The following is a 65,097-nucleotide window of genomic DNA, read 5'->3' on the forward strand; positions in this document are numbered from 1 at the left end:
CCAATTAAATGAGAAGTTACCTAATTGAATCGGGATTTGATTTGATACCTACCACAATTAGGGATTTGATTTACCCTAATAAATCAAATCAATCCCAAAAAGGGGAGGAATAATTCCCTTCCATCTACGGAATTATTCCTCAGAAACCCTAGCCTCCGAGACTACTATAAAAGCATAGCCATACACAAGGGTTAAGGTACGCCTAAAATCTTACTAAAATCTCTGCAGAAAATTCCTCTCAAACCCTAGCTACCTCCTCTCTTTCTCTCTTTTACATAAGGCTCCGGCCGCCCGATTTATATTATAAACACATCCCGTACCCTATTTTAGCTATCGTTTCTCTAAAGATCGATTGAACTGACTTAGGCATCGGAGGGCCTTTGGCCAACACCCCCCGGGTCTGGTCTTTTACTCCGATCTGTTTTGCAGGGAGAAAGAGAGGCGGAGAAGACGAAGGAATCTTGGACGAATATTCTCCCGTGAGATTATTTGCACAAACAGTGAATATAACAACAATCTATAACATATATGCAGAAAATTTACTTTTTGTGTTTTCGATACTTTATTTTTACATATGTATCAAATTGTAATTTGCAAGAAAGAATATCTCCTTATAATTATATTAAAGTGATGCGTACCTTTTATTTAAGCAATATTGATAGAGAAGTGATGCGTACCTTTTATTTAAGCAATATTGATAGAGGAGAATCAAATACATGACATTACTAGACATTAGATACTAGTAATTCTTAATAAAGTGAAAATGGAATGAAACAAAGACAATGGAATGAAATGAAATCACAGATCCTAACAATGGAATGAAACAAAGACAGTGAAATGAAATCACAGATTTATGTAAATGCACAACCTCATCAAATCTTATAATAACATTGCAGCATCTGAAACGACAAGACAATACATTGGGACACAACAGAAAGAAACTATTCAACATAAACAACTCTAATAATCTCCATATGAGATTTTACGCCTTAAATCACACACAATCTCCATATGAGATTTTTAGCCTTAAATCACACACATACTTCTTAAGCTTTTTTACACACATTACCATCGCACTTAAATCCTTCTTGGGGAGGATCCTGTTCCTGCTTGGCATCACTTTTGGTTCTCTTATCTTCCTCCAATGCACACTTTGGGTGGAGATCAAAGTTACACGCCTCACAGTAGAATGACCATGCCCCTCCCGGTTCACCACACCCGTCACATACATAATTTTTACGGCGAGCAAGCACGAGCTCGTGCTCCTCATGCTGTGCACTCTTCAACTTCTCAGGCCACCCCTTTGCCATCTCCAAATACTCTGCTTCTATCTCTTTCAGCCGCTCTTCAGTGAAAGGATAAGCATTAGCCCCGTGCTGCATAACGAGGTTTCTTGCTTCTTTTGTGACTGTTTGGCCAGTAGGACCAATGGCTACGAGCATGGGGATGCCTTTCACCTTGAATTTGCGGCTCAAGGATGCTTTTCTCAAGTCACCAAAGGGAAGAGCAAGCCATGGCATTCCAGAGAAAAACTCATCAAAATCGCCTTGGTCTCTGTCACTAGAAATGAAAATAACTTCAAATGCATCATCCTTTGCCTTAATCTTGTGGTAAGCTTCAACAAGTTTTGGTAGAAAGGCACGGCATGGAGGGCACCAATGAGCTGAGAAATAGAGGAGGATGTTCTTCCCCACCAAATCTGACACAGGAATCTGAATCCACAAATAATAGTTGTCATTCAGTTATTACCACAAACAGCACAAACACGCATACAGAGAGTTGTCACCTGCCCTGACAAAAGGAACCTGCGGGATTTTTGCCCCACAATGCACACAAAAATCTCACTTTTAAAACCATAAAAGGAGGTTAAAAACGATTATCTTACCTCAGTTCCACCTTTTCCAATGACAAAGTTTCGATCCCCAGATACCAAAATTGACTCCAGGGTTTGAGCTTTCTCCTTTGCCTTTTCTATCTCAATAAGCTCTGCAAACTTCTCTGGGGTGAAGGGGTAAGCCAGAACCCCATGCTCTTCAATGGCCTCAGCAACGTTCTTACTAACAGTTTTACCATCTGCCCCAATAATAACCAAAGTGGGTAAGGTTGAAAGCTCAAAGTATCGAGCCAACTTCCCAATATTTTTGTCCCCGATTGGCAAGGAAAACCAAGGCATGTTCTTAAAATCTTGCTTGAATGATTCTTCATCATCATCAAGTGGTATCACCACAACCTCAAAGCTCTCTCCATTTGCTTTTAGCTTCTCATAAACCTCCAAAAGTTTTGGAGTAAAGTCAACACATGGACTGTATACAGACAATGAAAAATAGAGACCCACTATCTTCCCTTCAAGTTCAGAGACAGGCACCTTAATATATGCGCACATTGAGAACAACAGTCAGATTGGGGCCCGAAATACATTTTATGATACATGTATAAAAAATGAGACTAGTAGTTAGTAGGCATAAACAAGCAGTGACATTGAAACTTACATTCTTTCCGTCATTTGAAATTACAAAGTCACGTAAGCGAGAGACCAAGATCGTTTTCAAGGACTGATCCCTTCTGGCTGCTGCTTCTTGATCATTTAGTTCTTTTATCTTTTCTGGTGTAAAAGGGTAGCCGTCTACTCCATGCTCCTTAATAATCTCAACTCCACTATCACTCAAAACTTTGCCATCTTCACCAAGGATCACAAGATGGGGTATCCCTCTGACCTTGAACAGTTTATCCACGCGATCACGTGCCTCTTTATCAGAAAACGGAATTGCAAGCCACGGCATCTTGGAGAAGTACCCATTGAATGACTCATCATCTTCATCAGCTGAGATAAATACAACCTCAAAATCACCTTTGGGAGAAAGTTCATTGTAGGCCTCCACTAAAGAAGGGGTGAACCGTTGACATGGACCGCACCATGATGCAGAAAAGTACAACCCAAGCTTTTTCCCCTTCAAGCTTTCAACTTTAATCTGATCAAGAATTTAACAAATGATTCCTCTCTCTCATATTATCCCCACAGGATCCTAAGATATGACTACCAATGCCTATGCTCGATCCAAACCCCTCTACATCTTAAAAATCAATCTTCTTTTCCACTATTTCAGTGAACTTTTCTAATCACTACTTTTAAATAAACCACGATTCGAATTAATCCATTGCACACATATCCGAACAGATTAGAATTCAAATTCATATATGCATAAAAACAATATAACTATTGAGCATATATACACAAACAAATGCTGAATACAATTCACCCATCCCTGATATGAACTTAGCCTAACCCAATCCAAAACCTTGCAAACAGAGCAATTGAAGATAGTAACTTCGTTTTTCTTATGACAGTCAAACTCAGCCTCCATTTATTTTCTAGTTGCGAATACATCTATCTACCACTATGATGACAGACCAAATTCAAAGACCCCAAATTGACTCTAATTGTGTTTGTGGGTATTGTTCGTGTTAGCTTGATTTTTGTAGTGGAGTTTGCATTGAGTAGCTTGTGGGTTTGTGACCACAAAACAGAGATAAGGGGTGGCAATTGAGGTGTTTGTTGGTTTAGCCATACTCCCCATAATCTCCTATGGCGATTTCAGGGCGGAAGGTGATGAAATTGAAGGTTAGAGCATCTGACAGGATGGAAGAGGAGAAGGGAAAAGGTGGGGGTGTGGGTGTTGGTGGGGCGGGTGGGTCGGACTGGGGTGGTGGTGAAATTGGGTGGGAGGGAAGGAGGTCGTACAGGCAAAGATTTTTCAAAAAATATATATCCTTCTTTATTTTTGTAAATATATATACTTTCTAATTTTTTTATTGATGAATTAAACTATTTTTCTTTTTCTTTTTATTTATTTAAATTTTGTCAAACCACACTATATGAACGTTGCCATATTTACTAGACATAAACAGCAAATACATCTACCGACCAGTGTGACGACATACCCAATTCAACGACCCCAAATTGACTCACACAAATTTTCCATATAAATCTGTAGAAAAAACTGATTTAAAAATCCAAATAAAGATTCATATTATTTTAACTGACCCTACGTTTTCTGGAAAAAAAATAAATAAATAATTAAAGAAGCAGCTTAAAACACGTTCTTTCTTCTTTGTTCTGTCGCTCAAGAAGCTTGTAGCCGCTGCCTCCTCCTCCAATTCTACATCGCAGTGGAGGGAGGTGTGGCTTCAATTACACACCCTCGTCATCGATTCCGAAAAGTGTGACCAACCCATCATTGAACATCCGCTTCAATACTCTTTGGGTGTGAATCTAATAATTCTTCTCTGATTCTTTCTTTGGTCTAAGAAAAAACAAATTGTTTTTAAAAAATTTTGATTAACCTCCACGAAACTCTCATATAGTTCATCTTCAGTTTTCAGATACTATTTTCTTCGGTTACAGATTGTAAACCACAGTATATTTTCTTCCACTGTTGTAGTTTTCTACTGGGTTTGATTGCAACGGGTGCAGCGCTGTTGAAGGTTGATTGTCTTCTGTTTTCATCGATGGGTTCTGAGGTGAAAATAATGCAAAACAATCAGATATTGAGAGGTGAAAATATACCTGATCACCATTGTTGCGGACAAGAAAGTCCCTCTCGGAAGAAGAAAGCAGCGAGCAAAAGTCGTGGGGTTCGCTGTTGACCAGCTCAGCGACGTTTTGTTTACTATCGGACATACTGGTTTCTCCTGGATTTTCTTCAGCAGGATTGAATTACTCACCCTTCTTATTTGACCCTCACTTATACTCCTCTTCTTAAGACCCTCACTTATAGTTGTTCTTGCGGACTTTGCTCTCTATTCCACCGCCTTGGCTATTATAGCCACATATTTGTTTATCTTCTAGACAATTCTGGCTGCTGACTTACTTTTCCAGATTTTTCTATACTTAAGCGCATGGATGCGCCCAAATTTCAGCCCTTGGATCACTTTGAATCTATGGCTCTTAACAAACACTGAAATTGAATCCCACTGTACAACCGGTGGAGAAAGAAAGAGAAAAAAACAAATCAAAAAAGCTGACAGCCAACATGGGCTATATAAAAAAAAACAGTCATGTAGTCAAAGAGATCAGGACTGTTTATATATATATATAATTTATTTATTTTTTGAGTTATATATAATCTCGATTTTTTGGACCACAGGAGTTCAAGAGATTGTGATCACCCACCATTGGATATTAATCTAATGGTTCAAAAAAGTTTTTTAAAAGTGAGTGAACCGTTGAATTTACATCTAATGGTGAGTGACCACAAATCTCTTGGACTCCTGTAGTCCAACAGATCAGGACTGTATTTAATGTATACGAATAGTATGCTAGTTTTTTTTTTATTATTTATTCAATTTCTCTTTTGGGTTGATGTATACGTATATGAAAACTTAAAGTAAGAATGTAATTAACTGAAAAAACCAATATAAATTAAAAGAAAATTATAATAAACAGAAAATTTTAAATATATTTAGATTAAAATAATAATAATAGGCATTAAAAAATTTGTTCCATGTTTTTTTTCCACTAATCTCACTTCTATTATTTTTCCATTACTCCACCAGTAACTAGCATGTGAATGATTTCTATAAATTAAAAACCACATATTTTAGTAAAATATAAAAATATTAGGAATGGCCAAAATTAGGAAAAATAATAGAATGATCTAAAGTTTCAAAAAGTAGTTAGTAAAACATTAGATTTTTACATGTCAAATATTTATTTATTTGTAGTTATGTTAAATTTCAATTTTAAGTAATCATGATAACATCTTGATTACCATTTATAAAATATATATCTCGATCATTGAAAATTTTGTGTGCATAAAAATACATAAAAATTATGCAAATGTTATTTCACCAAATATTTTAAAATCTAAGAATATAGATTTTTATAAACTTGTTCTTAGTTTAAAGTATAGTCCATATTTGCATATAATATAACATATTATTGCTAATAATTTAAAATCTAAGAATATAGATTTTTATAAAATTGATTCTTAATTTAAAGTATAGTCTATATTTTCATATATATAACATATTATTGCTAAGCAAAAGAACCCTATCATACACAAGCATATGATCATATAAATACTTCTTTGTAAAATCGATCAATTACTAAACGAATTTTTTTCTTCATGTTTTCAATGAAATTTCTTTTTTATTTTTTCGTTGTGTATTTATAAAAATATATATAATAAAAATAATCAAATATAATAATTCTATATTTATAATATAGAATTATAAATAAATATTAAATGAAATATATATAAATATGTTATACCTTAATTTATAAAGAAAATGACCCATAGTACAATGCTAAGGTAAGAGTAGACATTGAAGAAGTAAAATTGGGTCCTTAGGTTTGTAAACACAAGACTTTACATCATTAAGGACTACTATTACACTATCATGGACATATGCATTCCATAAGCTTGTAAATCATATCATTAAGTTTGTACATTTCAATATTTGGTTTCGCAGACTTTGCACCTTCGTTACAACATTAAGGTGAATCATAATCCATAACATTGTAATATTCATTTACAAAGAAAATGATCCCCCTTACAACATTAAGGTAAATGTGGCCTTTAGAGAAGTAATTGTGAAACTTATTCTTGTAAACACTAGGGTTTACAATATTAAAATCCATTTATAATTACTTGGATGTCAAAGCTCCATAAACTTATAAATATATCCATAAACTTGTAATATCATAATTTACGATAGAAATGATATCTTTTACAATATTAAGGCAAGAGTGGACCTTGGAGAAGTAAACTTGGTCCTTATTCTCGTAAACACAGTGGTTACAACAATAAGGACTCATATTACAATGGTTTGGACATAAATGTTCCATAAACTTATAAAATGGATCTTTAATCTAGTATATTACAAGATTTGGGTTCCCATTTACTTGTTTTTGCACCATAATTACAAAGTTAAGGGTCCTTAATAATCCATAATCTTATAATACTATAATTTATATTAGAAAAGATCTATCGTACAATGTTAAGGTAAGGATGGACATTGGAGAAGTAAATGTGGTTCTTATTCTTGTAAACACAACGGTTTACAATATTAAGGACCCTTTTTACAATTACTTGGACGTTAAAGTTCCATAAACTTATAAAGTGTATTCATAAACTTGTAATATCGTAATTTACAATGGAAATGATATCAATTACAATATTAAGGCAATGGTGGACTTTGAAGATGTAAATTTGGTCTTTATTCTTGTAAACTCAACAGTTTACAACAATAAGGGCACGTATTACAATGGTTTGGACGTAAACATTCCATATACTTATAAAATGGATCCTTAATATGGTATATTACAAGATCTGGGTTCCCATTTATGCATTTTTTGCACCATAATTACAACGTAAAGGTTCCTTATAATCCATAATCTTATAATACTATAATTTACATTAGAAAGGATCTCTCTTACTTTGTTAAGGTAAGGATGGACCTTGGAGAAGTAAATGTAGTCCTTATTCTTGTAAACACAATGGTTTACAATATTAAGGACCCCTTTTACAATTACTTGGATGTCAAAGTTCCATAAACTTATAAAGTGTATTTATAAACTTGTAATATCGTGATTTACAATAGAAAGGATATCCATTACAATATTAAGGCAAGGGTGGACCTTGGAGCTGTAAACTTGGTCCTTATTCTTGTAAACTCAACAGTTTACAACAATAAGGGCTCGTATTACAATGGTTTGGACGTAAACGTTCCATATACTTATAAAATGGATCCTTAATCTAGTATATTACAAGATTTGGGTTCCCATTTATGCATTTTTGCACCATAATTACAACATAAAGGTTCCTTATAATCCATAATCTTATAATACTATAATTTACATTAGAAAGGATCTCTCTTACTTTGTTAAGGTAAGGATGGACCTTGGAAAGGAGAAGTAAATGTAGTCCTTATTCTTGTAAACACAACAGTTTACAATATTAAAGGCCCCTTTTACAATTACTTGGACGTCAAAGTTCCATAAACTTATAAAGTGTATTCATAAACTTGTAATGTCGTAATTTACATTAGAAATGATATCCATTACAATATTAAGACAAGGGTGGACCTTGGAGATGTAAACTTGGTCCTTATTCTGGTAAACTCACCGGTTTACAACAATAAGGGCTCGTATTATCAAATGGATCCCTAATCTGGTATATTACAAGATTTGGGTTCCCATTTACGCGGTTTTGCACCATAATTACAATATTAAGGTTCTTTATAGTCCTTAATCTTGTAATACTATAATTTACATTAGAAATCATCTTCCTTATAATGTTAAGGCAATGGTGGACCTTGGAATGTAAACGTGGTCCTTATTGTTGTAAATGCAACACTTTACAACATAAGGACTCGTACTACAATTTTTTTGGATATAAGCATTCCATAAACATGTAAAATGGATCCTTAATCTCATAGATTACAAAATTTGGGTTCCAATTTACGCATTTTGCCACCAAGATTACAACCCGGAATGACCCATTTTATATAACCAAGTACAAAGGCCTTGGAGAAATTTGAACATGTTTCACATACTATATATGCAATTGCCAAACAGGTAATGGTAATTGCATACCGTAATGCAATTGCCAAACACGCGACAGTAATTGCATAGGTTATTGTCAGTCCAAGTTGGTTTCTAAGTTTAGGCGATTACAACTTTTGTAACTTAATGCCAAACCTCGTAGCCCCATAATTGATGATCGGCCATTATTTTTTATTATTAATATATTCATAATATATATATATAAATGTCCCCAATATGAGTACGAATGAAATATGCACAAAATTTTCTTTCTATTAAAGTTCAAAACGACGTATAACTACAAAATAACAAGACCATGTAATTTGCAATTTTTTGTCTGTAACTGATATATTCTGGCTAGGCAATTGCACTTACTTACAATAGAAACAAGGATTACACAAGCAATTGCATATTGGTCCTCATGAAATTGCATAATGTTACTTATGCAACTGCTTAATAGTAATGCAATTGACAGACAGAAATAAACTAAGCAACACGAGAAATGCAATCAACTGCCAAAACTTGGCCTTTAATTGATTTCTAACATAAATTGCATAGCTTAATTATTTTTTGAGACTATCAGAATTAGAAATATTTGTATGCATTGCATGAGTTGTGTTATTATTTAGATCACAAGCTACAATACAATTTCTGCTCTGCTTTTTGCCAGTGACACTATTTATGGTCTTAACCGCATAATGCACCACACTAGCTATCAAAAACTTGTGTTTTTCTGAAACAATTGCACTATAAGTTTATGCTCTTATTCACTTGCACTTCCTGTTCAATTTATATAAACAAGTTCTTATAAAGAATCATGGAAGAAGAGAATAACTCAAACAAAATCCTACATCCAAGCATTTGTTTTGTGCATGCAGATGGGGCAACCCCAAATAAATTCACTCATTATCCATATCATACACAAGTACATTATTAAAATAAAAAAGCCACCAAAATACCACCAAACTTATTATTAACAATATGAAAAATATGAATGGAAATTTCAACATATAATATGAACTTGAGGAGCGCCATTCATATTCAACAACAACCAAAATAAATCGTATAATATGAATGGTAAATTAATCACAATAAAGATACAAGTTCTAGAACTTCAAACTAGCCTGGCAAAAAAGGGAATTTAAATATAAAATTGCATACCAAGCAGATCCAACCAATAGTAAAGTAAACTTGGAATGCCAAAAATATTCAACAAAAAACCTGAACAACATAAAACCCAGAAAATATTAGGCTAAATAAGAAATGGAAGAGAATAAAAAAGAAATATGAAACAAAACCAAGGAAAAAAATTGTTCCTGATGGGTGAGGTTTTCAGTGAAACTTAAATCTGCGATGAGATGGGGTTCAAGATTCGAATATACAGCAATAAGACATTATAGCTGGGCTGAGATGAGATTGAAGATCCCGCACGCAGTTTGCATCAAGCCTTTGTCACTGTTGAGAGAGAGGAGAGCTTATCAATCTGTATATGGGAGGAAGACTCAGTCACTGCCATGAAGAAATAGAGGAGTCGATGTTTTAGATGGGTTGTTGGTCACCGTCGACAAAGTGATAAAAGAGAGGGAGCTTTTCTGTTTTTGAAAAAAAATCTCAAATGAGATGAGGGATTAGGGTTGAGATGGAGAGATGCTATGGTGTAGAGGAGAAAGGCCCATCATAATCTTTTCTTTTTCTTTTTCTTTCTTTTTAAAAAATAAAATATATAATATTTACCTGCTACCTGTTGGGGCAGTTTAAAAAAAGTGGTGCATTGGTGCGCCGAGTGCACCATAGACGTTGCCCAAGTGTTGACTACCTTCCATAGGCTAGGCTTTATTTTCCTTGGGCTGAGTTAAGTGATGTACTGGTGTTGATTTTTAATATTTAAAACTTAAAATTAGAAATTACCGAGATTGTGATGTATTGTGAAAATGAGGGGGTTTAGGTTTGGGTTTAGGCGGAGAACTCAGGGGCTCTATTTATAATATAATGATCGAGGACAAAAACAAAATTCATTTCTTTTGTTGGCCTTTATTATTATTTTCTTGGAGAGTGGGAAAAAGCAAGAGCATCTCTTTGGGACTTGCGTTGGATGCATCAACATGTATGTGTCAGCCTTTTTTATTTATTTATTTAGTACAACTGATAGTTCAACTAGAGGAGAAAGGAATTTCTCTCACACACAACTATCATATAATGGGAGTTCAGACTTAAGACCTTTGGTCTGTAAGTCAATACTCTTTTCTATTGGGTTATGAGCACACTAGCCTGTTAAAACTCAATACAAATCTAAAATATATATTTTTTAACTTAAAATATACATATATCAAGGATCTTTAACTTGTAGAAATCAAAATACAACCTAAATAAGAACATCCATGATGAGAGGTGTAAATTCGAGGGTGTAAAGTCACTTTTACATCTGCAACTAATGTAAATCATGTTTTATCTGATGGTGAAAATGTAAATCCGAAGATGTAAAGTTGATTTTCTAGTATTAATTCATTTTTGTGTTAACTTTTTAAATTATTATTTTTTGTTTTTCCAAATCAATGGAGTAAACAAAATTTAAATCGCAATAACATAAGATTAAACAAGTTTTGTTGATTTATTTTAGTTGGGCATACATAGAGAAATTTTTTTTCCCGAAATGTTTAGATCTTTTTGTTTGAATTTTTAGGTCATTTTTTCTCGTCTTGTAACAGCCGTTGAATTTCAAACTGAAGAAGATCATAGTTGTCTGTTGGAGGAAGAGAGGTAGTGCGCTTGCATCACAAGCAACACCCATTAATTGGAGAAACACTTGTGTGAAACGAGAATATCACTATTTTGCTATTCTCGAGCAATCATAACACGGCACGCGTGATAACTTTTCAACGTGAAAATTTATGATTGGTTAGGATAGCAAAACAGTACTATCCCTATTTCATACAAATTTTTCTACATTAGCTGGGGCCTGCATTTACTCCCTCTCATCCCTTTTTTCTACACCAACTTGGTCTTCTCTCTCTTCCTTTACCTATGTGGACCCCAATTGGAGGTATACACAACCCGTCTTTTTTCCCATCTCCGACAAAAAATGTAGATGTCCCTTTACACCTCATCCTCAGTGTGGATGTTCTCAGGAAAATTCCCAAACCAAATAGACATATCCGTGACTTGATTAATTTCAAGGTATGAATGTGATAAAAGTTATTGTTCTATTGTTGCCTTTTGTTTTTTCAAATGCAATTCCTATTTACCCAAAACCAAATAAATATAAAATATGTCCATAGCATTTAAGCATGTAGTCATTTTTTAAATCTATTTTGTAGCTTGGCTGCTCAATATGCAAACATTAATATCAAGTCCTCGATTCCTTGCAATTCATAATTTATTAGAAGTGTGAACATTGGAATAGTAATACTTGTATTCACATTGACCAGAAAACTATTGTCTATTTTTTTTATATATAGAGAAAACGATAAAATAGATTGAAGCAAAACACCATTACATAATATCATCTATTAAAACATCTTGAATGATATATGGAGATCCTAAGAAGATAAATTCGATAAAAATAAAGTATAACAAACAAGACTACATGGTACTTGATTAGTTTCACAAAACACGTTAACAATATTAACAACTGAAACTTGAGCCAAAACTATTGTTCTTTTGTTTTGGTGTGAACACTCACAAAACTATTCAATAGCCCTCATTGTCAAGACATTTCTTTCAATCTTTCATTTTTCCCCACTTCTTGTCTTTTTTCCCAATTGGCTCCTAATTTGGTTGGTTTTTTTCTTTATAATTTTGAAAACACCCCAATTTCGACTTCTCCTTCCAATTGATAAAGGGAAATCTAAAAGAAAGTGGAGTAATTAGATTGAGGAAGACGACAATAATGCATAATGTAACTCTAGCATTGATTGATCTGACAAAACGACTGAATATATGACGTATGGGCTTACAAAGAAAAGCTGAAAACTCTCGATCGAGGTTCACTACTGACGGATGTTATCATCCCAACTCAAATGCACCAGATTCCATCAGAACTCCGAAGTTAAGCGAGTTTGGGTGAGAGTAGTACTAAGATGGGTGACCTCCTAGGAAGTCCTCGTGTTGCATCCATTTATTTTTGTGTAAAAAAAAAAGAAGCCCGCTACTGACATTGACATACACGTCCGTTGTCCAGCCCATGCGGCCCATGTTCTCTATGGGGCTCAATTAAAACTAAACCCATAAGCTTTAAGCCCATCAGGCCCAAAAATCACAAAATGCTCTCGTACTCTTCCCAACGTTTCTCATCCCACCTAGCAGAAGCCTTGCCTAAAAAAGAAAAATGAGTAAAAGATGTCTCCATGAAGCTCATAAGAGCATTCACAATGGACTTCATAAACTACCTCCTTATATAAAATTTAGGGAGGATGTGAGAAAACTCACATCTAACCATGCTCCCTATTCAACTCCTAAAATAGGGAGACCTCTAAGAGCTCCTAAATATGAGGAGAGAGAAAGAACTCCTACCTTATAATTAAATGATGCTTTACTATTTATTTTTATTATTTTATATGAAGATGGAGCATTTATGCTAAACTAAAAAAAGAAATAAATCATTTATGATTCCCCAAACTAGGAAGCATGGTTGGAGTTGAAATTTTATAAGGAGCTCTTAAAATAACTTTATAGTGTTTTTAACGAAAAAATAAGGAGCATGATTGTGTATATGCTTATGCTAGATCATATTCAGCATATACAACTTAAGGTATGCTTTAGACCCAAAAACAAAAACAAAAAATAAAAAGCTATATCATGGTTATGTTAACATAATATAATATTATTTTATTATTTCAATAGAAGGGTCGAGTTCAATTTTCGTGTTACCATTTTCTTTGTGCCCATCATGTCCTCTTTATTCTTTTAACATGTGTCATTTCAGAACTCTAACTTTGTTAAATATATTAATTTGTATTAAAATTAAATATAATAAAAGATTTTCTATTTAAACCCCACACTTCTCTTTGTTCACCCCAATACTTAAATCATTAAACTGTAAGTTTTATTATTGTGTAAAAAGACAAAAAAGGTCATCTAACTTAATAATTAACCCTAGTACATCTATACACACACCCCACCACTCTTCATATTAAGTTTTAGAAACCTCCTTCTAATTTCTTGTTTACAAGCTCTCTCTCTCTCTCTCTCAACAATACCCAAGTGTTAGAATTCCAGTTACAGTTCTTGGAGAGAGGTAAATCTTTTCTCTTTCTTTAGAAAGTATTAAATTTCGGATTTGGGGTTTCATTTGTTTGTGTTTTTTTTGGTTGGGAGCAAAGAAAATCTCTTTTAGTTATTATTTTTCAATCTGGGGTGTATTTAAGAGTAGTTTGGGAAGATAGTGGGGTTTTCTTAGAAATTATGAAAATTTAAATTAAAAGTTAGGGTGAACTTAAAACATAGGGTGAACTAAGAGAAGTGTGGGATTTAATTAGAAAATCTCTATAATAATTATACAAACGCGATTTCTTCATCTTCTTTGCAACCCAGCGGCAACAACCTCTACCCCTACCGCCCAAGCCTCCTTTTCTCTCTCTTAAAATTGTCGAACCAGATCAAGATTGTTGAACTGCCCAACCTACTCTCCACTTCGAGTGAATCATCAACAGTGACGCTTGCTTGCCCTTCGTCACTAAATTAAAATTTTCTCTCCAAACAACCACATGCACTCTGCCTCGACGACGCCGAAAAATCTTAAAGGGTATAGTTTTTAGATTTTTCAGTTCTTCAAAGTTTCAACCTTGGAGCATTTTGATCTTTGCCAAAGTTGTTTCGCCCCAAAAACCAACACTTGATTCTCCTCGGATCATCTTCACATGAGAGAGAGAGAGAGAGAGAGAGAGAGAGAGACCATAGAATCATTGGCGGAGCCAATTAAGGCCCACAAGGGTCACTTGACCCTTCTCAACATTTTGAAAATATTATATTTATTTATGTTATCCAAGTTGTTTTATAACTATATTTACTATATTGACCATTCTCACAAATATAAATTGTCTACAATGAACGTGAATATGATCTATATTTGTTTTCATGTCTTCATATGTCATTTATATGTGTGTCATGGATTTATTTGATTTTCTCATTCTATCTAAAATCAACTTTTAATACTCTTTCATTATTTTTAGGTTGCTAGAATTTGGGTTATACTTACTAAGATATTAAATTTGTGATATTGAAATTTAATTATTATAATGAATTCTTATATATGTTTTTCTATAAAAACTAAGTCCCTTGTAATTATAAAGCTATTTAAAGTTGACCTTCTTTAATAGAATTTCTGGCTCCGCCATTGCGTAGAATGGTTGTGGTGGTCAGCTATTGGAGTTAGGTTGGTGGTTCCTCGAGGGCTGTTGGGTATTTACCTTTTTAGTTTTAATGTTTTTTAATTGAATGATAAGTTAACAGATAATTGAATGATAAGTTAATAGAGTTAAGTTAATGGTAAATGAGAGGACATGTGTCACAAAAATAAAGGAGAAACAAGGTGGCACATGGAAAATGGCAACAGGAAAAATAAACTCCTTTGGGTCGTCTCCTTTATTTCGTGTTTTTTTTAGTCTGACCTTTATTTCGTGTTTATGACAAAAAGAAAATGAACCTTCCTGTGTAGGCCATGGCCCATGCATGCCTTGCCCAACATATTTATAGACACAAGTTGGCAGCGTGCAAATAATCATCAATTATATTAAAGTGATGTGTACCTTTTTATATAAGCAAGCAATGTTGGTAGCAGGGATCAAACACATGACATTAGATTCAAGAATAAACATTTAACTACTTGAGTTACAAATTTTTACTAACGCGACGTGTAGTTGTTAGTCAATGAATTTAAATGAAATCATTGATCCTAAAAATGGAATACAACTAAAATATAAGACATGTAATTTACAAAAAACGGTAGATTGTAAAGTAAAAAGTAATTGGGAATTGCCAGGGAAAGTTTGAGTTCGATGTAAATGCACAACTTCACCAGATCTTATATAGAATAACACCGCACCATTTGAAACGACAAAACATTGGGACACAACAGAAAGAAACTATTCAACATAAACAAGTCTCTAATGATCTCCATATGAGATTTTAAGCTCTAAATCACACGTATACTTCTTCTTAAGCTTTTTTACACACATAACCATCGCACACCCATCCTTCTTGAGGAGGATCTTGTTCCTGCTTGGCATCACTTTTGGCTCCTTTATCTTCCTCTAATGCACATTTTGGGTGGAGATCAAAGTTACACGCCTCACAGTAGAATGACCACCCCTCTTCTTCCGGCTCATCACACCCATCACATGTATAATCTTTACGGCGAGCAAGCGCGAGCTCGTGCTCCTCATGCTGTGCACTCTTCAACTTCTGAGGCCACCCCTTTGCCATCTCCTCAGACTCTGCTTCTATCTCTTTCAGCCGCTCTTCAGTGAAAGGATAAGCATTTGCCCCATGCTGCATAACGAGGTCTCTTGCTTCTTTTGTGACTGTTTGGCCAGTAGGACCAATGGCTATAAGCATGGGGATGCCTTGCACCTTGAATCTGCGGCTTAAGGATGCTTTTCTTGAGTCACCGAAGGGAAGAGCAAGCCATGGCATTCCAGAGAAAAACTCATCAAAAGCGCCTTGGTCTCTGTCACTAGAGATGAAAATAACTTCAAATGCATCATCCTTTGCCTTAATCTTGTGGTAGGCTTCAACAAGTTTTGGTAGAAAGGCACGGCATGGAGGGCACCAATGAGCTGAGAAATAAAGGAGGATGTTCTTCCCTACCAGATCTGACACAGGAATCTGAATCCACAAATAATAGTTGTTATTCACTTATTACCCCCAAACAGCACAAAAGCACACATACAAAGAGGTCACCTGCCCCGACAAAAGAAACCTGTGGGATTTTTGCCCCACAATGCACAAAAGAATGTCACTTTTGAAACCATAAAAGGGGGTTAAAAGCTATTGTCTTACCTCAGTTCCACCTTTTCCAATGACGAAGTTTCGATCCCCAGATATCAAAATTGACTCCAGGGTTTGAGCTTTCTCCTTAGCCTTTTCTATCTCAATGAGCTCTTCAAATTTCTTTGGGGTGAAGGGGTAAGCCAGAACCCCATGCTCTTCAATGGCCTCAGCAACGTTCTTACTAACAGTTTTACCATCTGCCCCAATAATAACCAAAGTGGGTAAGGTTGAAAGCTCAAAGTATCGAGCCAACTTCCCAACATTTTTGTCCCCGATGGGCAAAGAAAACCAAGGCATGTTCTTAAAATCTTGCTTGAATGATTCTTCATCATCATCAAGTGGTATTACCACAACCTCAAAGCTCTCTCCATTTGCTTTTAGCTTCTCATAAACCTCCAAAAGTTTTGGAGAAAAGTCAACACATGGACTGTATGCAGACAACGAAAAATAGAGACCCACTATCTTCCCTTCAAGTTCAGAGACAGGCACCTTAATATATGCGCACATTGAGAACAACAGTCAGATTAGGGGCCGAATTACATTTTATGATACATGTCACTACAAGAAAAAAGTCCTTTCACAGCGCTCATGGGGCGTTGTTGAAGGGTATTGACAACACACGGCGCATGTTGTGGAAGCCGATGTCGTTAAAAGGTCAAGGCCCTTCGACAACACGCTTTGCATGTGGTCGTTGATTTAAGTGCTCGTTGTCCATGCCATTAACGGCAACGTGCACACATTGTAGAATCAATGGACAACAACGTGTTCAGCATGTTGTTGTATGTCTTATTGACAACGTTCATAGACATGTTGTTGTTTCAATTTTAACAACAGTCTTTGCACGTCGTGATAATAAATATTTATAAATAATAAAAAATTATTTTCATAATCACCTTATAACAATAGAGTTGATCCATAAATTCAAGCTTTAGTTAAGTGTGACTATTTTCTTCCTTCCCAATCATAATATAACCTTTGATAAAATAAAAATCATAATGTAACCCATAATAAAGAGTTTTCATTCAAAAAATAACTCCATAGAAAGATTCATTGTCAACTTACATTTATCCATATGAAGGGAAATTGAACTATGCATAGTATAATTACAATTTAAAATCCTTGTAAAGCATTATCAAGAAACCTGATTAGTTGTGTTTCAAACCCTTTGTCCAATTGCGGAATATTATCTAACCAATGTGCACCTATCATTCCAAGAAGCACCCATACTATCCATCTTAAGGTCGCACAGAAGTTCTGAACAAAAAAAATCAAACAAGACAATTTTAATAGTTAAGAAATTGCAAATTTAGGAATAGAAAGTTTGCAAAACTAGTAACCTATGATTAGCCATTAACTCAATCCAACCAACTAAACTATGTTCTTATCTTTCTCTAAGTTTGAGATGAACTATAGTAAGAGAGGAAGTTAAATTAGAGAAAATACATAACAGAACAGAGAACAAAGATCTTTAACAATCAATCCCCTCAAGGCTCAATCAAAGATATGGTAGTTTAGAGAGTAATATACAACATATCAGGGAAAAAAAGTATAGTACTTATATTATCATAATACAGCAAGTTTAATGCAGAGACGTACAGGAAAGGTTAACATCAATATCTGTCCAACGGGAGGACCCTTAATGCGCCCTTTCCTTCTATTTTCTTCTTCCTAAGCCAAACAATAATCACAATCATACATGATGCAAATTATTTCGTTAGAAGACAAAATTGCATAGCTACAATATTGGCAAAAATTAGAAGACAAAATGCAAATTGCTTTGTAGCCAGACATGAAATTTTCATAAAACAATTGAAAATAAGTATGTACAAGAAGACTATTATGATCTTATATTTGTTTGCACTGAAAAACCTTACTCAAGTTTTCTGGCCTAAACTGAAATTATTCATAACCAAGACAAGATACCCAACAAAAACATATGTCAAAATTAACACACAAAATGCAAAAGAAGTTGAAGGAAAAATCCGAAACTCACCCCTATTAAAGGGACAGCTTTTGAAAGATGAAAGCTTACCCATTTGTTAAAGGGAACCAAAATCAACACATGTAATCAGCACAAAACCAGTATCAAAACCTGTAATATGAAGGAATCTGATGAAAGTTAAAATTAATCCTTGAAGGCATATCCACTCAGAAAATTTTGAGGGAATATAAATTATATATATATCATAGAAAAAAGGCATTCATAAGCACATGAAGAGCCTTAAACACACTATTTAATGTATATTATAAAAATATATATATTAAGTGAACAAAACCGAAACAGTGAACAAAACCAAACAATCCAAATAGTAATATAAACCCAAATATTATATTACCAAAACCAAATGAACAATCCAACAAAAATCAAACCTTCGCACTAAAATTTTGTACCTGGAGGCCACTCAATTTTTTCCTAAATGAGGCTGAGCAAGTTAGTGGTGGAGAGATGCTGGTGGGCTCGGTGATGAAGGCCAATACCTGCAAAGAACAACAAATATTAGGATTGGCCTTAAGAATTGTAGATCTAAGACAAAAGAAGTAGCGGTTCGCGATGAGAGAGCAAAGCATGAGGGATTTGATGACGGCGATAAGAGATTGAGAGGCTGTGAAGTTGGCAATGACAGAGGCAGTGGATGATGAGCAAAGAGAGGATCCATGAGTGAGAGAGAGAGAGAGAGAGAGATGGCTGGAATGGAGCAAAAGAGGTTGGGATATTGGATTTTTCCCTAGGTTTAGTAGTGTGAGAGTGATTTGCAAAAGAAAGAGGGGCTGTGAAATATTATTCAGAAAAAAGAGGTGTTTTAAAAAACTTTCGAATGTTTTAATATTTTGAGAGAGAGGGAGTTCTCCCGCATAATTTTTGCGTATATTTCCTTTAAAAAAATGAAACAAGTTGACAACATGGTTTGCACGTTGTAGAACTTAAAGATATCACAACACGCATGTTTGCGTTGTGAAATTTTTTCTAAATTTCATTTTGACAACGCGTATTAAAGGAACGTTGTTATAAGTAGCGTACTACAACGTGCACTTGGTGCATGTTGTCAAAAGTATACTTCCACAACGTGAAATAGACACACGTTGTTAGTGGCATGTTGTCAAAAGCTATTTTTCTTGTAGTGTGTATAAAATATGAGACTAGTAGTTAGTAGCATAAACAAGCAGTGACATTAAAACTTACATTCTTTCCGTCATTTGAAATTACAAAGTCACGTAAGCGAGAGACCAAGATCGTTTTCAAGGACTGATCCCTTCTGGCTGATTCTTCTTGATCATTTAGTTCTTTTATCTTTTCTGGTGTAAAAGGGTAGCCATCTACTCCATGCTCCTCAATAATCTCAACTCCACTGTCACTCAAAACTTTGCCATCTTCACCAAGGATCACAAGATGGGGTATCCCTCTGACCTTGAACAGTTCATCCACGCCATCACGTGCCTCTGAATCAGAAAACGGAATTGCAAGCCATGGCATCTTGGAGAAGTACCCATTGAATGACTCATCATCTTCATCAGCTGAGATAAATACAACCTCAAAATCACCTTTTGGAGAAAGTTCATTGTAGGCCTCCACTAAAGCCGGGGTGAACCGTTGACATGGACCACACCATGATGCAGAAAAGTACAACCCAAGCTTTTTCCCCTCCAAGCTTTCAACTTTAATCTGTAAATCAAGAATTTAACAAATGATTCCTCTCTTATATTATCCCCACCGGATCCAAAGATACAGTGGCGGATCCAGGTATTTTCCTTTTAGGGGTAAACGTGTAAAATGTTTAAAAAAATTCTATACAAAATTGAAACCATAACATTATAATTCATAATTAATAGAAACAACCACATTATAAACTTCAATTATCGATGATATCTTAAAAACCCTTGCTCCTCTGTGGATCTACAATAGATCCAAACCCATTGACATCTTAATAATCAATATGCTTTTACACTATTTCTGTGAACTTTCCTAATCACTTTTTTAAAATAAACCACTATTCAAATTAAGACACTGTACAGAATGCTGAAATACAGTTCACCCACGCCTGATATGAACTTGCCTAACCAAATACAAAACCTTGCAAATAGAGCAACTGAAGATAGTAACTTGGTTTTTCTTATGCCACTCAACCTCCATTTATTTTCTATTTGCGAATTCGTCTATCTACCAGTGTAATGACCTATGTTACGTAGGGGTACGACGATACGATACTATATGACAGACTAAATTCAAGGACCCAAAATTGACTCTAATTCCACTATTATCACAAATTGTCCCCAGACCCATATTTTCCCAAAAAGAAATGAACATAAGATAATCTAAAGCAATCATATATTGAGAGGTGAAAATATACCTGATCGCCATTGTTGCGGACAACAAAGTCCCTCTGGGAAGAAGAAAGCAGCGAGCGAAAGTCGTGGGGTTCACTGTTGACCAGCTCAACGACGTTTTGTTCATCATCGGACATATTGGCTATTCCTGGTTTTTCTTCAACAGGATTGGATTGGATTGGACTGGTTACAATTTAGAAGTTGCAGAGTTTGTGATTTGTGAAAACGAGGCGGTTTGGATTGGGTGGAGAACTCAGAGGCTCTATTTATAATGACAGGCAAAAACAAAATTCATATTCCTTTCCTTCCTGGCCTCTCTCTCTCTCTATTATTATTTTCTTGGAGAGTAAGAAAAAGAAAAGGAATCAGAGCCTCTCTTCGCGTCTAGTGTCCGCGTAGGACTTGCGTTGGATGCATGCATGTATACATCAGCCTTTTTAAAACCAAAAGATTAACTTTTCTTTTTCTTTTTATATTCTTGCCATTTGTTTTTTAATTGCAATTCATATTTTCCCAAATAAATATAAAGTCCGTCCAAAGCATTTAAGCTTGTAAGTCAATTTCAATGTAATCAGAAAAATAAGCATTGATATCAGGAGATTCCAAGAAGATAGGTTCGATAAAAATAATGCACAATGAGCAACTACACTATATGCTCCATCATTATTTTCACAAAAGAATCTAAAAGACAGTGGAGTAATTAGACCCAATTCAACGACCCCAAATTGACTCTAATTCCACGATTATCACAAATTTTCCCATGACCCGTATTTTCCATATAAATCTGTAGAAAAAACTGATTTAAAAATTCATATAAAGATTTATATTATTTTAACTTGCCCTACGTTTTTTGGAAAAAAAATAAATTGAAACAAAACACGTTCTTTCTTCTTTGTTATGTCGCTCAAGAAGCTTGTAGCCGCTGCCTCCTCCTCCGATTCTCCACTGCAGCGGAGGGAGGTGTGGCTTCAATTACACAACCTAGCGTCGCCGATTCCGAAAACAGTGACCAACCCATCATTGAACATCCGCTTCAATACTCTTTGGGTGTGAATCTAATAATTCTTCTCTGATTCTTTCTTTGGTCTAAGAAAAAACATATTTTTTTTATAAATTTTTTATTAACCTACACGAAACTCTCATACATGTTCATCTTTATTTTTCAGATACTATTTTCTTCGGTTACAGATTGTATGTAAACCACAGTATTTTCTTCCACTGTTGTAGTTTTCTTCTGGGTTTGATTGCAATGGCGTGCAGCGGTGTTTTCGGTTGATTGTCCTCTGTTTTCATCGATGGGAACAAACCTCATGATTTTACATCTTTCTCTTCTGACAATCATAAAAAAAATGAACTCAACAATCAATTTACCGATTTGGGTACGAAGGATAGGGCCTCAGAGACCGCCCAAGATCAAGACTTGTTAATCTTCGCCTGCGAAAGTATAGTTGATTCGGTCTTCAGTTCTGAGGTGAAAATAATGTAAAACAATCAGATATTGAGAGGTGAATTTATACCCGATCACCATTGTTGCGGACAAGAAAGTCCCTCTCGGAAGAAGAAAGCAGCGAGCGAAAGTCGTGGGGTTCGCTGTTGACCAGCTCAACGACGTTTTGGTTACTTGTTACGATATCAAATCCCAATCATAGGAGTAGATTGCTGCAGAGCTTTGACTGATTATTATGTTTCCTTCTCTAGTCCAGCAATACCTGTAGTTTAGGCTGTACTTATTACTTCTTTCCATTAGGCTGTACTTATTACTTCTTTCCATATATGTTTCTGTTTAATTTGCTATATATCTTTATAATTGTTATAACTGAATACACAAACAAAATATATCAGATTATCACTTTTCACATGGTATTAGAGCAATAGGCTCTGGGACCTTCACCACGATTTGATTTCTTCTTAGCCTTATGGTCGTTTTTTATTATTTTGTTTGAGAGCTCTCTGTATCTTAAAATTGTACTCTTTATCATGGATCAGTTTTGTTCCACCTTTGCCAATCACGTGGAAACAAACATTACAGGTCTGGCAAGTTCTTATTTTTCTGATTTTCAAAATTTTGTTTCTTCCAATAATTTTTCACAGGTTTGGATTCTTGATAGTTGTGCAACGGATCACATCACATCCCAACCTTCAATTTTTTCTCAATCATCGTCTTCATCGACTCCTTCAACTGTTAAATTACCTACTGGTGCTAACGCTTCAATACATTCCGTTGGGTCCATATCTTTTGATTCCAATATTTCTTTACACAACGTTCTTTGTGTCCCTTCTTGTGGGATTAATTTAATGTATTAGCAAGCTTACCAAATCTCTGAATTCTTGTGTCCTTTTTTTTCCTAATTTTTATCTTTTGCAGGATTTGGCAATGAAGAAGAGATCCAGGTATTTTCCTCCTGGGGAACGTGTAAAAGGTTTTAAAAAATTATATACAAAATAAACCTATAAAATTGAAACCATAACATTATAATTCATAATTAATAAAAACAACCACATTACAAACTACAATTGTCCACAATATCTTACAAACCCTTGCTCCTTTATGGATCTGACATTGCTAAGATATGATTACCAATGCCTATGCTAGATCTATACCCCTCTACATCTTAATAATCAATCTGCTTTTACACTATTTCTATGAACTTTCCTAATCACTCTTTTAAATAAACCACGATTCAAATTAATACACTGTACAGATATCCGGACAGATTACACAAACAAATGCTGAATAAAGTGCACCCACACCTTATGCCTAACCAAATACAAAATCTTGCAAACAGAGCAATTGAAGATAGTAACTTGGTTTTTCTTATGCTACTCAAACTCAACCTCCATTTATTTTTTATTTGTGAATACGTCTATCTGTCAATGTGATGACCTATGTTGCATGGATACGGATACGAATACAGATATAGATACAGTGATATGACATACCAAATTCAAAAACCCAAAATTGACTAATTCCACTACAATCACAAATTGTCCCCAAACCCATATTTTCCCGAAAGAAATGAACATAAGATACTCTAAAACAATCATATATTGAGAGGTGAAAATATACATGATCACCATTGTTGAGGACAAGAAAGTCCCTCTCGGTCCCGGAAGAAGAAAGCAGCAAGCAAAAGTCATGGGGTTCGTTGTTGACAAGCTCAGCGACGTTTTGTTCATCAACGGACATATTGGCTTTTCCTCAACAAGATTGTATTGGATTGGACTGGTTACAATTTAGAAGTTGCAGAGCTTGTGATTTGTGAAAATGAGGAGGTTTGGATTGGGTGGAGAACTCAGGGGTTCTCTTTAGAGTAATGTTACACTTACCACATTTTTATCCCACATTTCTATACCACATAATGTGGCATGTCCATATCATACGCCACATCAATTAAATCAATAAAGTGTATTTAAATAAAGAAAGTTTAATTAACAATTTTTTTAAAAAAATGTTAATAAATCATAAAAGAAAAGAAATTATTAAATAATTTTAATTGATGTGACTGTCCACCTCATCTGCCACATAAGGTGGTATGGGAATGTGATAAGAGTAGTATTATTCTTCTCTTTATAATGATAGAGACAAAAACAAAATTCATATTCCTTTCCTTCCTGGCCTCTCTCTCTCTTTATTATTATTTTCTTGGAGAGTAAGAAAAAGAAAAGGAATCAGAGCATCTCTTCACCTCTGGCCTCTCTCCCCATAATCTGAAAAACAAACATTGATTCCTTACAAAGTGTGAACATTGGAATAGTAATGTTTGTGTTCACATTGACCATAAAACACATAAGGTCCATTATTGACATTGACGTGAGGGGCCCGTCGTCAAACCCATAAGGCCCATGTTCAGTTAAAACGAAGCCCGTAAGTTCTAAGCCCATCAGGCCCAAAAATTCCAAAATGCTTCTCGTACTCCTCACCTCCTTTCTCATTCTCGTCAAACAGGTCAAACAAGAAAACCTCCACGCCCACCCCGGGCCTCCTCGGCGTCCCAACCCCTTCCACCGCCCGCCTCACCACCTCAGCATTATACGCCAGTGCATTTTCAACGCTCGCCGCCTCCCCTCCACTTGTCGGCCAACCTGTCTCCGAAACCACCACAGCCACGCCGGCAACTCCCTCCCTCTCCATCGCACTCACAAACGCATCCACACTCGCGTCGAAGAGATTACTATACGCCAACCCACCGTCCAGAACCACCTCACCGCCGCCGGAAGCTCGAAAGAGAGCGTAATCGAGGGAGACAAAGGGATGGCTGCTTAAGTAGCTGAAGTAGGGGTAGGAGTTGACCATGAAGGGAGAGTTTGTGTCGCGGAGGAAGTGGAGGAGGGGAAGGAGAGAGGGTTGGAGGGAGGGGTCGAAGGAGGCGGAGGAGGGAGGGTAGGAGGCGGAGAGTACGGAGGCGGCTTGCGGGGAAGAGAGCTTGATGGTTTGGGAGAGGCCTAGGGTTTGGAGGGCTTGGTGGAGGTTGAGAATGGCGGGAAGGACGTGGGGGATGTAGTAAGGGTCTTTGAGGAAGACCTCGTTGCCGACGGCGAGGTATTGTATTTGGTTGGGGGGGATGTGGGCTAGGATGTTGGACTGGAGCCAGGCGAGGGCAGCAGGGACGGTGGCGGAGGCGAGGGTGGGGAGGAGCTCGTTGGGGACGCCAATACTGAGGCGGATTGTTGGGGTGGATGAGAAGGATTGGAGGGTGGCGGGGTCGGTGTTGAAGAGACGGACGGATGAGATGTTGTTGGTTTGAAGGATTTGGACGACGGCGGCCGGTGGTGGGAGGTTGTTGGCTACTCGGCCGTAGCAGATTCCGATTGGTGCCGCTACTGCGGCTGTTGAACCTACAAAAGTAAGAATTTAAAACCCTAGGTTAAACTTGAAGTATAATTAGTTATGGAAACTTTAGTTAGTTAGTGCATGTGTCATGGCATGCCATGCATTGGAATTTACCTATTGAGGGTGAGAGAAGATAGAGAAGGAAGAGCGAGAATTTGGGGTGGAGGAGCTGATGATGATGATGATCAAATTCCCTTGGCATTTTAATTCGTTTGGGATCCCAATTAAGCTTGATGTCGAGCATTTATTTGATGGAGTTGAGTTTAAATTTGGGATGACTTTATGCGTGAAAGGTTAGCTAGTAGCTACAGGTAGTAGTAGATATATGTGTTGTTTTGGTTTTGGTTTTGCAGTAGTTTGTGCATGCTTTGGTTTGAGGGCCATTTCCTTTTCTTTTTGCCACAGGTTTGGTCATTATAATTTCTCTTCTTCTTCTTCTTCTTCAATTGAATAATTGAATGGTGTTATGCATTGTGGTCCCACTTCAGCCTTGGTGTCAGTTTGGGTAAACACACCTTTTGACCAGCCAACAACGCCCATAGGATTGGGATTGACCATAGCCCCACGTATTAGTTCAATTCATACATTTGAGCCTACTCTTTGACATTCAAAACATAATTTAGGAAGTGTGAGAAGTAAGTAACGACATTCCTTTCTCACCTACACTCTTACCCATATGGACATTCAAATTGCACGTCTCCTCCTTGTAACCCGTACGAGTTAACCCAACAAGACTTTTGCATATGAAAATTTTTAGACTTATCACATTGTGTACTATATCTTTAATAGAGGTGGATTGTATTGGTGGTCTCCACCTTTATTAGAAATGTGGTACATAACATGGTATAAAAATGCGATAAACCCTAACATTACCCTTTGCATATTGCTTTGCTCTGATGATCAAAAAGGCCTAAAATCAAGCTCAGCCCACCTAGCTAGCTAGCATAATCCTCGCCTAAAAAAGAAAAAGGAATAAAGATGTCCCCGGCCATTAAGCTCATAAGGGTGCTTTGGAGAACCCCACAACTTGTTTGTAGAATTTTTGGATGCACATATTAAATCAATTGAAATCCAATGACAGTTAGATCAACACTAGCTAGGTGCTCAATTATAGTGTTTGTTTGTACTGATTTCCATGATGGCCATCCATTCACCCAATCATATGTACAAATTATATGAGAGCCTGCCTGCCTATCAAACAAATGCTACTTTTTTCCAAAGGGCTTTTGAGAAGAAGCAATGTGCTGTCCAAAGCCTCCAAAATCTTGCTTTCTCTCCATACAAAGCAATCTCTTGCAGCTCCTAAATTCCTTCTTCAGCAGTAAAGACTAAAGAGAGATCAGCAAGGAATCTCTTTAGTTTTTCTCTTTATTAAAGAAAGTTTGCTCCTTTCTTGATTTCAAAACCCAAACATTTGAATCCCCAATCTTAATATTAATGTTAATATTATACACAACATAACCTCATCTCACAGGCAATCCATATTCATATTAATTAATGTTCTTGCTTGGCTCCTGAGTAAACCCAAGTCTCCCTTTGTCTGCACTCAAAGAACAACAGCTACAGAGACAGCCTTCATAATAATACTAATTAGCCCCCAAATCCCATCCCATATTCTCTGTTTTATCCCAATCCCAATCCCCAAGTGGCAAATCAAAAACCATCATCACCATGTCCTCCTTGCAGCCTCAGCAACAACAGCCTGCTCTTGTTTACCCAAACAACATGAGAGGACAGCCGTCGTCTTCCCACCATTCAAATGGCTCATTTGGGACGGTTTTCATTGTGCTGGCCGTTATAGTTGTCATATCAGCCATTGCTTGCTTTCTTGGACGGCTCTGCAACCGCCGCCTCCACAACTCAAAACCCAACAAGCAACCGGCGCACAACTTTCGTCCCAGCAAAAAAGAAGCTGCAGTGAATCATAACCACATGGAGTTTGGGAATAATAATAATCCCAGCTTTCGTGCCCCAAAAGACGCAGACATCGAATTCGGGTTTGACAAGAAAATCCCAAATGGCAATGGCAGCGGATCAGAGAGCAGAGGATACATGAACAATCACAGCAAACCACATCATGGAAATAGTGATCATCACATTCACATGAAAGGTGAAATGAAGCAGCCTGGTGATCATATTGTGATTGGAGAGCCCCGAGCCACTGGATGAATTGCATGATGATGTCACACGTAAAGATGGGATCATCAGTAACTTGTAGTTGCTGGATTGGCATATCTGTCAAAATTAAATTAGTCCTCTCGTTTTCTCTGTTCTTCTCTGTTTTCTTTTTCCTTTTTTATTTATTTATAATTTCCAACTCTGCAACTTCTTAAAGTATTGATACGTAATGATTTTATAAGGTATTGTGATAAAAATGTACATAATCATTGCATGTGATTTTCCATTGAGATGTTCTTGAGGCAAAGACTAAACCCTCATCAGTAACAAAACAAAGGCTCTGATAAAAGCAATTAATCTCATAGAAGGAAGAATGTCAAGATGAATGCAGAAAACCCAAGGCTTGACCCACAAGGGTATCTAAGCATTTCAACTGGGCTTTGTGGGCTGTCATAAAGTAGCTGGGCTGAGGCCCATCAAGACCCCAATTCTGTGACTTGCTTTTCCGTAGACAACTGCCTCTAGCAGATGTACTGGTTGTTGAGGAATTATCAGAGAACTGTAACCGTCCTGCTAAGGCAGACAACATATACGGATATATACCATACTGTGCAAATATTCTTTGCCCCACAATTTTATTTTTATCCACCGCCACCCTCAACTATACAAGCCTTACAAGGTGATTTTGACACAAATGTGGATTTCAATACCAGATTTCTTTGCACAATTAAGTAGATGACTGGTTTGCTATTGCATTGAAATTGAAAACCATTTTCTGTCTTACAATTCCAGCTCTATAATTAAGCTAAAGACTGCTTCAGCACTAAACAGATTATGTGTATATGAACAAAATTGTATGTGTATATGAACAAAATTATAAATGCAACGTGCCATGAACCCACATTCTTTTTCCCCAAGAAATGAAATATTTTCAGTTATGGGTAGCTTTCAATTCCATTGGAGCTTTTGAACCATTCGATGGTCGTTTTGTAAAATGATTTTGGTAGTCAGTCAAAACTGTCTCTGCTCTCTCTCTCTCTCTCTCTCTCTCTCTCTCTCTCTCTTCCCTGCTGGTATCAGATTCCCCCTGTCACAGATTTGCCTCTGAGTAAAACGATACACTCCCAATTCAAAAGCAGAGGAGTTGGTTAGCATTGTCGTGTACCATGTGCCTCTAAATTATTTGGGTTGAACCTGTTATATAAAAGCAACATGGTAAGTCGGTCAGTGCCACACTAATATATATACACGCCACTCACTACACAAGGCAAAGCTTACACATTTAGTCTTGGACTCACTCACTGCAAGTATTGCAAAAGGAGACAAATCAATGAGAAATTTGGAGGGAGTTGCTGAGTCGCTTAGACCCCTTGTTGAGTCCAAGCAATGGGACTATTGTGTTGTGTGGAAACTTGGCGATGATCCCTCTAGGTAATATCATCAACTATTTCCAATAAAACCCACATTAAAAAAAGGTAACCCGCATCAAAAGTTTCCATCTTTTTTTGAATCTGTTGAACTTTTTGTGTGTTTGCTGAAATTTGTAGGTTTATTGAAATGATGGGTTGCTGTTGTGGTGGTGGGTATGAGTATGACTGTGTTAATGTCAAAGAGGAAGAAGGAGAGCCCCACTCTGCTAAACTTTGCAGGGATGGCTTCCTTAAGCACCCAATTAGGACAAAGGCTTGTGAGGCTCTTGCCCAGCTTCCTTCTTCTATGCCTCTCTACTCTGGGTAAAGTCTCTGATTTTTGGCTCTCATTTTATGTGTTTGAGTTTTGGCGTGAACAGACCAAGAGATTTTTTGTTTCTGATATGTGAGATTGAACTCAGGATTCATACGGAGGTGATCATATCAGCACAACCCAGGTGGCTTTGTGGTCATGTCAATGCCTCGAGTTCAAATCCTTCACAATCACACGTGGGTAACCCAAAATGCCTCTCACTTCGTTCTGTTCTGATGACTTTTTCTCAGCAACCAAACAGTTTTGAGTTTCTTAATATGGGCTTTTGAGGTTGGTCACATCACAATCAACAATTCATCATTGTAAATATTGAAAAAGACCACCTTTTAAGACGAGACCGTGGAAATAGTTGTATTGTTTTCACTGCTTTAGCTTTTATTGAAAATTTTAGAATCACCCACTCTGTGCTCTCTATCCCAAAGCCAGTTCCTAGAAACAGAGAAGACCCACAGCTCCAAGGCTCCTCAAAGTGCCTCTATGAATTATTTATTATATGCAGTAGATGGATCTTAAATAGCATAGACATTCTGCTTAACATGGACTAATGTTGTTTTGACAGGACTTCGTTGGTACCCGAGTGTTGATCCCTGTGCTAAGTGACCTCATTGAGCTCTTTTCCACAAAGAATGTAAGGTTTTTATTTCTCTTTTCTAATCATCAGAAGACAGCGCTTTATATTTTGTCGTCCAACTTTGAATAACATGAAGTTCACTTTTCAGATTCCTGAAAATCAAAAGATGTTAGAGTTGTTTATGGCTCCATGCAATAACTCTTTAAAACAAGAACCCATGGCTACACATGACTATGTCAATGTGAACCTCAATGCCAGTGCAAGCCTTAATGAATTCCATGTTGATCCATTGCCAGAAGAGTGCCCAGAAAAGTTGTTACCTTCTTTGAATTTGGCAAACTTCATTCCCAGGCCACAAGTTTTCCCCTCATCAGCTTCCCAAACTACCTCCTGTCCTATCCTTGAGGGATCATCCAGCGGTTCAAATCCTTCGAGTGAACATCCATTGTTATCTTCGCGCTCTAGAAAGTCCAAGCGTGGTGATAACTTGTTGCAGCAACAGGCAGGCTTGGCTTCTGGCAGTGGCAGTGTAGTAGAGAAACATAAGGCAAAGGTGACCAGGAAGACAGGAAGCGGGCAGTACCAATCCAAGAATCTTTTCGCAGAGAGGAATAGGAGGAGCAGGATTAAAGATGGGCACTTTGCTCTACGAGCTCTAGTCCCGAAGATAAGCAAGGTTAAGATCATCTTATGTGTGAAAGAATCCAGGGACAACCTCTTTTTTCTTTGCTGTTACTAACATTTGGTCTTATTATTCGTTTATTGACTTCTTGTAGATGGATATACCTGCTATTATAGGAGATGCTGTTGAATATATTGAAGAGTTAAAGAAGAAGGTGAAAGAACTTGAAGATGAGCTCAGGGAAATCGAAGAGGAGGAGGACTTGACAAAGAACAAAGCAGATGTGAAAATTCTGGCCTCAGACATGAGAAAAGAAGGCAGCATTTGCTTGATTTCTACAGAGCACAAACAGGGTTCCTCAAGTTTTGTTCAAAAGAGTCCAACAGTGGTACGAGTACTTATGAATTTAGCATCACACTTAAGCAGTTACTCTTGTTCCAAATTATACATTCAGTATATGTCTGCTGATTTAGTGAAAGAGTCCACGATCCCTACTATGCATAATGTATCAAATGTTCTGTTCATTTATGTGCCACCTTGTCTCTTAGGTGCAAGTGGAAGTGAACCAGATTGGCAAAAGAGATTGTTTGATTAAGTTGTTCTATGAGCAGAGCCGAGGCGGGTTTGCAAGTTTGATGGAGAATATGGATTCTTTAGGGCTTCAAGTAGTTGATGCCAATGTTACCACATTTGACGGAAATGTCCTAAACATCCTTAAGGTTCAGGTGAGATTCTGAGAAAGAAACTTCTGCTTATATTTGAAACTATCATAAGAAATCATGTCAATAGCAAGTAAGAGCAATTTCTTTGATCACTTCTCTAACATTTACTTGCAATGTGTTTGTCCGTACCATAGGCAAACAGAGACATTCAGGCAAAGAAATTGAGAGACAAGTTGATCCAGCTAACACGGGAGACAAATCAGACAGTTCACAAAGGCATAAATTGACAGATTTTCATTGATTTTGAAGTGAAGATTTCATTTTCAACTAAGGACACCTAGATAATTCCTTTAGACATGTTCGTTGCATGAATATCTGCTTTAGACATGTTCTTTTTCTTTTTTATGATCATAAGTATGGAAGTTCTGGAGGCTAATATATATGAGCAAACTGAAATCTTATTGCTCTACTATCAATACAGATTGTTTTATATTAATGACTAAAAAGTAGCTTGAGTAAACTTTACAAGCTTCCCCGCTGCTAATGCTTTGAGGGAACTAGAGAATATAGTGCCTTTCATCAAGGAAAAATGAAAAAGAAAAAAGAAGCAGCAGCTTAGCCTTAATTTACACACTAATATGTCAGATTAAGTCAAACAAGGGTGTTTTTTTTCTTCTGTTCTTTTCTTTTTTTATCTTAAAAAAACTGAGTGCACTCTCTCTCTCTCTCTCTCTCGTGTGCACCATGGATTAGATTAACATTCAGAAATTAGAAGTTGTGTCTGCCTGGAGTGCCGCTAAATCCCTTCTCACCACCGCGGATAGTAAAGGCTCGAGTTTCTGATTCGTCGCTTGAATCGGGGCGAGTCCATACACTTTGGGGTCCAGATATTTCTCTGGTGGTGAAGTCTCTGCTTGACATTTCATACTCTGAGCTGCCTCCGCTGCCTAATGCCGTTCTCCTGAATCTCACAATGTCTTCATTGTACTGCCCAGAGTCATATGCAGTGCTCTGCCCAACTTTCACTCCATTGCACAGATCAGACAATTCACCTTCGCAGTCCAATGCTCTCACCACCTGAAAAACAATTTGAAATTAGACTGGCTCAAGCCCGAAAAAGAAGCAAATCAACTACTTCTACTAGTGCTGCTTCTTATTAGTATCACCTGAGCCATCCGTGGTCGTTTAAGAGCAGAATGACGCACGCATGCCGCAGCTGCCTCAATCATTCTGATCATTTCACCCTCTACGTAATGCTTCTCAAGCCGAGGATCTACCAATTCACTCAAGTCCCCAGTTTCAAGGGCTTTAAGGAGGATCGGACGAGCCTGCCAAATTTTGGAACAGCACGTTCTTGAATTGTGAACAACTAATTTGTAACATGTTATAGAGAGGTAAAAGATGTCCTTACCCATTCAACCAAACTCTCATCCCCCAGAGGCCGACTCGTGTCAACAGGTTTACGCCCGGTTACAAGCTCTAGAAGCACAACTCCAAATGAGAACACATCTGATCTGTCTGTCAATTTCCCACTTGATGCATACTCAGGTGCCATGTACCTGAAAGCCAACTTGAACATAAATTCCAAGGAACGGTCTTAAGCAGTACTATATTATATTTCCACCCAGCTCTTGCTTACCCAAATGTTCCCATGACTCGAGTCGAAACGTGAGTATTAGTATCGTTTGTAAGTTTGGCAAGCCCAAAGTCTGCAACCTGTGCTCGAAGAAATTCTAAAATCAGAAACTAGAACCCTGGCCATGTCACCAAATTAACTAAAATCTTGGGGTAGCATCAGAAGAATTAAGTTGAACAAAAGAACAGTACTGGATAGACATGCCTGTGCCTCAAAAACATCATCCAACAGAATGTTCGCTGATTTAATATCTCTGTGAATAATTTTTGGATGGCCTAGAAACAGATCAGACAAGGAGAACAAGACAAAATCAGATAATATGGATTGGAAGAGAAATTCAGTATTGAATGTATCAGTTTACTTGCGCACAAAGTCACAAAGAGGAGAGAATGCGGCAGCACAGGTACATACAATCTTCATGTAAATACGCCAAACCCTTTGCGGACCCCAAAGCAATCTTCATTCTTCTGGTCCATTCCAACACCGGCATTCCGGCACCTGCAATCATCACAAATCAACATTTTGACAAAGAGAACACAAGAGCCCAAATATATGACAAGTAAAAGATCTCATCAAAAGCAAAGCATTTTTTTGTTTGTTTTTGGTATCAATCACATACCATACAAATGGTGCTCAAGAGTTTTATTGGGAACAAATTCATATATAAGCAATCTTTCATTGTCAGAGATGCAATATCCCACCAAAGAGACCAGGTGACGATGATGCACGCGACTAATAATCTCAACTTCTGCCCTGAATTCCTTCTCTCCCTGCCCACTACCAGCCTTAAGCTGCTTCACTGCCACAACTCTCCCTTCCGGCAACCAACCCTTGTAAACACATCCAAAACCACCCTCACCAAGAACATTTTGACGAGAAAATCCATTGGTTATCTCCATTAACTCTTCATACGTGAAATGGACTTTAGTAGCAGCTATGAGACCAGAATCTCCACTGTGCGCTTGATAGCTATTATCAAAAGAAGAACGTCCCGGCGGCCCACTTGAATAGAAGCTTTCTGTGGGACCAGAAGTTGCAGGACTCTGTTGCTGCGCAAGATAATATCCACCTGCACCACCACAAAAGTTAAGACTCTTTAACCACATAGTCTAGGCACAACATTGATCTTGATGTATTTTGTATATCGATTAGCCAACAATCTTTTCGCGTACCTGATAAGTTACTGCCAGGAGGACCAGGGGTGGGAGGCAAGTAATTGGGGGGATATACTTGGGCCTGCTTCTTTCTCCTTCTTATGAACACAAAAATGAGAGCTAACAAGGCAACGAGGAAAACTCCAGCTACAGTCAACCCCACAACAGTGCCTGTATGCCTACTGCTACTTCCTCCCGTGTACTCTGAAGACTTACTTGAATTTAAGTTTGAGGGAGTGGACAGTGTGGGAGTGGAATTAGAAGACAGAGGAGGGGGCTGAGGTGTGGTTCCTGAAACTGTTGGAGGGGTAGGAACGTTGGGAGGAGATAGGGCGGTGGGGTTGGTGGTTGGGATTGTGCCGTCAGGATTCACCGGAGGTGGGGGGGATGCTGGAGGGGACTGAGAGTTAGTGGGTGGGGATTGAGGAGAGCCTCCTTGTTGTGACGAATCAGTTGGCGGTGATGGTGATGACGAACCACCGGAGGATGGTGCAGGAGCTTTATTAGGAGTAGTACTAGGAGGAGGAGGTGGAGCAGAAGGTGGTGTTCTTGATGATGATGTTGACGGTGGTGGCGAGTGGGGAGGAGGAGAAGGGGTGGGTGCTTTTGGTGGTGGAGAAGACGGTGGTGGTGAATTTGGGGGTGGAGAAGAAGGCGGCGGTGATGCAGGCGGAGGAGATGATGGTGGCGGAGATGACGGAGGCGGTGCAGCTTTAGGAGGTGGAGAAGCTTTCGGAGCAGGCGGCGGAGATGATGGAGGCGGAGTCTCTGATTTTGGAGCCGGCGCTGCTTGCGCAGGCGGCGGTGATGATGGTGGAGTCGGGGTGTTCGCTGGAGGTGATTTGTTCTGCTCGGGACTCTGCTCATGCGGCGGCGGCGATCCATTGGTCTGGTCATGCTGCGTTGAGCTCGCGTGTTGTTCGTCAGGAGGATGAGGTTCATCAGTTTCTGCCATAATTCTCCTTCCCTTTATCAATAAGTACCTCTCCTCCTCCTTTATGGTTCTATCAACTTTTCGTCCTTTCCAATTTTCTCTGTAATTCCACCAAAATTAATGAGAACCAGAAAAGAAAATAGATTAAAGAAGAGCAAAAGAAGAAGAAGAAGAAGAAGAAGAAGAAGAATCATCAAAAGTATGAAATAACCTTGACCAAAAACCAACCCTATATAAAAGGCAATAAGGTAAACTTTCCATACAACGCCAAAAATGAAAAGCAACAAGAACCTGCACATGCAATGCAACTTTTACGTTGGATAGGTTTGCATGGGTTCTGCAACTTCGCGTACAAATGGCGCGCACTAACCATGCACGCACGTGCGAATTAATCTAGCTCTCAAATTCTAATGAAAGAAATCTATCAAGGAGAAGAACAGAAACAGAGAGACAGAGAGAGAGAGAAACAGAGGTTTGGGGTGGTTGTGTGAGAACTGAAAACCATTCAAGACCACCCACACCACCACCAATCCACCAAAACGACAAAAATAAAAATAAGAAACAAATTGACGGGAAAAAGAAGAAAAAAAAAAAACTATCCCGACAAATTCTCGCTTGATTTTTTCTTATTAAGGTTTTTGTTTCAATGTGTTTTGATATCTCTAAATATTGGTTGTAAACCGCGGTTTTTTTAGGTTGGTTAAAAAGTTAAAACCCCAACTGTCGCTCTCCCTCTTTTTCTTTTTTACTTTAATTTTTAAGTTACTGCTCCTCCTTCAATTTCGGGTTACCGCGCAACCTAAACGGGACGGTGGGTATATGGCCTTGTCACACCAAGACGGTGCTAGATGGGGCCCAACAGGATGAGCTGGCAGTTTCTTCCTTAAGTATAAATATTAGCAGAAGATAATGTTGTTTATCCTTATTAATTCTATCTGTTCAACAATTTCCGATACAAAGATTGTGCTTGTAAATGGAAACTAGCCATGAATTATGGAAACTAGCCATGAATTATGGAATCCAAAAATGGATTTTCCTTTATAGACAAAAAATTTAAGACTGAATTTTTTTCTGAAAAATAAGAAAAAGGGAGAAGATAGTCCATGACCAAATATCAAATTCTAGTTGGATTATTCAGTCTATCATTCAGAATATATGTCTTATATTATGTCAAATTTCAAATTTTTATATTCGAGATACTTTCGAAAAACAATTATGGTTGCATATGTTTAGTAAGTCTTGACATTTATATAATCATCTTTGTATTTGGTTTTGTAAATTTTCTCCTACAACGTGGTTTGAATTAGAGTTTGATTTGTATGATTTTAGGATTCCTAGAGAATCCCGTTGAAATTTCTTTTTTATTGCTTGGGGCAAAAGAAAAAGAAGGAAAAAGGCATGTATACAGTATATGCACACAAGAGAAACACAGTTCTATAAAGTTTTAGCCCACATGTGCTAGTGGACCATATACGGAATCTCATACAAAATGAATGGCTTTTGGCAAAAAAAGTAAGGGTTTTTTACCGAATACCCCCTTAACTATCACATTTGTCGAAATTATCACACTTAACTATTTGTTCAGCCAATTTAGCTCTTATACTAAATTTTATCGTCAATTTACCTCCCACCGTTAGTTTTTAATAAATTAAATCTATATGTATGTTAAAAATTCATGTGAATCCCATATGCCTGAATTTTTGAGGGTAATCTCATCCAATACATAAAAATAAAAGAGAAAATAATAACTATTAAAATTAAAATAGCATTTATTGGGTAACTGTAACCCTAGGAGGAGGAGGAGGAAGAAGAAGAAGATGGAGGTCGAATTTAGGGTATTTTTGGGTGTGAATCAGAGCGACGAAAAGACGACTTTCATATCTGATGATTGAATCTAATTTACCCAGGAACTCTATTTTGTTAAATGTAAAGACTGAGTTAGTTAGTTAATGAGTCATCAGTAAGGCATGTGCTCTTTATTGAGTCGATTAGCAGTGTGTTAGCTGCTATAAGAGATTCAATTCATTGTAACAATACATATTGATAGAAATGAAATTAGAAACATTCTATCAGATATTCTTCTTCTAGATTATTATTCTTCTTCATCTCTACCTTTTCTTCTATTCTTCGACATTCTTGCTTCCGCTTGATTTCTTCTTCTTCTTCATGTGTGGATTTGGATTCTATTTTCACTCTCAGAAGTTTTTTCTCAATCTTGAAAGTTAGGGTCCTTTAAAATTGGGGATTTATGTTTCCTGATTCTTGACTCTTGCCTCTTCTTCTCTGTCTGCGAATTTCTCTGAAACAATTGTGTCAATTCTCCTTTTCTCATCTTCTATTTAGGGTTTGATAATTTCAATGGCATCTTCTGTAATCAGAATTGAAGGTCTCTTGGGTATTATTACTATTCGTCATGGTGAGGATAACTTCCTGAAATGAAGTTTTCAACTTGAATACATGCTTCAAGGTTACGATCTTTTTTGCCACTTTGATGGTACGATCGTTCCTCCTCCCAAATTTGCAATTGTTGACGAGGAATAAGTGACCTTTGAAATTGCCGCCGCCTACAAGGATTGGCTTCACACTGACAAGGCTTTTCTTAGCGATGATCGCCACTTTATCTGATGAAGTTCTCGAGTATGTCATTGGAGGCAAGACTGCTTGTGAGGCTTGGCTTCATCTTTTCGATCGCTATGCATCGGTTTCTCGTGAAAGAATCAATTACTTGAAAACCGAGATGCAAACCACTCAAAAGGGAGTTGATTCAATCGAACGCTATCTCCTTAGACTCAAACACATTCGTGATCAATTAGCTTATGCTACAATTAAGATCTCTGACGATGACTTCTTGATCGTTGCTCGTAATGGTCTCCCTTCTGAATATGACATGATTAAGACGGTTCTTATTGCTCGTGATTCATCAATTTCCTTGAAAGATTTATAAGCACAGTTGTTGGTTGCTGAACAGATTGCAGAAGCATGAATTTCATCTCATACAGCAATGGTGTCTTCTCATTCTTCGTCTTCTAGCACTGTTTCTGGTATAGGATTACTACCTACTCCTCATGTTGGCTTTCTTAGCAACTCTAGTATATCAAATCATCATTTTTCTCATGGTCAAAGTTATTCTAGTTCTTGATCTTTTTCTGGTGGTAGCAATGCCTCTAATGCTTCCTTGGTAGAGGGAAATTTTCTCATAATAAGTTTCATGGTCAGCACTTTTCAGGAGGTCATTCTGGTTTTTCTTCTGCTCATAAGTCATCTTATGTCCCAGAGTGTCAAATTTGTTGCAAACGTGGTCATACCACTGCTAATTGCAATCATAGGCGTGTTAATGGAAATTTTAAGCCTTCAGGTTATGTTTTTGAACGCCAAATTTGTGGAAGCGTGGGCATGGTGCTTTGGACTGTTTCACATATCCAATTATGTATATCAAGGGCAAAGACCATCTTCTTAGTTGTTAGCTATGACTGCATATACCTCCTACTCTCCAGAGCAAGTAGGAATTGTTGACAGTGGTGTATCACATCACATGGTGTCTAATGTTTCTTGTCTCAATAATGCAACTCATTGTGATTCAGTTGAGTAAGTGACAGTTGGTAATAGGGAAGGTTTGGCAATTAACCATATTGGCCATGCTGCTATTCTTGCCTTAAACTTCCTACTATTTTTTCATGTTCCTCAGCTCAAAGCTAACTTGTTATCAGTTCATCAGTTATGCAAGAATAATAATTACCTCATTAGCTATGATGCTTCTGGTTTTTGTATACAGGACAGGTTAACCAATCAGGTTCTACTTCGAGGCAAGAATAACAACGGTCTATACCTCATTTTGTATGTTTCTTCATAGCATATCTTACATCAAGTTTCTTCACAACGTTTCTCTTCATTCCAGAATTCTCACCCAACCTCTACACCAACATCTCCATTGGTTTCAACTCCTTCAATTGCTTTTCTTGGACAACACGTCAAGACTTCGTTGTGGCATCATAGATTAGGCAATCCTACTAATTAAGTTGTGTAACTAATGTTCAAGGCTTCAAATATTAAGTGCTCAAATGATTCTCAATCGTTTATATGCTTTTCTTGTCTACAAAAGAAGATGCACAAGCTGCCATTTTCTCAAACTCATGTGAAGACAGAGATACCTTTTCATCAAGTCCATAGTGATGTATGGGGTCCCTCTCATTTTACGTCCATAGATGGCTATAGGTACTTTGTTACCTTTATCAATAAATGTATTGGTTACTTGTGGATTTCTCCTCTCTATAACAAATCAGAAGTTTTCTCCAATTTTCTTGAGTTCTATGCATTTTTCAGAATCAATTTAATGCTCATATTTTCAATTTGATGGCGGTGAAGAATATAAAAGGAAAGTGTTAATTGACTTTCTTGAATCTAAAGGGATTGTTCATCAATTTTCTTGTCCCTACACACTCCAGCAGAATGATTTGGCCGAGAGGAAGAATGGACATTTGATTGAAACAGCCATTACATTGTTAACTGCAACATCTTTACCTGGTAGATTCTGGTTTCACTCTATTGTGCATGCTGCTTATCTCATAAATTGGATGCCTAGTGTTCAGTTGAATAATCATTCTCCTTATTTTAAGTTTTTTCGGTAAACATCCTGAGATTTCCACCTTAAGGCTCCGTTTGGTTCATGGGAAATGGGGCTTGGGAATGGGAATTCAATTGCTTTCCCATGTTTGGTAAGTCCAGACATGGGAAATGGTTGCCTGGCACATAGGAAAGTAGGGGGAAAGTGAAGCCCTCCTTTTAACTTGAGTTTTGTTTTCCCTTTTCATGGGAAAGTTTGAGAAAATAAGCCAACATTCAATGCACAATTTTCATGACTATTTTGTCCCTATGAACAATTTATAATTACAACGTATCATTAAATGCATTCTTTTTTTATTTAATTTAATATGGGTATAATTGAAAAATTATACAAACTTTGTTTTCCATTCCTACTCAAAACAAACATGGGAAATGAAATAAAGTGAAATCTCCCGGTTACTTTCCCGACATTACCAAACGTGGGAAATGAATCTTTCATTCCCATTCCTTGGGAAATGACATGGGAAATGATTTTGCCTCAAATCAATTCCGTGAACCAAACAGGGCCTAAGGGTGTTTGGTGTTGCAATTTTCCCTTATAATCGGCCTTATAATATTCACAAGCTATAGCCTCAGACTATTCAGTGTGTATTTTTAGGCTATGCACCAGGCTACAAAGGGGTTTTCTGTTATGATCAGCTGCAAGATAAATGTTCTCTCTCGACATGTTATCCATGATGAGAACGTTTTTCCTTTTAAGAAGAATCATGATCATGATAATTTCAAGCAGGGTAAATCATCTACTTTTGATGTTTTAATTGCTTCAGTTGTTGTGACCTTACCTTTATCCTCAGTTCCACAGTTTAATGATGCTCATAGTTCACAGTCCTTTGGCTCAGCAATCAGGATACCTTCTTTGAATCATGTGTCTGCTTCAAGCTTTCATCAGGATTCTCTGCCTATTTTATCTAATGAGCAATTTCAGGTTATTATACCTTTTGATTCCTCTTGTTCTTCTATTTCCACTTATTCAATTCATGTCATGCCTACAAATGTTCATTCTATGACCACACAAGCTAAGGATGGAATTATAAAGAAGAAATAATTTCCTGATTATCAAGGCTATTATACTTGCTTGAATGTTATTGGTGATATTGATAAACCATCTAGTTATAAGATTGCAATTACATCTTCTCACTGGGAGAAGGCTATGCAAGAGGAAATACATGCCTTGCATATGCAAGGAACTTGGTATCTAGTTCCAAATCCAAGTCACAAGAACAGAGTAGGCAGCAAATGGATCTATAAGATCAGAAGGAATTCTGATGGCTCGATTACTAGACACAAGGCTCGACTAGTAGCACAAGGCTTTAGTCAAGAGCCAGTATGATATTTTGGATATACTTTTAGTCCAGTGGTGACATAGACTATTGTGCAACTTATTCTCAATATCGATGCCATGAATAAATGGAAGTTAAGACAGTTGGATGTTAAAAATGCATTTTTACATGAAGATCTAGAAGAGGAAGTTTACATGAGTCAACCACAAGGTTTCAAAGATTTTGTTCACCCTGAGAGTGTATGCAAACTTCATAAATCTCTATATGGCTTGAAACATGCTTCAAGAGCGTGGAATGCCAAATTCACAAGTTACTTACCAGATGTAGGCTTTCAATCCTCTCATTCATATTCGAGTCTATTTGTTAAACATGATGGCACAAATATTGTCGTGCTCTTGTTATATGTCGATGATATTATCCTCACATGATCCAATGATGAGATGGTTCATTATGTGATTAATGATATGAGTTCAGTGTTTGAAATGAAAAACATAAGCAGGCTAACCTACTTCTTAGGATTACATGCCTCATACAACACAACATGAGATATTTTTGTAAACCAAGTCAAGTATGCTAAAGAATTGTCAAACATAGCTGGTATGAGCCCTTGTAGAGCTTGTCCCACTCCTTGTAAGCCTCATAATTAGGTTTCAAAGATAGATGGTGAACCTTTATCTGATCCTACTATGTATAGAAACATTGTAGATGCATTACAATATTTGACTTTTACTAGGCCAGACTTGTTATATCCAGTGAATTCCGTTTGTCAGCATATGACTACGCCAACTGATGCTCATTTTCATCTAGTCAAAAGAATACTCAGATACGTTCAAGGAACTTTGGATTATGGAATCAGTTTTACTGGTGGTTTTTGTGATTTAACTGCCTATAGTGATGAAGATTGGCAAGAGACATCAATACAAAGAGATCAACTACTTGATTTGTAGTGATTTTAGGAAGAAATCCAATTTCATGGCAATCCAAGAAACGAAGTTTCGTATCTACAAGCTCAATAGAGGCTGAGTATAGGGCTCTTGCAAATACTTCAGCAAAGTTGGCTTGGATTAGACATGTATTGCAGGATTTGAGGATTTATTTGCCCTAACCTCCACTCATCAACTGTGATAATTTGTCAACCTTAGCACTAAGTTCAAATCCAGTATATCACTCCAAAATCAAACACCTTGACATAGACTTTCACTTTGTTGGTGAAAGGGTGCAAAAGACAGATTTAGTTGTGCAATACATTCCTATAGAAGAGCAACTTGTAGACATATTTACTAAAGGAATTCACAGTTCTATCTTTGTGCATCTTTGTGCAACATTGTCGAAATCTGAGGCTTGGTTCCCCATCTAAGTCAGAGAAATCGGGTTAGGTTTGAGGGGGAATGTTAAATGTAAAGACTGAGTTAGTTACTTAATGAGTCATGTGTAAGGCACGTGCTCTTTGTTGAGTCGGTTAGCAGTGTGTTAGTTGCTATAAGATATTCAATTCATTGTAACAATATAGATTAACATAAATGAAATCAAAAACATTCTTTCAGATATTCTTCTTTTATATTCTTCTTCTATATTCTTCTTCTTCTTCATCTCTGTCTTTTCTTCTGTTCTTCTTCCACTGTTATCACATTTCTTCAATTCTCTAACTCTAGCATCGACATTCTTCGTAGTCTTGAATGGACAATTGAAGTAGATGATGGAGACATCAGATAAGGTAACGATAGCGATGATGACGAGGAGCAAATACGGGTGGAGATAGACTTTGATGAGGAACTTCGAGGAATGAGAGTGATGGTCACTGACGAGGCTTTTGCGTTTTCTAAGAGAGCGAAGAGCTGTTGAAGACTATGGCCTCCGCAACCGAGGAAGTGTCTGCGAATTGATGGAACTGACCATGCCCATTGGAACCAAAACCATCACTCAAGCAGCCAACACCCCCAATTGCATTGATCCGATCATATCCACTCCTTCCGCTTTAGATGGCTGCTCATGGTTCAAGTTGGGAGGGCAAGGCTTGTTAGCCTCAAGCATCGGCTTTGGCTTCCTCACCGCATCTGCATTCGATGACTAAATTGGCTGAAAAAATAATTAGGAGTGTTAATTTCGACAAGCATAATAGTTCAGGGTAGTATTTGATTGAAATAAAAATAAAAAACAAAATGAATGGCTAGGGTCCAACCCAACTACTTTTATTTTACTTTTTTATTTATTTATTCATTTTATTCATTTATTTGGTCCGATTCCTAATGGCTTTAGGAAACCAAATCCCACTAGGAATAGGAAAAACTTGCTTTGGAAGTAAGCGAAAGAAACAACCCACGTCTCGCATGACTGGCATTGAATTCTCAAATTTACCAAACCACCCTCCCATCTTTCGACGAAATACCTATAATACCCCTGTCAACGGTACGCATAACGGTCATTTGTCGGGCGAGATTCGTAATCTGCACAGGGGCAATTTTGAAACTCAACCTTATTCCTCGAGGCCACGAAAGTTTCCACCGCCAGAGACCTATAAATACAAACTGCTTCACGGCAACTCTGCCTCCTCATATCATCAAAACCGCCTCTCAAAGGAATTTGAAATCCAAAAGCATCACAGAGTTCTCTCTCTATAAATATCTGCTGGACAAGTATCCTCAGAGATCTTGATCTTGAACCCTTTCTTGCTTCAGAAATCTGCACCTTCGATTGTTCGTAGTTTCGGTGTACAGAATTATTGTAATATCAATTCTCGTTGATCCAAATAGCTTAGTTTTTAAATTTGCAGCAGAGATGTCGGCCAATCAAAGCGATTTTGAAGACCAAGTCTCAATGACTGTTGATGATGACGAAATTTCGGGTTATGAGTCCGATTGCGGCGATTCCAATTCCGCTGTTTCGGATCGGTTTGATGTTTTCACTCGGAACGGGATGATCCGGTTGGAGGAAGAGAATTCAGCGCATGACATCATCAAGACGTGCTTTCTTTCGGGCATGGGTTTCGCTGGAGGAGACACCAATCTTGTGGCCATACACAAGAATGTGAGCTCTGATGTGACAAGACAAGCGAGGTTTGAGTCGTTCAAGATTTTCTCTAAGGCGGTGGCTCAGAAATGTGGTGGGAATGCCAACGTGAAGTATGCTTGGTATGGTGGATCAAAAGATGAGCTTTGTGAGATTTTGGTTCATGGATTCAGTCGGTGCAGAGAGCCTGCCCCAAATGAACAATCTTATGGCGTCGGCGTTCATCTGATTAGTCCTGTCTTTGCTTATGATGGGTAAGTTTGATATGGTTTTTAATTTTCTCTGTAGTTTTATTAGCACCCATTTCTTGTTTCTGGTTGGTCTTTGAGAAAGCAGAGAACTTTAAAGATTTTGAAATTTTATTAAAGCATTCCTTGACAATTGTTACAGTGCATTGTCATCAGCTGTTGATGAAAGAGGGCTAAGGCACATGCTACTGTGCCGTGTGATATTGGGGAAGATGGAAACGGTGGCTCCAGGTTCGAAGCAATATCATCCCAGTTCCAAGGAGATGGACACTGGCGTGGACAATCTTCAGTTTCCTAGAAGATATGTTGTGTGGAGTGCTTACATGAACTCTCACATTTTTCCTGTTTATGTGGTCAGCTTCAAGGCTCCTAGCCCAAATGGTTAGTACTTTTATTTTGAATTTTGAATTGGTTGCTTTTGCTTTCTCTGCTTATATGAACAATTGGAGATTTTGGGTTTTAACTTTGAGTTGGTATGTTCAGTTGTCTCAGGCATTCAACCAAGTATTCAACCAAGGCAGGCGAATACTTCAAAACCCACATCACCATGGGTGACTTTCCCTGCTCTGATGTTCACGCTTGCGAAGTTCTTGCCTCCTCCTAAAATGCTATTGATTGTCAAATCTCACAACGAATTCAGAGTAAGTATTATGGTATTTCTGTTTCTTTTATGTCAATCTTCATGGCAGTTTGATTCATTATTTGCTTATGTGTGTATCGGATTGATTGCAGGCAAAGAGGATTTCGCGTCCACAGCTGATACGGAAAGTGAGGCAGATAGTCGGTGACAATTTGTTGATCCAAGTGATTAAAGCTTTCAGAAGCAAGAGCCTCCATCCGGCCAGTGCCAAGAGAACTGTGTAACGCTGGTGTAGTTCTTTGTTCAGCAAGAAGCCTCGGCCCTTTAGTTTTCTTTCTTTTGGATACAAAGATTAGATATGGTTTTTGAACACCCAACCCAAAGGTTTTTCCTTTTTTTTGTCCATGTTAGCAAAAATTCAAACTGGATTCAGAGTCTTCTTCTTCATTGCATCAATTCCCGTTGATTGCTCTGTAATGAACTCCAAAATACAAATTCAAATTGGTTTCTGGTTCTTCTCTGTGTATGTTGGTGGTATCAGCCATGACTGAATTTGAGAATTAGCAATAGAAAGAAGTGCATATTGGGCTTCTTCATCAGTGTGAATGCTGTTTCTGTTCACAAGTGGCCAGTCTTTTTTTATGAGGATAAGCCCAAAAAAAACGAGAGGGCTTGGCAAGCAAGTGGCCGCTTTCTTGATGTTGACTTTTGTGTCGACTCATTGGCCGGCTGACAATAACTCAATTTCTTGTTAAGCAAGGTTTCTACCTCGTTTTTATAAATTAATTATAATTAATGTACTTTTAATTTATTATTATTATAATAAAACGTGTACTTTTTTATATTTTATTAATTACAAAATAAAAAGATTCAAGTGTTTTGTTTTTGGCAATAGAGAGCGAGAATGGAGATGAAACAAAAAATGTGAATAAAAAAATGTCAACAAATACTAAAACCCTAAAAAACTAAAAAGCACCTGGACTGCTGTTGCAACAGGGGCATTACTGCAAAACCCATTCTCATTGGATACGAGTTTCATGAATTATATTTTTAGCCAACGAGGAAAACCGAATGCTCAACTTTCTTCTTAGATAAACTCAAAAGATTAGTTTGCAGAAGAGTTTTTATACATATCGACCGTTTACAATAATGTATGACATCGAAAATTTACGTACACGAAAAATCGACTGCCAATATATACAGAGTGAAGCTTTTTCCAAACAAGAACCAAATATAAAATCGTCTTCTGTGTAAGGAAAGAAGGCCTCACAACTTCTACTCCTTATCAATCACAGCACTTAATTGCCCTTCCAGCTGTGTAACAAAAACACAACTAAAATCAATTTAAACTATTATTAAAACTCCTCTTTGCACACTGTTACTAGTGAACCTTTTTCCCACAACTAATAACTTAAAATCAATCAACTCCAAATAAATTATTCATATATACCACGCAGGCTTTAATTATGGAAAACATATTAACACGGTGTGCGGAAATAATCAGGCAAAAGTCTGGTAATAGGGTACAAACCTTGGCATTTTTCATCTTCTGTATCCGCAACTCTTCAACTAGTTTGTCGATTCTGATAAGAGTGCCAAACAAGATTTCAAACAAGATGATTTATCAAATGGATATGATTATTGGAAATGCATGGATGGAATCTCACATACTTGTTTTGAATACCAATGACATGATACTCTAAGACTCCCTCTCTTGCAGAAGCCAGAGACATCTGCAACAGCATGACAAAATAATCAACATAAGTATGTCTGGACTCTGGAGTATACTAACTGCAAACTACACCTCGTCTTCTCTAACTTCATGTACAGGTTCAGAAGCCCAATAAGATAACTAATACCTGCATGTGCTTATTATTGGTTACTGCCTCCGCTAACTCCGTATGATTGCCTTCCATTGAGCAAATTCAAGCAAAATGGTAAGATATAGAATACAAGAACATCATTGTTTATAAATTCCCAAAAATATTACTGGAAGTAACAAGGGCACTACCAGTGATTTGATCTACAACTTCAACCAATCTCATTGTTTCTTCCTGTCAGAATTTAAAATAATCAGAACACCACAGCACAATTTCTCAGGTAGATGAAAGAAAAGTTATTTGATGCGCACCCTTTGCCTGGCATTTTGCTGCAAAATACAATGCAGCGAAGGAAGAATGGAGGCGGATGTACCAACTATAGAATTTGCTGATTCTCCAAAATATGGGATAGTAATGCCATTTGGAGCGACCTGAACAAAAAATACATTAGAAATGATCACAAAAATCCGCTATCACATAAATATCCCAGAACAAAACAATCATTTACTGAATATTAAGATTTAAGGGTACAGAAGAAGACGAGTTTGGGTTATACTGGAGAAATGCTTATAGAAATAAATAGATTAATTAATCAAAGGCTCTCTACATGTGTGGTGAAACTTCAATTTTTCCCTCAATCATCTGCAGATCCCATATAAAGCATAAATGGAAAACAACATCGTCTGTCTTTCATGATAACTTAAGGAACCAATATATGCTAGCAAACCTTAGGACCGGACTCTGGCACTGTGAATTTGAATCGCCCCTTATATGCAGTCTCTGCTACCAAAAAAAGAAAGTTACAAAGATTTTAGGCTACGAAATAGAAACATTCAAGTTAAACAAGAAGGGATGTGAACTAATGATATAGATAGCAAAATATGCATACCATGTAAAGAACTACTATCATATCTCTTCTGATGACGTGTCACGTGATCACTGCACAAGATGGATAAGCATATTTGAGAAATCCCTCGGTTAACAAAATCAGAATATTGCACTAGCCTTTAATATCAAATCAGTTTTCTAGGAAGTAAAAGAAATAATCAAATTAGAAATGAATAAACTTCTAAACACGACGGAAACAGCACACATCTAGGTAAAGGGAGAAAAAAATTATGGTATGTGAGATTTCCTAAAAGCATTTGAAAGAAGTTGTATTCACATGAGATTGCATTAAAAAACTTAACAAATAAAGATCTTATGCATACAGCAATGATCTTTTTAATTATAAAAAAAATCAGCTAAACCCATTGAGAATTACACACAACAAAAATGTCACTTCAAATCCAATAGGTAATAGAAAAATAATTTGTCCTGTGCACCCCAACATATGTGCACTTAAAATCTAGTAACCCTTAACCAGTGGATAAGGAGATCCTTGGCAAAGTATTGTTCAATACACTTTCTTAGAAGTTACACCACAATCATCCACATATATTAGTTGATGCAAGACAGTGCAAAGACTGCATATACATAATCGATTCAAAATTTGATACTCCCTACTTGTGAATAAACCAGTGGAAATATCAAGAACTGGAAAAATTATGAAATTGATGAACATTTGCTTTAAAACAAGGAAAATATTTATAAGTAACCGGAGTTCTGAACTTGCCTGCCCTCATCAGCACTCACAGAAGGGGAATGATCAACTTTTAATGGAGGTAAACTGCTTAAGAACTTTGGATCTTCAGAATTAACATTTCTTAGTAACGAGCAACTTTTTTCCAAATTATCAAGTCCAGAATAGCTACTCTCTTTTCCTTGTACTGAAGGTGATAAATCAACAATTTCTTCAATTTCGTCGGGTCCGGGATGTTTCCATTCTGATCTACTAAAATTGAAACTATCTACATGTGCATTAATGGGATCTCTGCATGCAAATTAGCACATTATCAATACCCCCTTAGATAGTGTAGATTTTGCAGAACTAAGCGATTTAACCTTTCTCCCAAGCACCTGTCCGTTACATCAGCTGAGTTACCAAATTCACCCCTATGTTTGCAGCTCCAGTCTTGGTTTTCTGCAATGGTGATGCCATCATCATCTTCAATCTAAACACAGAGAATAGTGTTCATAAGAGTGTGAACTGCACTAAGTTCTACAATCAACCACTCTTAGTGTCTTGCAGATCATTCCACAAAGGAAAAAGAAAAGACATATATACATATCAAGAACAATGACCTACTCACAAGAGCAGCCTGTCTTTTCAAATCCTCTAGATCAAAATTCCATGCGCTGATCCCTCGCATATACTCTTGCTGCAATAAACAAAAGTTATTAACTGTATGCACCATTTGAATTTAAAAGAAGCAATACAGACTATGAACCATTTTGAATTTAAAAGAAATATTACAAAATAAGGTTATTCATTACCTGTGATAAATGGTCTTTGTCACCATATATAGCCTCATTTTGTGCAAAGACCTCAGCCTCTTTTTGCTGATAAAGAGAAGGCACATCAAAACACTTACAAACTAAGAGTACTGGACAGTAGAATTTTTATGAAAACAGTAAAAATCTGAAAGGAAGATTCCAACCTTCAACATCCTAAAACGATCCCCAAGGGGGGAAAGGCCGTCAAGAATTGTCCGAGCTATAAATTCCTTATTATGTGCATGTTTAAAGAAACGGTGCTTCAAAAGCTTTTCTGCAGTAGGACGCTTCTTCGGATCCTTAACTAAGCAGGCAGCTACTATCTCTTTAAATGACTACAAGTGAAAATCAAGTTTAGAGCAGCATGTAAAAACAGTGACTTTATAAAGATTATCACTCGAGTCGCACCTTTGAAAATTTCTTGTCCCTTTCATAGTCAAGGCCAGGAGGAGCATTTTGTAAGGTCATTAACAAAACCTACAATGGCAATAATATAGGCATACCACAAACCAAAGTTAATAAAAACAATGATTTCCCCTAAGAAAAGAAAGGCACAATTTTGAGCTAAGTACATGAACTAAATATGAAGGGAAACCATGACCAATGGAATTACTCCAGGACATGGCAAGCACATGCCTTCCATAAATAAAAATAATACAAACCGACAAGGACATACTAAAAAAGTGTACTGAAAAAGAACAGTAAGATAGATGTTTTTAATACAAATGTGCATGATACGAACAGAGTCTTAGTAAGAATTTTCGTCAGTTTTGTTTATAATTTAAAGAAACTTCACCGTACAGCATGTCCAAGATTTAATAGCTCCATGTCCCATAGAGTCATGAGATTTACCTTCATTGGTGGATACTTTGAAAATGGAGCATGACCATGAGCAAGTTCTAGTGCTGTTATCCCAAATGACCAGATGTCTGCTCTGTTTGGATATGAAGGTATTTTAGTTAGATGATATGCTTAAAAATGCCACCAAGTTTCAATGACAAGTTAAACTTAGAGATAGCCCAATGATAATGAAATTCAAGGTCATTAAACATACACATCAATGAGTATTCTTGCATGATTGGAAATAAATACATTCATAGCATCAGAATATGAACAACCGGTCTAGAGCTAATATACCTCACCTTGTAAAATGAGCTTAAACTTTCACGCTTTCGTTTACTGGTTTTTTATTTATACACATGACAGACGCACAAAGACACATAGAAGAGAGAGAGAGAGAGAGAGAGAGAGTGTGTGTGTGTGTGTGTGTGTGTTTTAAGCATCCATGTTAAGTTTTATGGAATGTAGATACAGGAAGTACACAGAATGTGTTATTATACTTTCAGCAGGGAATTCAGGTATAAACTGTCAAACATTTAAATAAAAGTGGTTGATTAGGTTTTTTGGTAATTGATTTATTAGTCTATACTATACAGATATTAATTACCAGAGTACCAACTGTAAACGAATTAACCACTCACTTAAAGTCATATCCATGCAATTGCTGCATAACTTCCGGAGCCATCCTGTGGAAAAATGGGGTTAGACAGCAGACTCGAACATAATATGCTTTGGAAAGAACTCCATATAGTCAAATAGACAATATCAAGATAGGGAAGGTCCAGGCCACCACCAGCAAGGAGTTCCAACAAATGTTTTTCTTGCATGTTGTCTATTGCCAGTATCAAACAAGCTCGCTGAAACTCCAAAGTCCGCTAACTTAACTGCACCTTTTGTATCAACAAGTATATTGCCAGCCTGTAAATGAAAGGGTTAAAAGATTATATATCATGTTTCAACCCTAATCACAGGCCAATTCGAAAAGTTAGCGGAAACCAGCTTTTCACCCAAAATTAATAGGATAAATTTGGTAAACTCGGCTTAATAGAGAAATTATACAAACATACTTAGGTGTGCAAATAAATGCACTTATTAAAGTTTAAACGAATGTACAATGTATTGTTACCAAAAAGAATCTACAATGTATCAATGCAGCTACTCATGGCCAGCCCTAAATGGAACACTTGTAAAACAAGCACACAAATGCAAAAAGTTGTAAGCTAAAGCAAATAAGCTAGTCTTACAAATGAACCCAAATGAAGAAATCAATAAGGCCACAACACAATACCAGGCTGACTGACATACCTTAACATCTCTATGAATATGGCCATGGGCATGTAGATAAGCAATGGCTTTGAGAACCCCATGCAACAATGTAGCAATAACGGGCTGTTCGAAACCATCAGGATGAGCAGATTTCATAATGTGGAGAAATGACCCAGCAGCCATGTAAGGCGTGACAATCCAGAGGCTCCTGGAAGCAGTGAAAGAGCAGTGTGCCTTGAGCAGATTTGGATGGTCAAGCAAGATCATGGTTTGTACTTCTCGACGAATAACATCCTGGTGGGTGTGGGTGAAATTGCGAATGACACAAAAATCATAAATGGGTCCAAGCAAAAATGGAATGGGAAGTTGATGAAGGAGTAGAAAAAGACAAATACCAAGTCATTGTTGCATTTCTCCAAGTCCAGAACTTTGATGGCGACGATTATATTAAGTGGGATGCAGAGAGCTCTGTAGACAGTGGCGCTCACGCCTTGACCCACTTCTTCGTACAACGTGTAGTCTTTGGGGTCTACTGGAAAGTTCTTTTTGGGTGAATATTCCATGGTCTTTTTTGCTGTAGTAGTACGTCATCAACATTCAACACCCCCCCTCCTCTTTGCTCCCCACAAATTAATCACACACACACAAAACAAGAAGGAAAAAAAAAACCCAAATTCATTTGCTAAATTAAATACAGCAATAAAAGCGAATTAATGGTTGATGTTGTATTGAGTTGAGAAAATATTGAAGGAAACAACGGGAGAAATTGAAACTTACAGCAGGAAGCCCTAGGAAGGCTAGAAGGTGAAAGAGGAAGAAGAAGAAGAAGAAAAATGGGGGAGATTAAGATTATAACATAAGAGATGAATCCAATGATGTGTTTCGGCGAATCCGCCAAGAGGTCTACTAGAGTCTGTGAGGGTTTGTCTCTTGTGCTTCGTCAAACGACGACTCTCTTTCTCACTCACTCTTTGTCTGTGACTCACCGCTTCGGTGAAACAAAAAGAGATATTATTTTGCAGCGATTTTTAAAATTCAATTAAATAATTTTTGTGAGTGTAAATTATTTTGCCTATTTCTTCCTTAATTGTTGCCTCTTCGTACTAAAGAAAATCACTATTTAGCTGTTTGCAGCCAAAAAATTAAAAAATTAAAAATAAAATTCAGGGTTGTCTCAATTCTCAACAAAAATGGAAAAATGCTGCGCTTTTTTCGTTATTTTCTTTGGTTCCCACCCACCAAGTACCTGCCTTCTTCATCATTGGGCCTGAAATGTTGAAGTTGGATTGGGCCCCTCTGTCATTTTAGCTCCAACATCTACGGACCCAACTCACCCCAAGTTTTTAAAGTCTGATGGGATTCCTTTGATAAACCATATCATGTTTCACAGATACTAATCCTTGTTTTACAATACAACTTGTCTAAATGGGCTACAGTCGAGTTGTTATTTTTTCTTATAATGTTTCAAGGTTTAGTTCACCCTAAAATCTAACAGTCTATCTGTAGCTCTATTTTGAAATCGTGAGTTCGTCTTTAGATATAATATTTTAAATTTATCTAATATTAAAAATTAGAGAATTGAACTCGAATGCAAGACAGCTAACGGACACATTGCCCATCCCTAACTTAAATCTGCACTAATCTCTACATATATATATATATATATGAGAAATCATTAGGAAAGAGGTAGATTGAAATCTCATATTTAATTAGGTATGGAACTAATTACTCACTACTAATACTACAAACCTATCTCAACCTGTGTATTAATAGGAGACATGTGTTAGGGTAGTTGAAATGTAGGGGTAGTTTTTTTCTTTTTGTCCTTTTAAACATATTTTGTTTATTTTGTATTTTCCCATAATACCCCTCTAATTTGTTAATTTGTTATGTAGTTTGAAGGATGTGTTTTGGTAGGAAGCGTGTGATGGATGATGACTCTCCATCCATGTAAAAGTCAGCTAGCCGGATATTGGAATCTTCTTTTCCATCCTCAGAATGTTGACCACAAGAAGATTCTTCTTGTGCTTTTGCTGCGCCAAACTAAACTTGGGCACCACTCCCTTTTGCTTTGGTTTGCTTTGGTACCTAGGAAGTAGTAAAGGGGCTGCTTTGTCCATTACTCGTTGTACCCCCCTCCCACAAGTCCAGAATGTCGGATTTGTCGAGGGGACTTTGCCTGCCTCGCAAGACATCCATCCAGGTCCAGCCTTAAGGAATTGAATTGACCCAGTCGGCGTCCAAACCTTAATTATATATCTCCTTTAATTAACTCCGATTAATTAAGGGCTAAGTGAGTTGTTCATTTCAACGTTGAGCGTTGTTGATCATCATCATGCAAAGCTAAAGCTAATAAGACAGACAGCAAAAGGAATTTTGACTTGTGCCTTAATAATTTATGATGACGCCTTAATTAATAATCATTTCCTTAACTTAATCCATAAGAGAGTTGATTAATTAGCAGCAAGTAGCCATCTAGAATGATTGGAATTTCAAACTCTTACCATTAAATAGCAATACAGCACGACCAAGTTTTTCATGTCACGTGATCCAGATGTCAACTTGTTCATTCTCATTTCTATGGTTAATGCTGAAAATGGGAAGTTCCAGAATAACTTGGCAACGTAGCATGCAAGCACAGAATCCACAAGGCAGATCATGACGTACGCTTTATTTCAATCCTTCATCTCATCCAAATATCCACATATGAAAATGATGTTCTATCTAAAATTTAATTCCTTTAAATCTAGGCAGGCAGGACCCGTATAAGAATAATATTTATATTCTATTGAGGGAGGTAGAAATTGACAGTGGAAAAGATATTGTTGAGATTACAAGATATTAACTTCCTCCATTAAAAGTTTGTCAATTAAATTATTCATAGATGAACTGTTTTACCTATAATAAAGATATATACGAGATCTCTTGTAGATAAGTAGTATCAACAAAGTGCTTGAATTGAAACGGTTGTTAATATCATCCGCCCCGCAATTAGACTTTTCTGGTTTTCTATTCTTCCCCAGAAAACTTCCTTCCCAAGTTCCTGAATCCTGACTCACCCGTGAATTTTATTATTATTTTTTTCGATACTCAATTTTTTTTATTTTTTTTATTTATATGGATTTTGTGGTGACTGACGGTGACGGATGTAAAGAATAAAGTAATCTCCTTTTAATTGCCATGCAAGTCACAAGCCCAATCACATAAGCATTCATTTACTTCACCCATGACGTGTCCCCCTGCCTCCTCTCCCCACCCCACCCAACTCTTTTAATACACCCCGCTTGACTTTTTTGACTCATCTCCCCACCCCACCCAAAGTCAGCCTATCCCGCGCGCGGGTGAGCAGAGCTGAGCAAAAATACCAGTCTTTTTCTAATTTTACTTTAACACCCCTGCATTTGGTATTTGGCCTCTTACATTCTACCAAATTCATCACAAGTGGATGCTCCAACACCAACCGCGTGGTATGAACACGTGTACAGTGTGAAAACGAGTGAAACCCAGCTTCCCAAGTCTCGAGTTCCCAACGACCCTCTAAAACGTACCCTCGTTCCCCACCCATATTTGGTGGGTCCACCCGCCAATATTGCCCAGCCTCTTATATATTCCAACTTCATTTCTTTTTCCCCACCACCAACTCAACACCATAACTCTCTCTCTCTCTCTCTCTCTCTCTCTCTCTCTCTGTAGTTTCAAGCATCAAACCCTCAAAAACCCCAAACTGTCGATACGATTGAACAAAACGAAAATGCAAGCGGTTTCGGTGCTGTCTTTGTCTCCCAGCTTCAATTCGTACGATTCGAAGAACGAATTTGAATACGCGCAGCTCTCTGCAAATTTCAGCTCCAAGCTCAAAATCGCTGGTTCCGGTAGCGATTTCGAATTCAATGACACTAAACCCGCAGCTTTAGATAACGAGAAGGAGAAGCCGGAAACGGAAGAGAGCGAAGGTGTTCAGAACGCCGACGCCGGTGGTGATTGCGAGAAGAACGAAGATGAAGACGATTTCTCTTTCGTCTGCACCAACCCCGACGGATCGCCGATTTCCGCCGACGATATATTCCAAAATGGCCAGATCCGTCCGGTGTACCCAATTTTCAACCGGGATCTCCTGTTCGCCGATTCCGACGACGGCGATTCTTCCAGAGCCAGAGGGGCTGCCGCCTCGTCTTCCTCTCTGCGGCCGCCATTGAAGAAGCTCTTCTTCAAAGAGCGGGATACGCCGTCGTCCTCGGCTTCCGAGTCGGACGAGCTCGAAGGAGTCCCCGAAGGAACGTACTGCGAGTGGTCGAGGAAGACCGTGGTAGTTGCGCCGGAGCTCAAGAACAAGAGCAATTCGACGGGTTCGTCGAAGCTGTGGAGAGTCAGAGACTTGAAGCTCAGGAGCAACAGCGACGGGAAAGACGCGTTCGTGTTCCTGAACCCTAATTCGACGACGACGAGCCCAAAGCCGAGCCAGGAAACGGCCGACAACAAGAGCGGCGCTAAGATTGTGAAGACGGTGGAAAAGGTTAAGGGGAAGGTTAAGAAAGCCGAAACGGTGTCGTCGGCGCACGAGAAGCATTACGTGATGAACCGAGCGAAGAAGGAGGGGGATAAACGGCGGTCGTACTTGCCGTATAGGCAGGATCTGGTTGGGTTCTTCACCAATGTGAACGGCTTGAGCAGAAACGTTCATCCTTTCTGAGGGCTCACCCGTCATTAACCATTTATTTATTTATTTTTGTTTACGTTTTGGAGTTTTTTCATTGATTAATTAATTAATTAATGTAAATTATTGGAGACGGATAAAATGGTGTTTTCCATTAATTTTAGGGGTGCTAAAATGCCAGTAGGAACCGCAATATGTATATTTTCTTTTCAAAGGAACGACGCGATATTAGATGTGGTGAGTTCTTTAATTGAATTATAAAAAAAAATTCTTCTTCTTAAATTTACAAGGAAAATGATGAAATCATTACTTTATTTCTTATATAATTTTCTAAAAAACAGATGGCACCTTTCGTAGAATCGAATACAACCAAAGATAAGATTAGGGTTATTGTCGAGGTAGCAAAATGTTAAACATACAATTCCGACAAAAGCAAAAGGTAGAAGGTTCCCATTCCTACAACTTGATCATTTCACTTTCATACCAATAATTTAATTAGACATGAGCGGTGGGTAGATTAGGACCTAAAGAAATCAAGCAATATTTGATTAAACAAAGTGGCCTCTCAACTTGGTTACCATTTCCTTCCCAATTCCCTCACACATTCTCACCATATTTTTTTATACAAACCATATTGGGGGAGAGGGAAATCGAAACTTAAGATCTCGAATGCAATGCAGAGTCTCTTAATCACTTGAGCTACAACAATTCCCTTCAATTCTCACAGTAAAAAAAAAAACATGAGAAGCCTTTGTTTGAGTACACAGATGCTTTTGCCAACCAGATTAAACAAGGATGGTACTAGTTGTCCAGTACTATCCAATACAATTCAAGACTGGAGAAGAGAAACCATAAGTAAGGACGGCTCAATAATGAAGGGTGGACCAGGACCAGTGCCAGTGCCACCGATGTTGCAGCATTATTGAACCCAGCAGAGTAAAACTTTTACAGCGGGTCCAGAAAAGTTGGTTGAAACTTGAACATGATATTTATTGAGCATCAAAAGGTCAAAACTAAGCAAAAAGGCGCAGGTAGAAGTTAAGGACAGTAATTACCAGTTGCATGCAAAAGAGAAACACATTGAGACCCACAATTTGTTCTTCCTTGTTCTTTTTATTACTTTCAAAACGCTATTTACACTGGTTAATTATGCAGATACATTTTTTTTTTTCAATCTGAATTATTAAATACCAACAACTTATTCCAAGCTCTGTTGCTACTTGATGTGTCGACAGTGTGAAAGTCTTGCATTTCTAAACAGGCATGTCAACGCAAGTCAAAGATTTCAAACCTCAGATTTGAGTTTGTGTAGACATTAGAGCAGTGCTCGTAAATGGGGCTCCCATCTGTGGTTTCTTTGTGAGGATGAAACCCTTGCTCTTGGCACTCTTTTAGGACACTCATCCCACCGGGGTCAGATAGACGAAATATTCCATAGCTCCTGGAAAAATCCCGACAATAAGTTTCTCAATATAGCTATGTGAAAAAGATGTTAATAGTTATTACCTGTTGAACTGAAACAAGTTGGTTTTGTTTGCATATGCAATGCTTCCCTTAATGTTGTGTTCTTACTAAGAACTTCTTAGAAGGTAGAGCATACTCAACTTTATGTATTTTCATGTGCTCGTACTTGCATTTTGAAACATATATTTGCATATTCAACTGGCCTACTTAAGGAGTTTGTACTGGAATTCTTATACTTTAGAAGAGGCTCAACTTACTGGTCATATTTTCAAGGAAAAATGGTGAGCAGAGAATAATGAATTCACAAAGCATTACGAATGAAGCCTATCAGAGTTGCATACCTTGAGGTATCTGTCGGAGCCATGACAACAGCAAATGCCTCAGGTATCATAACCTGAAGATAAAAGATGGAAAAGGAGATGTTAGACTTCAATACGATAACAGGAACCAGAACTATATTAACATAATTACATGTAACATTTGCAGTCTTTGCAAATAAACTGATTGATGTCCGTAGTCCTTTGTTGAAGTGGAAAATAAAAAACCCCCAAAAGAAGGAAATTCAGAACTCTTAATCTTAAATAATCTTAAACAATGGACTGTATCTCACATTTTTATAGTTGTTCCAACAATTGTAAACATAGTGTTGAAATTCAGAACTCTTAATCTTAAATAATTGCATCCAAATGGATCGTAAAACTATATGAAATGTGCCAATATCAAAGGAAGTTAGTACGAGTGGATGTGATTTCAATGGATAACTTTCGAAATTTTCCTGTCATACTTCTGATGTGGTTATACTAGATATGATGAGAAAAGAACCAAACCCGTAAACATTCTTGATAATGACAGTGGCCTTCACACTGATTGAGTCAATTACCTGACATGAATAATGAGTGTGCAGATCCACTGATGACATGAAACATTTTTGAGAAGGATGTGTCTGAAAATAAACAGTTGACAAAGGTCAGAGTTCACGAAAAATGAATATTATTAATTACTTAAAATAATAGGAAAATGCCTACATGGATCCATCCTACAGGGAAAAGTGATTGTTCGTTTTGTATGGAGAAAACTTCCTCGTCATTTGTCGCCTGGCACTTTCATATTTTGCAGTCAGCAGAAAACAGTAGTGAGATTACACTCAGTGAATGAAAAACAGACATACAAGACGAGTGAACTGCCAAAAGATACTTACAGAGTTGGAAGTGCATTCCTGTTTGGGTATGATCAGAGTTGTTACATAGAATGTTCCATTTTTCTATGGACACACAAGAAACAAATATATATTACCTTCAAGGAAATAATCACACTCTAATCTATTTCCGCTTTCCTTTTATAACATTGAGAATAATTGTATAGCAAAGATCCAGAAACAATTTTGAACGTGCAAACCGTGAGAAAGTGACAGAGGTTTGGGTTTTGAATGAGATTGGGAGACAGAAGAAACTGCTTGAACATAGCAATGGAGACCTATGGAAGTGAGAATGTGTAATAAATAAAAGTATATGCCACAAAACAGCGAATGCCTAATGATCTGAAACATGTGTTTTTCAAAAGAAAATACTCCCATAATATAGTTGGGCCAATTGCTGGGCATTCTTATACTTGTAAACCTTACATATTTACCATATCTTACGCAAGAAACATATTGGTTTTAGAATCTAGGGAGAACATGAATCTTACCAGAAAGGCGCCAAGAGTCCCACATGTTTCTAGATCCTTCTCTGTATTGTCTTTAGCAAGCCCAAGGAAATCTTCCATTAAATTTGCTGACTGAAAAGGATTATACCAGTTAATTATCAGATATCTGTACTCAATGTAGAAATATACCCATAAAATAGTCCCGAGTTTGGATGATACACATTGAAATGCAAAAAGTTCTTACAATATGTACATCTCGCAGGACCGTAGATGATGTTGATTGATTAGATGACTGTGATTGTCCATGCTCTGTATCGACTGTAATTTGTGAAATATTAGCACCTTGAGGCACACTTTCTGTGCAGGAGATTACAGGAGAAGGAGAGAACTGAGTAACAGTATGAACGGTGATGTTCTGACATTGGCTAGTTGTCTTCAAAAAATTTGAACCGCAAAATATACATGCGCAGAAACTACTGCCGGATTCCACTGAACACAAAGATGACGCGCTAGCGTTTTCCTCATTGATGTTCATAAAGCTGTAAACAGAAAAGGAATTGATACTATATTAACAAGAATTTGCATAAGAATGGTAGTTTTGCAAATTGTAAAAGGGTTCTCTGAAATGGATATATTTCTTGATATCTATACCTTAGACAATTTCTTTCTGCCATAGCACAACTTCCAACCTGAATGAGAGGAACTGCAGTCATAAGGACTCGAACCAAATTACAGAAGAGATAACTTTTTCCCCAAAACTTCCTGAACTCATTGTAAACTAATTCTCAGTGTTCCACCTTAATTTACAGATCATTATAGGAAATAAAGAAACAGCTTTTGTCATTCCAAAGGTGCTTTAAGAGCGCTAATAACCAAACAAAAAGTGTTTTAGACATCATTGAAAGCTGTTATTCTTAATGAAAACATTGTTTTGGAAACTTCAAGTCACAGAGTTCAAATTACGTAAAATTTCAATTTCCAAACACCTTTATATGAGAGAGAACATAAAAAGAGAGGAATCTCAATTCTGTTTCTGTACCTTGTTATGAGAAATCTTTTCTTTTGTTGAATGCGCCAAGTAACTCCGTTGCTGAGAGTTAAAACATCAGTCAGTCTGTTAATACAAGTTACAAAATTTATGAAACTCCTTCGCTTCCCATTTGTGGTAAACAAAGAGAAAACAGTCACCATTAATTTGATGCACCTATAGAAAATATTACTAATTTTTATATTAAAAAATCTTCAGTTTGAACATGGGAGTATCCTCCTCAACTTTTAGTAACTTGTACTTGACTATAGTTTAGAAACCAAGAAGAAAACCATAGTTCCCAGCAAGGGAAAGACAAACATATATAGCCGTCTGTGAGTGAATGTTGACTGTAGTGAAAACAAAAGAGGAAAATAACAACAACCCAGAATAGTAAACAACCAGGGTGTGTGAAGCCCTTTCTCAAATTTCCCAAAGAAAATTGGTGGCTGAATTAGTAGGGAAGATCACTGTCAAAACCAGAAATTGTTGATTGCCCACTAATTATAAAGGGAAAGGTTACCTGCAATGCCTGTCAAGTATGGTGTATAGCTGGGAGATGAACTTGGAAGTTGGAGGTGAAATTTACGAGCTGTGTCTTCAGGATTTGAGCTTTGCATCCCTTGGGCAATGTAGCAGTTGATTTTCATTAACTTTTTTGCGTGTAAATGAACAACACACGAGCACCCAAAGTGGTGCATTCACATGACACCCACCACGCAAGCTGCCAGCACCGTCACACACGTAGGGGTGGGTGAGTGCGGTCCAGTGCACATCGGTTTCATAATCATCATATAGCTAAAGTTTACCAATCAAGCAGTTAACTGGATTTGAGGTGTTCAATTAAGATTTTAAAAGAGTTGAGTTTGCAAAAGTTTAGGTGTATTTAGTTCAGATTTTAATTTATTTTTAAAAAATACATCGAAATTTAAGTATATTTAATTATAATTTTTTAGAAGTCAAATAAAGTTTAGGTGTATTCAAAAAGTTATTTATTTTAAAGGAATTAATGAGTTAATCAATTTCGTTAGAATTTAAAGTGGTAAGAGCATCCACAATGAACTCCTTAAATTACCTTCTTAGAAAAATTTAAGAGAGGATTTGGAAAAATGCAACTTTAACCATGCTCTCTATCTACCTCCTAAAATAGGGAGACTTCTAGGAGCCCCTAAATCTGAGGAGAGAGAAAGGATTCTAATGGCTCCCTATAATTTAATGCTGTTTTATTTAATTAGTATTTTAAATCTTTAATTAATGTCAATTAATTTTTAGATTATTTTTTAAATAGAGATTGACCAATTAAAAAAGAGTTATAGTATTTATGACTCCATAAACTAGAGAGCATGATTGAAGTTTAAATTTTATAGAAAGCTCCTAAAATAACTTTTATATGTTTTTAGCTATAATTTAACTGAAAAGATAGCATGATTGTGGATGCTCTAAGTAAATACAAAAAGCCCTGGCAAATCTTATGTCAACCTTAGAAATTTTGAAGGTGCTCTATCCTTTCCAATCTTTGAACGTGTGTGCTTGTCAAGTGGAGGTAAAAAAAATATCTTCCCTTTTTCTAATGTGCTTTCATATATGTATGATCTCTCATCGATAGTCTTCCTAATAGTAGTTGTTATTGTACATCATATATCATATATTTTCAATATCAATAATCTTTGAACGCGTGTTTCACTTTTTCCCAATAGTTGATGTCGTTGTTATAAATAAAAGCTCCAATATCTTATCTTTGAGTAGTTTTTGTACATCATATATCGATGTACAGTAGCATCCCAATTTTTTTTTTTCTACTTTTCCTTCTTCTCTTTTTATTTTGGTTGCTGTTATTTATTTATTTTTGTACATCATATCATACTAGCCTCTCTGCACGCGCCTACGAGAAATTTTTTTAAAAAATTAAAAATTTATTTTAGAATTAAAAAAAATAATGGGTAGTTGTGTTCCATAAAAATAGAATCCATTATCTGATTTTTCTTTTAATTTTAATTTTTTTAATATGAAAAAGTGTGAATTTACCATGTTATCCTCATTTAATTAATAATTTCAATTCTTAATGTTTGGATTAACAAATGGCATTTTCTTGTATTTTGAATGTTTCACCATTCTCTACCTTTTGCTTTATATATATAGATATATATTATAGCCTTCTTTATCGTTCTACAGGCATCCCTTCTTTTTTTCTGCCTTTTCCTTCTTTATATTAGTTGTTTACAATGTTTTATATGCAATTCAGATTTTTGTTGCTATTAATGGAGATGGAAGAAGTAGACGCAGTATTATGGAATGAAGAAATCAATGAAGAAAAAGAAGAAGAGGAAATGGATGACGAATAATTAGAGAAACATTATTTTGAAATCATAAAGATATTGTTGATTGAAAAACAATAAACAGCCCAAAAATAAAGAAAATAACATTTTAGAACTCTAATAAACTCTTTTAAAATTTATGACAAAACTCTAACAAACACCATTAAAATCAATCTAGGAATTCAATCAAACTCTATGTGAAGTTTATAGAAATCAATTAAATATTGAACTCTATAAACTTTATAATTCCATTGAACTCTTTTAAAATCTTAATTGAATAGATCCTCCTTAGACTTCTAGTACTAGTGGGATGAAACATAATACTGAAAAGTAACAACCTATAAGAAAATATTAGTGTAAAAAAAAAAGAAAAAAAAGAATTGAAGTTAACATGGTCAACCGGTCTAACTCAGTGAAAAAGGGTATTTTGCATACTATAGTAGTAGTCTCACAGGTTCGATCTCTTGGATCATAATAGTCCAAGAGATTGTGGTCATCCACCGTTGGATATTAATTCAATGGTTTATAAACGTTTCTTAAAAGAAGTACAAGAGTGAGTGAACCGTTGAATTTACATCCAACGGTGAGTGACCACAAATCTCTTGAACCCCTGTAGTCTAAGAAAAATCCCATGACAATGTATGTGGAAAAACTCCCTCCCCAATATCGTTTGTATAAAAATAACAAAAACATAGACAGTTTTGAACCAGTTCAAGTTAATTACAATTTGGTTTGAAACTATTGTAAATAATGCGTGAAAAAGGCCTATGAAAATATGTAAATAATATGTGAAATATACAATTTATTTTAGGCTTTTTGGTGTACGACTTGTCGTTTGTATTACATAGGTATGTATGATGAGTAGGACAGCGGGTAACATTATTCCAGAAAATTGTCGTGATTTTGTGGTTGGTTTTGGTAATTGGGATGAGGACACAAAATACATCTCTTTCAAATCAATGGGTGCAGCCCCATGCCATGCCATACAATATACCAGGATTGGCTATCTAAAGATGATGATGATGACGGGCTCATTGGAGGCTCATAACTAATATGAGATCGTCATTCCATAGAGATAGAAGGTCCCTACTTCACCTCTAGACGCTTTGCTTCCTTTATCCACCGGGGTAGGGCTGGGATGGGAATGTAGAGCTACCACCAAACTTCTACCTTTCTCTCTTTCTGTGTGTGTGTGTGTGTATATATACAGAGAGAGAGAGAGAGAGAGAGAGAGAGGGAGAGAGCATATAGGCAACATGGCTCGACTTTGGTGGCTGCTGCGAGTCTAACTTCCAAAAAGCAGCTCTTCTCAACCTCAGTTGACAGAGAAACGGGGCATGGCTGGAACTTTTCGAAGATGCTTCACTACTACAAAAAAGCAAAAAGACGACGGTAAATCACCGTCGTGTATTTGGTTTTTCAATGGTCGTGGAATCCACCGTCATCTTTTCCCTCATAAACCACGACGCTAAATAACCGTCGTTGTTAAACAATACAACGTCATCAAAAAATACAAAACGACGTCTTTGTACTGCAAAAGATCTAAAAAAAGCAATCGATGATGATAATAGACGACCAATTCTCTAAAAAGACCGTCGTTAAAAAGGGAAAATATGACACATATTAAGAGAACAAGGCCGCAAGATAGACATACAACGACGACAATAAAAATACGCCGACGTTAAATATAATTTTCACGACAATAAAAAATATGACGTCTTTAAATACATTAGAAGACGACGTTATTGATACCTACTACGTCGCACATATAAACACAACCGTCGTACAATTAATTTTCCACTTCGATTTTTTGATAAAAGATGACGTGGAAATAGTTGTCAGTGTCATTATTTACGACGTATGTGTTTCTATAGTAGACGTTGAAAAACTAAACAACGTCAGTTACAAATATATGAGAGTCGTATTAAAAAATTTATACGTCCTATTTTCAGAAACAAACAACGACCATAAATATTAGACGTTGTTAAATACAACAACGTCGGAAAACAATAAAAACAGACGTGTTTAGTCTGCTAAAGTTCTACAACGTCTCTTATTTACAAAAAACCGTCGTGAAATAAATTTTCCACTTCGATTTTATCTAAAAAAGATGACGTGGAAATAGTTGTCAGTGTCATTATTTACGACGTATACATTTATATAGTCGACGTTGTATTTATATGTATTCATTACTCACGACGCACTTAATAATATAGACGACGTTGAACGTCTAAACAACGTCGGTTCCAAATAAATGAGAGCCGTATTACAGAACATATAGACGGCGTAGATTATGATGGGAGCCGTATTACAAATAACGTCGTTTAATTGTTATTAGACGGCGGTTATAATGAATTTCCGTCGGAATTAATTTCGTTCCTCTTCGTTTATAAAAGAACTTGCGACGTGGAAAATGTATGATGACGTCGTATTTTTTAACGTTCAGATTATATATCTCGTTTTTTAGACGTCGGTATTATGGGATTGGAGTCGTGTTATTTTGAATTACATGGCGGTTCTTTATCCTTCACCGACGTGATATCCTGAATAATTGCTTCACAATAGCGTCGTGGTTCTTCATTGTTACGTTGCTTTAAGACGTCGGTAAATATGCTGATTCACAATAACGTCGTGTTTTATTTGAACGTAGAAAGTGAAGAAATCACATTACAATATATTACAAAATTAATGTCATACACTGCCAATTACATAAGCATCATTCAATCCATATATCTTCACACCCATCTCGAATATTTTGACCGCCTAACTCACCTACCAGTTCATCAAATGTGTCAACATTTGGGCATCCCTCTAGTAAATGGCTCACACTCA

The 65,097-nt window shown here is 37.0% G+C and overlaps 11 protein-coding genes across 18 annotated transcripts in view; 5 read left to right on the forward strand and 6 right to left on the reverse strand.

Annotated features, from left to right (window-relative positions):
* On the reverse strand, window positions 834–4,841 carry LOC18789096 (probable nucleoredoxin 1). The gene is made up of 4 exons (XM_020554894.1): window positions 4,565–4,841; window positions 2,490–2,969; window positions 1,886–2,365; window positions 834–1,712 (listed from the first exon to the last, which is right to left on the reverse strand). Exons 1-4 carry the CDS (start codon window positions 4,676–4,678, stop codon window positions 1,047–1,049), a joined length of 1,740 nt encoding a protein of 579 aa, XP_020410483.1. The 5' UTR covers window positions 4,679–4,841; the 3' UTR covers window positions 834–1,046.
* Window positions 15,496–21,106, reverse strand: LOC18788582 (probable nucleoredoxin 1). Its single transcript, XM_020554893.1, has 4 exons — window positions 20,878–21,106; window positions 19,713–20,192; window positions 16,541–17,020; window positions 15,496–16,366 (listed from the first exon to the last, which is right to left on the reverse strand). The coding sequence occupies exons 1-4, from the start codon at window positions 20,989–20,991 to the stop codon at window positions 15,698–15,700; spliced, it is 1,743 nt and encodes a 580-aa protein (XP_020410482.1). The 5' UTR covers window positions 20,992–21,106; the 3' UTR covers window positions 15,496–15,697.
* Window positions 24,465–26,105, reverse strand: LOC18789282 (glucan endo-1,3-beta-glucosidase). Its single transcript, XM_007226523.2, has 2 exons — window positions 25,800–26,105; window positions 24,465–25,690 (listed from the first exon to the last, which is right to left on the reverse strand). Exons 1-2 carry the CDS (start codon window positions 25,927–25,929, stop codon window positions 24,702–24,704), a joined length of 1,119 nt encoding a protein of 372 aa, XP_007226585.2. The 5' UTR covers window positions 25,930–26,105; the 3' UTR covers window positions 24,465–24,701.
* On the forward strand, window positions 27,034–28,077 carry LOC18792932. The gene has a single exon (XM_020561801.1). The coding sequence runs from the start codon at window positions 27,357–27,359 to the stop codon at window positions 27,852–27,854; it is 498 nt and encodes a 165-aa protein (XP_020417390.1). The 5' UTR covers window positions 27,034–27,356; the 3' UTR covers window positions 27,855–28,077.
* Window positions 29,063–31,911, forward strand: LOC18790278 (transcription factor bHLH90). Its single transcript, XM_020555186.1, has 8 exons — window positions 29,063–29,234; window positions 29,351–29,536; window positions 29,635–29,722; window positions 30,106–30,174; window positions 30,266–30,793; window positions 30,894–31,127; window positions 31,288–31,464; window positions 31,596–31,911. Exons 1-8 carry the CDS (start codon window positions 29,134–29,136, stop codon window positions 31,686–31,688), a joined length of 1,476 nt encoding a protein of 491 aa, XP_020410775.1. The 5' UTR covers window positions 29,063–29,133; the 3' UTR covers window positions 31,689–31,911.
* On the reverse strand, window positions 32,170–35,461 carry LOC18790521 (proline-rich receptor-like protein kinase PERK13). Its single transcript, XM_020556290.1, has 8 exons — window positions 34,210–35,461; window positions 33,657–34,106; window positions 33,449–33,535; window positions 33,242–33,312; window positions 33,041–33,117; window positions 32,813–32,960; window positions 32,568–32,729; window positions 32,170–32,478 (listed from the first exon to the last, which is right to left on the reverse strand). Exons 1-8 carry the CDS (start codon window positions 35,144–35,146, stop codon window positions 32,170–32,172), a joined length of 2,241 nt encoding a protein of 746 aa, XP_020411879.1. The 5' UTR covers window positions 35,147–35,461.
* LOC18793456 (probable inactive poly [ADP-ribose] polymerase SRO2) lies at window positions 43,577–45,458 on the forward strand. The gene is made up of 4 exons (XM_007223561.2): window positions 43,577–44,285; window positions 44,422–44,660; window positions 44,763–44,920; window positions 45,012–45,458. Exons 1-4 carry the CDS (start codon window positions 43,801–43,803, stop codon window positions 45,141–45,143), a joined length of 1,014 nt encoding a protein of 337 aa, XP_007223623.2. The 5' UTR covers window positions 43,577–43,800; the 3' UTR covers window positions 45,144–45,458.
* Window positions 45,922–52,196, reverse strand: LOC18790052 (serine/threonine-protein kinase fray2). 2 transcript variants are annotated; one of them, XM_020555039.1, is made up of 20 exons: window positions 51,939–52,196; window positions 51,557–51,775; window positions 51,201–51,455; window positions 50,689–50,813; window positions 50,537–50,581; window positions 49,908–49,989; window positions 49,464–49,532; window positions 49,220–49,390; window positions 49,056–49,121; window positions 48,872–48,940; window positions 48,639–48,733; window positions 48,295–48,552; window positions 47,569–47,618; window positions 47,407–47,462; window positions 46,991–47,110; window positions 46,871–46,913; window positions 46,719–46,768; window positions 46,531–46,592; window positions 46,391–46,442; window positions 45,922–46,173 (listed from the first exon to the last, which is right to left on the reverse strand). In XM_020555039.1, the coding sequence occupies exons 2-20, from the start codon at window positions 51,722–51,724 to the stop codon at window positions 46,135–46,137; spliced, it is 1,875 nt and encodes a 624-aa protein (XP_020410628.1). In that variant the 5' UTR covers window positions 51,725–51,775; window positions 51,939–52,196; the 3' UTR covers window positions 45,922–46,134. The 2 variants fall into 2 exon arrangements, with proteins under 2 accessions (XP_020410628.1, XP_020410629.1); XM_020555040.1 differs by having other exon boundaries at window positions 47,407–47,459; window positions 51,557–52,176.
* On the forward strand, window positions 54,782–56,110 carry LOC18792155. The gene has a single exon (XM_020555041.1). It carries the CDS (start codon window positions 54,913–54,915, stop codon window positions 55,849–55,851), a length of 939 nt encoding a protein of 312 aa, XP_020410630.1. The 5' UTR covers window positions 54,782–54,912; the 3' UTR covers window positions 55,852–56,110.
* On the reverse strand, window positions 56,516–60,732 carry LOC18790714 (AMSH-like ubiquitin thioesterase 2). 7 transcript variants are annotated; one of them, XM_020555042.1, is made up of 10 exons: window positions 60,474–60,732; window positions 59,963–60,013; window positions 59,575–59,685; window positions 59,168–59,462; window positions 58,966–59,055; window positions 58,478–58,540; window positions 58,305–58,379; window positions 58,160–58,222; window positions 57,621–57,673; window positions 56,516–57,256 (listed from the first exon to the last, which is right to left on the reverse strand). In XM_020555042.1, exons 3-10 carry the CDS (start codon window positions 59,634–59,636, stop codon window positions 57,082–57,084), a joined length of 876 nt encoding a protein of 291 aa, XP_020410631.1. In that variant the 5' UTR covers window positions 59,637–59,685; window positions 59,963–60,013; window positions 60,474–60,732; the 3' UTR covers window positions 56,516–57,081. The 7 variants fall into 7 exon arrangements, with proteins under 7 accessions (XP_020410631.1, XP_020410632.1, XP_020410633.1 ...); XM_020555043.1 differs by having other exon boundaries at window positions 59,963–60,037; XM_020555044.1 differs by having other exon boundaries at window positions 59,575–59,612; window positions 60,474–60,731.
* Window positions 63,336–65,097, forward strand: part of LOC18793292 (carbonic anhydrase 2) — a 20,005-nt gene continuing 18,243 nt past the window's right edge. The window contains exon 1 of the mRNA XM_020555049.1: window positions 63,336–63,623. Within this exon, the coding sequence (XP_020410638.1) occupies window positions 63,603–63,623 (21 nt within the window). The 5' untranslated portion in view covers window positions 63,336–63,602. The remainder of the gene's footprint in view (window positions 63,624–65,097) is intronic.

The sequence above is a fragment of the Prunus persica genome, chromosome G1 (genome assembly GCF_000346465.2).
Source record: "Prunus persica cultivar Lovell chromosome G1, Prunus_persica_NCBIv2, whole genome shotgun sequence".
NCBI classification, from domain to species: domain Eukaryota; kingdom Viridiplantae; phylum Streptophyta; class Magnoliopsida; order Rosales; family Rosaceae; genus Prunus; species Prunus persica.

Bases quoted from the DNA above. Each gene is read 5' to 3' on its own strand.
- LOC18790714 (XM_020555042.1), bottom strand. From the start codon at position 59,636: ATGACTGCAGTTCCTCTCATTCAGGTTGGAAGTTGTGCTATGGCAGAA. The intron at 59,056-59,167 runs GTAAGAACTTTT...AATCCTTTTCAG, and splicing joins TCCTGCGAGATGTACATATT to TCAGCAAATTTAATGGAAGA. The intron at 57,674-58,159 runs GTAATTGACTCA...TTTTATCTTCAG, and splicing joins ACACTCATTATTCATGTCAG to GTTATGATACCTGAGGCATT.
- LOC18790521 (XM_020556290.1), bottom strand. From the start codon at position 35,146: ATGGCAGAAACTGATGAACCTCATCCTCCTGACGAACAACACGCGAGC. The intron at 33,313-33,448 runs GTATGTACCTGT...ATCTGTTTCTAG, and splicing joins GGCGTATTTACATGAAGATT to GCCATCCAAAAATTATTCAC. The intron at 32,961-33,040 runs GTAAGCAAGAGC...GTTGGCTTTCAG, and splicing joins CGAGTCATGGGAACATTTGG to GTACATGGCACCTGAGTATG.
- LOC18789282 (XM_007226523.2), bottom strand. From the start codon at position 25,929: ATGCTCGACATCAAGCTTAATTGGGATCCCAAACGAATTAAAATGCCA. The intron at 25,691-25,799 runs GTAAATTCCAAT...TTACTTTTGTAG, and splicing joins TCTTCTCTCACCCTCAATAG to GTTCAACAGCCGCAGTAGCG.
- LOC18790052 (XM_020555039.1), bottom strand. From the start codon at position 51,724: ATGGAATATTCACCCAAAAAGAACTTTCCAGTAGACCCCAAAGACTAC. The intron at 48,941-49,055 runs GTAATGAATAAC...TGTTTATTGCAG, and splicing joins ACAAAGACCATTTATCACAG to CAAGAGTATATGCGAGGGAT. The intron at 46,914-46,990 runs GTGCGCATCAAA...AAATTCTGACAG, and splicing joins AGCAAAATGCCAGGCAAAGG to GAAGAAACAATGAGATTGGT.
- LOC18792932 (XM_020561801.1), top strand. From the start codon at position 27,357: ATGTCCTCCTTGCAGCCTCAGCAACAACAGCCTGCTCTTGTTTACCCA.
- LOC18789096 (XM_020554894.1), bottom strand. From the start codon at position 4,678: ATGTCCGATAGTAAACAAAACGTCGCTGAGCTGGTCAACAGCGAACCC. The intron at 2,970-4,564 runs GTATATTTTCAC...ATTCTTGATCAG, and splicing joins TCCGCAACAATGGTGATCAG to ATTAAAGTTGAAAGCTTGAA. The intron at 1,713-1,885 runs GTAAGATAATCG...TTGTGGATTCAG, and splicing joins TTGGAAAAGGTGGAACTGAG to ATTCCTGTGTCAGATTTGGT.
- LOC18792155 (XM_020555041.1), top strand. From the start codon at position 54,913: ATGCAAGCGGTTTCGGTGCTGTCTTTGTCTCCCAGCTTCAATTCGTAC.
- LOC18793456 (XM_007223561.2), top strand. From the start codon at position 43,801: ATGTCGGCCAATCAAAGCGATTTTGAAGACCAAGTCTCAATGACTGTT. The intron at 44,286-44,421 runs GTAAGTTTGATA...CAATTGTTACAG, and splicing joins CCTGTCTTTGCTTATGATGG to TGCATTGTCATCAGCTGTTG. The intron at 44,661-44,762 runs GTTAGTACTTTT...TGGTATGTTCAG, and splicing joins CAAGGCTCCTAGCCCAAATG to TTGTCTCAGGCATTCAACCA.
- LOC18788582 (XM_020554893.1), bottom strand. From the start codon at position 20,991: ATGTCCGATGATGAACAAAACGTCGTTGAGCTGGTCAACAGTGAACCC. The intron at 20,193-20,877 runs GTATATTTTCAC...CTTGATTTACAG, and splicing joins TCCGCAACAATGGCGATCAG to ATTAAAGTTGAAAGCTTGGA. The intron at 17,021-19,712 runs GTAAGTTTTAAT...GCATATATTAAG, and splicing joins TTTCAAATGACGGAAAGAAT to GTGCCTGTCTCTGAACTTGA.
- LOC18790278 (XM_020555186.1), top strand. From the start codon at position 29,134: ATGAGAAATTTGGAGGGAGTTGCTGAGTCGCTTAGACCCCTTGTTGAG. The intron at 30,175-30,265 runs GTAAGGTTTTTA...TTCACTTTTCAG, and splicing joins AGCTCTTTTCCACAAAGAAT to ATTCCTGAAAATCAAAAGAT. The intron at 31,128-31,287 runs GTACGAGTACTT...CTTGTCTCTTAG, and splicing joins TTCAAAAGAGTCCAACAGTG to GTGCAAGTGGAAGTGAACCA.